Source organism: Pristis pectinata, chromosome 10 (assembly GCF_009764475.1).
Source record: "Pristis pectinata isolate sPriPec2 chromosome 10, sPriPec2.1.pri, whole genome shotgun sequence".
NCBI classification, from domain to species: Eukaryota; Metazoa; Chordata; class Chondrichthyes; order Rhinopristiformes; family Pristidae; genus Pristis; species Pristis pectinata.
The window spans coordinates 69,844,012-69,916,100 of record NC_067414.1 but is presented as its reverse complement, the minus strand read 5'-3'; the positions used below and the strand labels follow the sequence as shown (position 1 = coordinate 69,916,100).

Genomic DNA, 72,089 nt, shown 5'->3' with positions numbered 1-72,089 from the left:
TCAACTCTTTGAAAGGACTTCAATTGGTTCCACTTGTCTGCTTTTACTCCATAGGACTGCCTCTTTTTATTCAAGTTTTTAACCAGTTGCCTTCCAAAGGTTATTTCTGACTCTGACCCATCATTCTTTCAGACAGTGCATTCTGATAACAGTGAATCATTGAGTGTATAAAAATATTCTCCTCGTCTCCCCTCTGGTTTGTTTGATAATTACCTGAAGCAGTATCTCCTATGTTTAGACCCTCCTGAAAATGGAAATATTTCACTACTCCTTTAATTTTTAATACCTCTCTGAAATCTCCAGTTAACTTTCCTGTTGAGAGGAAAACAATTACCAGTTCTTTAATTTCTCCACATTTCTAAAAAACCCCATCTCAAGCCGAGTTCCAGTAAATATCTTCCACTCTCTCCCTCTGCATGGTTGTAAGATGCAGAACTAATTCACACAAACTTCACAAGCTGCAGGCAGACATGATTGTTTATTGTAATGGAACTAACAGGGTGTAATTAGGAGCTCAGTGCTGGGAATGTTGGACTGGTAGCGGACACTGACATTAATTTGCTTATCCCGCAGTGGGTTTGGAGGATTTTGTAGCATTGGTGGCATCTTTCCAGTGCCTTGAAGAGCCAGCTGTACATGGTCCATTTCTTAGAAGCATACGGGGAGCAGTTATCACTAGTGTCTGGTAGACCATGAACGTTGTGTTCTGTTTGAGGTTTTGATCTATAATCACCATTTCTTCCAACGGCTGAAGGCAGTGGTGGTGCACTGAAAGCAATGGTGAATTTCATCACCAATGACATGACAATTGGTGGGATTATGAGTTGTAAGGAGGTCACAGAGGTTTCAAGGTGATTTACACAAGTTGAGTGAATGGACATGTATATGGCAGATGCATTATTATGGACATCCTTGCAGTCTCTTACTTGGACAATTAAATAACCCAACAAGTGTGCATACTTGCACCAGTTGTTTAACATGCAAATATTGATCCATGTTATTTTGGCTTCCATTTTACACTAAATTAACTTTTTGCTCATGGTGTCACCTTGTGAATTGACCCTCGACCTTGGTGCTCTGTTTTTGAAACCTGTTTGGTTTTAAACTCAAAATATTCTGCCTTGAGTTCCTGAACCACTATGAGACACAGAAATTCTGATGTTGATAGCATCTTTGAAATATGTTTGAGACCATTGTGGCAAGGAGGGTTCTTGGCAAAGAAATGTATTGCAAATGTATTGCAATTCTTTTATATTATTACCTACATTGCTTTGCTTACTGCATGTTTTGTCAGGTTTAGCTACTGGTCCCATCATTTTATTCGTATTGAGCTCCAATGACCTTTCCAGTTGTTCCTCAGTTTCAAAGTCTGTGTAAACCAAATTTCGAACATAAACTCCAATTTGGAAATCGACAACTGGAAATTCTTTTTTAGTGATGCAGTCATTCAGTGCCTTATCTGGTTCCTCAGAGTTCAGATTTCTAAAAAAGAACATAATGCCATATTTTTCCCTGTGGCAAAATCACTAATTCAGGCTCCTTATCATCATCAACTTTCACCATCTTCCACATCATCATGGCTATCCTTTCTTTGACTTTTGGTGCAGTGTCCATTACTACTTTCGTTTCACAACAGTTTCTTAACTTCATACTTTACCTGCCTTTGGATAACTTCTCATTGCCTCTATGCTTCGTGACAGTTTTAAATTCACTCCTCTGTGGTGCAATCTCATAGTATTGCTTCTGATCCCTCCTTGTATCATTCTTTCAGTTGAGTGTCTGTACCTTTCCCCCCATAACCTTTGCAGTAACGAGTTCTCCCTGGTTCCCAGATCGATCCCATTTGCTATTAATTCCTCCCCTTTGCTTCTCTGCCAAGCAGCAGATTGCTTGACCCCTTGCTCTTCCTCTTCTCCATTTGTAGTCTGGGCTAGAGGAAGTAATTTGGAGGTACAAATAACTCATTTGTTAGCACTCTTTCTTCCTCCACACCAGGCAGAATATCCTTGACTGAAATGCTCTGAAAAGTCTATATCCAATACCGTTGTACTTTGGATACTATCTTTTATAATTGCAAGCAACTTGATTTTCTTCAAAAACAGGGCACTCCATCTCACTTGTGGGTTTCAGCACTTCTGAAAATGTGCACAACAGGACATTGTTCCTTGTCAGCAGACGGAACTAAACATTTGTTTGTAAGTGTTACCAAGAGATCCATTGTGCTACAATGTCCATTTCAGCACTCCAACCATTTACCCCGATAGTGATTTTAAACTCGCAATGACTGTTTCTCATATCACCATCTTGCCATAAATGCCATTCAATGTACATTCTTCCTGGTCTTCATTCATTCCAAAGTTGTTACTTCTTAGCTGTCGAGATATTTGTGGGGTATAACTTACAACGCCTGTGATACATAAGTCTATAAGATCAGGCAGATTAATATGTCTCACTTTATTAAAGTTAGAGCAATGGGCTGTTTTAAACACAGATTATAAGTGCAAGATTGCCTGACAGAGAAAGCAGGGTTTCCCATCTTTCACGTTCACATGACCTGTGGTTTTCCCATCAAGCCCACCTTTCACTATGACTGAGTCACGATGTTGAAAGCGATAATGCCATTACTACCTTTGTATCTTGCTCAATGTCCACACCTTTGAGCCCGACCTGACTAAAATTCCTTCAGATTTTTCAATGCCATCTCCATAGCACTCGTGATTCTGCATGTTTTCACCGGAATTAAATTGAGGTGCATGAAAGAGCTGTACCTGAATGTGTTCATCACATGACTGCGCATGAACTGATTATGCAGAGCAAGATCCAAGGACATACCTGGATTATTATGCAATAGATTCTTTACTTCAATGTAATCACCGATTACATCTCCAGGCTTCTGGTTGCACATGCTAAGTTTAACACCTTGGAACATTTCCAAAGGCACAAAACTAAAGTGGTTCTCCAACTTTTTAAGTGAAATTTTGTTTGGCTTAACCTTATCATGTTTCATAGGTATCTGAACCAACCAAATCAATAGCTTTCTTATCTGATTAATTACTATATTTTGTTCCTCAACATCCTCTCCCACTATTTCTGTGATATCCTTGGTGTAGAAGAACATCTCCATTCTTCCTAATTAAGTGCTAAGTGCTTCCTGCATCTCTTTGTAGCCATTTAGCTTTCCAATGCATCTAACTTGCTTTTGGCCTGCCATTTTACATGAGTTCTTCTGTGCATGTGCTGTCATTTCATTGGTTTTGACAAGGTCTGTCCTCTGGGTTTGCCAAGCTTCTTTGTAATCTTTTTAGATTCACCCTGTCTTCATCTCTAGAGTCCAGAATTTTCATGGTAATCCAACTTCATTGCCAGTGCAAGTGTTTAGTTTCTTTAACTAAACTGAGAATTGAACAAATTCCCTTAACTTTCAGGAGCTGAAGGCAGGTATGACTGTTCATTGCAATGACTTTCAGAGACTGGCTCTGCAAACTACGTAACAGTTCAGAGAACACCACGTGACAAAGTGGCAACAGAACCACTTCAACCAGTCCATCATACACCACACTCTACAGTTCCTTGACTTTCTTTCTAGAATTAAAACGCCAATAAATAATAAACTAAACTAAAATAATTAAAAAGAAAATTACTGCTACTGCAAAACAACAAACTTCATGACATACTTCAGTGGTAATAAACCTGATTCTGATTCTTACAGTCCCATTTACCTCCTAATGTACAGGCTTAGGAGCCTCATTGAAATAAATGGGGTCTTCTGTCCTCAGGCAGGTCTGACCTGGAATAGCATGGAGGGGCGATTCTCCAGTGTATTGCTGGGGAAGTCTGGGCCCATATGGAGTCCAGCTATGGAGTATGGTGAGGATTTTTAAATTGTTAGGTATAAATTGCCTGCTTTCTTCCTGTTGTGTGGTCTGTAAGAATACCTTAATGTGGCCAGCTGCATTCTCAGCTTGATTATATCACAGTTGCTGGTTGCTGTTTATTTCTTCTGAACTGGCACCTCACAGCAACCAACATAAAAAAATTGAGAGGTCCATGCTACAAAGTTCACTAGATCTTTGTAGACAGCTTTCTTCAAAGTCAGCAGGGAGCTGTGTTGTGTTGCTGTTGACTGCAGGATCCAGCCAATCTATGAAATGATTTTGAAATAATTATACTGGTGTTACTGCAATAATGGTCTGAAAGTTGCTGCTAAAAAGTAGTATGAATTAGAATTAGTACTTTGAAATAGGGATCTTATTAATTGGGCTGTGAATGTTTGTATGATTCACAATTGTTATCACAATAAATCCATGAATGTATCTGCATTGTAAAGGTGGGAGGAGAAAGGAAACTGCTGAAAGTTTCATTATTACCTCCCTTCTACCTAAGATAGAACACCACTCAACATGGTCAGCATTGAACAGATGCAGTTCACTCCTAATTGTGAATGTGGGTCTCAAACCTAGATCATTTGCTTGTGACCCAGTGCTTTATTTCCTGTGTGTTACTGGTTTATGCAAGTGATTTGTCCTGTTATTATTTTTTGTAAATCATCAAAACTACTAATTGAAGGCATAAAAATACACAAGCTTCAAAATTGTCTTCAACCCCATTATCTTAACTTTTATTGCAATTGTATTATCCCTGTGATATCCAAGGGCACTTAACTAATGATGACACTTCTAAGAAACAGAATCTCAGTGAATTGCAGAGACACAAGAATACAACCTCAAGGCTATCGTCATGTGCAAATGTACTCTATTTTTGAATTACTGACTTGCTGAATATTCTGGGTTTCCTACTGCCATTAACAATACAGATTAAATTACAGTGTATGTGCAGATAAAAAACTACCTGGAAATATGAGAAAAATATCCTGCTTTCTATGTCAGTTATGGTAATAAAAGCATTGGAGCTGCAAATCCTTGCAAGGAAAGGCAGTTTTTTTTTGTATTTTAGCATCTTAATATTATTTAGGACTGTACTCCAGTGTACTAAAGATAACTATGTAATATTTTGTGGGTCTATCATATTAAAAAGAAACTTTTTTTGCAGAATTTAACCTCAGGCTAGATAAATAGAAAGGGAGGTTGATTATTTGCAGATTTATTTTAAAATTGCCTTTCTAAGCTAAATACAGGAAGGATATGTTTCATTTAAAAGCAACTCAAACGCGATACAAGAAGAAAATTAAAAGAGCAAATTGAAAGAATACTTGTTTGCGAATACATTTTAGGATAGTTCTCTATCTGCTATTTGGCTTGACAGTCATGACACAGATACATGCTATGGAAATGACTAGATTTTGGATTTATCTCTTTTGAAGTAAGTGGAAATTAGTTCACAAAAATGACCAAATCGAAGTATCATTAGTTACTGAGGTGTTAACATATTAACATTTTTTTAATAAGCTGGAGAACAAATGCTAATACTACAACTGGTATTTATCCAGAATATTAATTTGTACATTTACAGAACAGTCTAAAGCCAGGTATGCTTGAAGTAAATGAAGGCTATTGTGTGTTACGGAGACTTGGGTCTGTACTCTGGGCATGCAGACGAGACCTGCTTCTTATTGTAATGCATCTATCCCCAGGACCTACGAAAACCATTACAAAGTACATCCTTCATGTTATATTACTTCTGACCATTATTTGTCCCACCAACAAAACATAAAATGGGAACAACAGGCTTCAGTCTAGTAGATATTTCCCTTACTAATGTTGCTATCTTCATTGTCTGGATTTCCTTCCATTATTGTCCAACAATGACAGTAGAAATACAGGAAAATGTGATGGACATGTTAATATTCTAAATGCATTACACATGTTTAAATGGCACACTTTCAGCTATTGGTGAAGAGTGCAAGGCTATTGGATGCTCAGTGATTTGGAGGGTCAAGCATTACACTGAACAAGAAAGGAAGATCAAAATTGCTGGAGAAATACGAATCCAGATTTTTATATTTCAAGAAATCCTTAATTTCTGCAACTACAATGGTCATGAAAACTTTTGCCTTTCATCTGTCTTTTTTGCCCACAACCTGTTATAAGGACATAGGTGGTGCATGTAATCAGATTCGGGTAATGGAGCAATATGGGATTCCTGGAGATATGGACTAGATTATGGGAGGGGCATCAGAACTGACAGAGAGATGGCAAAGGTTAATCAGAAACAGTGAGCAGTGAGATGCACAGGGAAATTTAAGGAAAAAAGGCATTTGAGTAGAACCTAGACAAGTGATGTACTAAAGGTTTGCAAATTCTCCCATAGTCAGAAGAGGCCCTGAAGAGTTCCTGTCTCTTTCCTTCAGCTTAAGGAAATAGTCTCAGTAATTCTGTCCTGGCAATTATTCTGCTTCTTTTCTTCTCTATTTTGCAACTGTTATATGTTATCCAGCATTAATCCATCAGGAAGGACGAGAGCATCAGAGGGGTGACGTTGCCAGGCAGTGAGGTCACCCAGGTGAAAACCTCCCTGTACATGGATGACGTCGCCATCTTCTGCTCGGACCCAAGGTCAGTTCGCAGATTGATCAGCATCTGCGACCAGTTTGAGTTGGCATCAGGGCCCAGAGTTAACCGCGCGAAGAGCGAGGCCATGCTCTTCGGCAACCGGCCCGACCGATCCAACGTCCCCTTCACCATCAGGCCTCACTATCTGAAGATGCTGGGGATCTGGTTCGGAGGAGCTGGGGCGTGCAACAAAAATTGGCGGGAGCAGATTGGGAAGGTGAAGCAGAAGCAGAAACCGGGACTGTGGGAATGGTGCTCCCTATCGATAACTGGGAAGAACTTGGTCATCAGGTGTGAGGTGCTCTCAGGGCTGCTGTACTTGGTGCAGGGGTAGCCTGTTCCTCGCTCCTCCAGCTTGGAAATCACCCTTGCCGTCTTCTGGTTCATCTGAGGATCCAAGATGGAGCGGGTCCGACGGGTCACCATGCACAAGTCCCTGGACAATGGGGGTAAAGGTGTCCCCAATGTTGCCCTCATACTGATGACCACCTTCATCTGTGGCTGCATCAGGCTGTGCGTGGAACCCAAGTACGTGGGCACCAAGTGTCACTATGTACTGAGGTTCTACCTGTCCCTGCTGTCGCGAAGGATGGGCCTGGCCCCGTGGCCACACAATGTCCCAGTCAGCTGGATGCTGCCGCACTACCTGTCCTTTGTGGAGAAGTTCTTCCAGACCAACACCTTTGACCACAAGTCCATCAGGCAGTGGTCAGCACGGAACATCCTGCAGACACTGCAGGAGAAGGACTCAATGGATACTGTGGGGTGGTTCCCTGAGCAGACTGTCCAGACCATCTGGCAGAATGCCTCATCGCCAGAACTCACCAACAAGCACCAAGACCTCACTTGGCTGGTGGTGAGAGGGGCCCTCCCAGTCAGATCCTTCCTCCATTGTCAGAACCTTACTCCCAGTGCGCGCTGCCCCGGGGAGGACTCCGCTGGGGATGAGACGGTCGCCCACCTCTTTGCGGGCTGTGGGTTTGCGAGGAGGGTGTGGCGAAAGATGCAAGGGTCCTTGTCACAGTTCATCCCCAGTAGCTGCATAACATAGGATTCTCTGATCTACGGGCTGTTCCCGGGGACACACATAGAGACGGACATCAACTGCTGCTGGAAGGTCATCAACTCGGTGAAAGACACCCTTTGGTCTGCCCGAAACTTGTTGGTCTTCCAGCACTGCGAGATGTCAGTAGGGGAATGCTGCGAACTGGCACATTCCAGGCTGCAGGAGCACGTGCTGAGGGATGCACTGAAGCTGATGCAGCCAACGCAAAGGCTCGGTGGGGAAGGACTACAGTTTAGGGTTCTTCTGCCACTGGAGGGGGGGGGGGGCGGGGTCAGGTGAGAAAGCCCCTTAAATATTGTAAATATGGGACTGGGTAGCCCCCAGGGAGCCACATGTGTGGCATCGGTGCTGTGTTTTATATAAAAAGGTAACACTAATGAATGATCTGTACAAGAATGTAAAGGCTTACACTGTTTTTATAATTGTATATAGTTTGTCTTTTATTATGAATATAGTTTATTTTGGAATAAAAAAAAGTATTTAAGGTATCTTTATTAGTCACCCGTACATCGAAACACACAGTGAAATACATCTTCTGCATAGAGTGTTCTGGGGGCAGCCCGCAAGTGTCGCCATGCTTCCGGCACCAACATAGCATGCCCACAACTTCCTAACCCGTATGTCTTTGGAATGTGGGAGGAAACCGGAGCACCCGGAGGAAACCCACGCAGACACGGGGAGAACATACAAACTCCTTACAGACAGCCGCAGGAATTGAACCTGGGTTGCTGGTGCTGTAATAGTGTTACGCTAACTGCTACACTACAATACAGGAGAACATTAGGTAATGATTTGATAAACATTACATCCATTTCTAGTATCTGACTGTTTATTTCAATGCTGTCAGCTATACTTCAGTGCTACATCCCTTGCCCTAGAGTCAAAAATTTCAGGAATGAGTCCCATTATAGAAAAACACATGGAGAGCAGGAGGCTAATGGGTGACCTTAAAGAGATTTTAAAAAATTGTGAGGGGTGTAGATAAGGTGGATGGTCACAGTCTTTTTCCCAGAATGGGGGAGTCTAAAACTAGAGGGCACAGGTTTAAGGCAAGAGGGGAAAGATTTAAAGGAGGCCTGAGAGGGAAGTTTTTCACACAGAGGGTGGTGGGTATATGCAAGTACAATTACAATGCTTAGGAGACATTTGGACAGCTACATGGATAGGAATGGTTTAAGAGAGATATGGGCCAAATACGGGTGCATGGGACTAGTTCAGGGAGATCTTGGTTAGCAGAGATGAGTTGGGCTGAAGGGCCTGTTTCCGTGCTGTATAACTCTATGATTCTAATGACAAACACAGAAATTTTGCCAAACACTACAGTGCAATAATGAAATTCATCAAGTGTTAAATCTTTGCCTTACCTAACTTCCTGGGATGTTATAAGAGTTTCTATGGCACAATATTGAAGAGGACTATGCCTGGTGCCCTGGATCATATTTCCTCATTCAACATCACTTACAAAAAGATTAGCTAATCATTTTGAATATTGCTATTTGTGGGAGCTAGTGTGCATGTTGGCTGTAGTGCTTCCTGTACTTTAATTGCAGTACAATACTTTGGGATACCCCAGAAAGGATGCAAAATGGAAATGATGCGTCAGAAACTCACTTGTCGAAATGAAAATGCAAGGTTTTATTTTGATAATCATTTTGTTTCCGGGAACTTAAAGATTTTCAGATGAGGTTCATTTAAAAATGCATTTGCCAGATTTTCAAGTACTATGATGTATTCATTTTTGAGTGCTTTCAGGAAGGGTGGGAGTGGAAAATATCATGGTAAACTCTTCTTTGGTTACCACAATTTTTATTCATTTATGGGATGTGGATGTCATTGGTCAGCCCAGCTGACCATAATTGCCCATAATTGCCCTTAAACCACTTGTGTCCCTCTGGTGAAGGCACTCCTACAGCATTGTTGGGTAGGTAAATCTTGACCAAATCTTGACTATTAAAATCAAAAGTTAAGAGTGAAGAGTGGAAATGATGAACTAACTAGGCTAGGCAAAAGGTGGCAAGTGAATCAGGTATGACAAGTAATACAACTGAATGCTTGCCAGAAGAATTTTAATTAGCCTGACCTTAAATATAAGTGGATTAACACAATTTACCTGCTCCTTCACCTTTGAGAATACAGAAAGACAGACAGGGAAAATAGGAGTGGAGAGACTTGGGGGAGGGGGTGAAAGGGGAATGGGGATCAGAAGTAGGCAGACTGAGGGTGAGAGGAGTTCAGGAAAAGAGTGTGTGTGAGATTATATGTGTCTGCGTTCACAGTGAGTGGGTGGTCAGATTACATCTGTGCATATGTAGTCTGTGCAGCAGAGTCTCGTCTCGTCTCCAATTGCTTTGGACTTCCTTGCCATTGGACCAATTCCTCTGTTAAGACCATGTGGTAGCTGGTGTTCAACAACTATCACACAGGGATCTTCCACTCCTCAGTGAAAGCAAGTGATCTTCAATTCCAAGGGACTGCCTAAGAAGGAAAAGCTAGAGCAAACATATAGAACAATAACTGAAAACTGACAGAATAACTTGCTCATTTGGGAATCCCTTATCACTAGCTAGGGGCTCTGAATTATTTCCTCTGCTCTGGTAATACTATTGCTGTCCCACTAAAAATTGCTTTGTCAGCCTCACCAGGATGAAGTGGAAACTGATGATTGATAATGTTAAGTATTTGTTGCATCTCTTATCTAGATGGCACACTCAGAAAATTGACCTTTGAGCTTTGAGACCAAGAAAAGCTTCTGACATGTAGGTGTTGAGTTAAAAGTTCAAGAAATTCCAATAAAAGACCACCCACACAAACTGCAAATAAATCTATCATAAGGCAGCACGTTTCAAAAGGACACCCCTGGATACAGTTCTAACAGCAAAAGCCTTTGGAGATAAAAATAAAATGCACTTTAAAAACAAAATGAACATTCTGTGTTTTGTGAGATACAGTGATCAAGTTAAAGAGACATTTTAAGGTCCTGTTGATAACAAAGTAAAAAATATCTTTGAAAATTTCAACTTTAACTTGCAACTTGATTCTCCACAAGCTTTTTTGTAAAATCTACACTGGGTAATGTTTATTAAAAGAGACAGGAGAGCAAGGGACAGTAATAGTAAAACACAATTTATTGTGTTGCTATAAAGTCTGTTTGTGGAAAGGAATTATTGCCTGTTTGATAACAAGAATGTGGGTATTATTACTCACAATCAATTTTCCAGCAACTATATGGAATAAACAATAGGAAGTTGCATCTTATACAAAAATAAATCAATGTATTGTAATCCAAAAATAATAAAGGACCAGATATCTAGGAATATAATAACACAGGCTTGCAAACACATGAAAGAGTCAGAGAAACAGAACTCAGTTCCTCTGAAGCACCAGCAGAGCTTCATAAGAGCTGAAAGTATTAAAATAAAAGGTTCATCTCAACAAAATATGTATTTTTTATTATGTATGTATGCGTATATATAATATATATTAGTTATTTGGAGTCAGAGAGCCCAAGAGAATGTATAAGTTGTGTGATAACAGAAAGGCCTGTGGTTGGAGAAAAAAAATGGGGAAATTTTCTGCTAATGTTAGTCATGTGAGTTATAATCAGGAAGAGAAAGCCTGCAAAGGAAAAAGGCAAAAACATGGATGAGTGACAATGAAAAGGGGAGAGGGGTTGTGGTGGGAAAAGAAGAAAGGGAGAGGTATAAATTGTTCTGTTCTGATTCTCAAAGCATTTCCCTCAGAGAGTTGAACAAAAGCAAGGCAGCAACTAGAAAAGAACCAAGAAGGAGAGGGGCCAATTGTACTGGTCCAGGGAGGAACCAATAGAATAAATGCAACTAAGGATGAACTGTAACTGAGAGATAAGGAGCTAGGGATCAAAGTAAAATGCAGAACCTAACAAACACAGGACTGTCAGCTGAGACAGGCACAAACTGGCACAAGTTTTAAGAGACAAGAGGGTTAAGTGCTTAACTCAAAGAGTGGTGTAGGAGAAAGGAAGAATATAGATGTGTCCTCAGAAACAACTAATCATAAACCTTATCCTTGTCTTTATTAATAAGAAAATTAATGCAAAGGTTTGAATGGATGGAAATAGGAAGGAGCTAACCACATGGAGGATAAATGTACTGTAAGTACAACTTTAGAAAACATATTGGTCTCGACATTCATTTGCATTACCCTATCTTTTTGCATACAATGTGATTACATTTTGATGGTTTCATATGTGAACTGCAAACACACTTATTCTGTGTGAAATATGCATACTGCAAATTCAGCAGTGTGCTTTGATATTTGCCCTGTGGGAGGCACACAGACCCATGCCACAGAATCATGCACTGCTAATGTGGGGTATTAGCAGCTGAAATTGAGTCACTTTTTCTTCTTTAGAAACAGGAGACACCCATAATGAATCAGATTTCCATAGTACTCCATTTACATTTGCTCTACAGAGTTAAATTGGCTACTTTACATTTATTTCTGCAGTCTGCTGCACTGTGCTTTGAAGACTGCTGAGGACACAGGTCAAGAGTCCAAAGCACTTCTTGTGATCTTGGGTGGGGTCACCTGTCAGTTCTCCAGTTATTACCTCTTTGCCATTGGGTGCTTCTGTAGTGGTCTCAGTAGGAGTACTGCACAAGCAGCTATAAGACAGGCACTGGACACAAGGCAAGTTGTCCAGGGATAATGCAGGAGGATTGGAAAAATGGCTCATGCTGGACTCAACCTCCAATAGTATACGGGCACCCAAAGAAATGCATCTGGAAGCTACATGTCTCTAAGTCATAAGTGATGGAGATCTGTGGATCTCAGCAGATAGACTTCCAGCCATGCACCCATACCTGGATGCTCAGCTCATAAAGGTCAAGGCCACTCCTACCTGAACTTCCCAGTCCCTGAATCACGTCAACTGCTGGCAAGTGATCTATGCTATATATCCCATTTTGTAGCCCACAGCAACACTTGATTGGGAAGGGGGTGGTAGTCTGATGAAGAAAACAAGGATTTGCCTACTTTTTTTTGAAAGTGGAATGAGAATAACAGTTTACTAGGATTACCAGGGCTCCCTTAGAGAACCTGGAACTGTGTGAATCATGATGGTTCTCACTCCCTTAACATCCAACTCATGTGCAACCATGAGCAGAAAGTTCTCATGGTAAATGGCATGTTATTAATGAGCTTGCATTTCACATTTATCACAGTCCGTGCTGCTCACCATATTTCAGCAGCTGTGCCAAGCAGAGTGCTGACACTTGGGAAGTGTGACTGGATGAGGTCTTCCCCTTCCTTCCTTGGTTCCTTGTTCATATTCTTGCTTATTGTTTATCTTGAAAAGATTCTCATAGTCTAATAACATTCTCCCCTTCATGAACATTCATTTTCAAATCACTAACACACTTGTTATGTATTAGTGCAGTTGAATGTTTTTATAACTAAAGTCAAGGGGGGTTCCAAGAGCCTCGTGGAGAATGTCATTGGGGTTATCAAGATGAGACTGTATCTGTTCCACTCTAGAGCCACCCTGCAGTATTCCACAGAGAAGGTTAGATATTTTATCATTGTCTGCTGCATGAGGAGGGGTCTGCCTCTGCCCAGGGCTTTATCACGGAGAAAGAGAAGCAGCAGCAAAGGTGACAGAAGACGACATTTGTAGGCAGTGATGGGAAGCCCTCTCTGGCCATGCTGACAGTGTATGGCAAAGGCCTTACAGTCCATGCCAAGGCAGGGAGGTAATAACTGGGCAACGACAGCATGTCCTGAGCCCACATACCTTTAATATTCGATGATGAGGTTCTATGGTGAGAGTAAACTGTGGACTGAACAATTCAATTGTAGGAGAACTTGCCTTCTGACACTTCTGCAAACTGTGTTTATAGTAAAAGCTGCAAGCAGGTTAAAGGAAGTTAACCATTATTGGCAAACATTCCAGTAAAGTACTAACCATTTCTCCGTTGGCTATGGAACAGTGAAAGTGCTTTCTTCCTTCAAAAGGATTATCTGCATTAAGCAGCCAGTCAGTCAGTCCCAATGGGTCTGAGTTTGTGAAAGGCAATAAAAATATGTTTTTAATCAGCATTGCCCGGTGTCATGAGGACTTCTTACAATTTTCAAGAGGAATCATTAAGTTTAATCAACCACTTCCATTGAGGATCATTAAAAAGAATGCTATGATTAAAGTTTCCACACCTGCAGCTGGACTGCAATCTACATACTTGGCTCTCAGTGCGAATCACAGCAAGAAAACATGAGCAGTGACTCAACTCAATCATAATGGACTGAGGAAGCAGCTCTCTGCTCCAGGGAGAGATCTGATTGAAGTGGAATGACACTCCATTGAGGCATGTAGATTTTGGCAGGTCTCCATGGGTGTCTTGATGTGAGCAGAACCTGGGCACATCAAAGTCAGGTGGTGTTCAGGTGCCCACTAGTTCCCGAATAGAAAGAATGTACTCTAGGCTCTCCATAAGGTCTGAGCAGCTGGAAAAAGACTGTCCCACAGTCATCAACATCTCTTGCATGGGTCCTGGCAGGTTGGACATTTTGCCAAGCAAACAACATGCATTCGCGACAGCCTTCCCACAAATGTTCCCCTATCATCGACCATGTCCAAATCTTCTGGAGCAGAACTGATGTGCAACTTGACTGTCTTTCTCAAGCACTTTGGTCTAACTGCTGCCTGCTACTGCCAGGTTTTTCTCCCTGTGTGAAACACAAACCTTTTAGCTCGTCTTTCAACCCTGACTTAGTGCTGATGCTGGTTGCAATGATGCAGAATCCTCCTTGAAGCTGACATCTCCTCATGCAGGGACTGGCAGTGGCGGTGTGTGACTGGGTGGCTGGTAACTCTCATGACCATGTACATTGTGTGTACTTGCATCTGTACATGTGCTTGTGCATGCATGCCTGTCTCAGGATTATAAGTTTGTGCTGCTGTAGGGTCTGTGTGTTGAGCAAGGCTGCATGGGTGAGCTGGAGCTAAAAGGGTCAGAATGTTCACCTTGACAAAATAAGTGAGATCACAGAATAAAGCCCTCCTGGCACTCTAGATGTCTCCTCCTCACCATCTCATCAATAAGGATATTGTAGGTCTTTGTCTGAATAAACAGTGGAGGTGGTGTGTGTGTGGGGTGGGGGGGGCGGGGGGAAGCACTCCTTTCCCGGCATTCATCTTAGCGGAGCACATCACAGACAATTCCAGCAGTCCTGTGGATTGGTGGGCAGGGAGCCTGCAAGGGTTGGCGCCCTGCTACAATTAGCATGTGAAAAGTTATGGTAATGCAAGATACAGTAAATGAGGGTTAGCTGGGTAATAACAAGAGAACAAAGCATAGTATGCTCAAAACATGCATTTGTACTACACAATTGCCATAGAAAACTAGCACTGCACAGTTGTAGTAAACAGTATAGCAAAGAGTCAGTGCTCCAACTTAGGTGAGAATGAAATAAATTTTCAAAATATACAACATACTCCAGGTCAACAGAAGTATTTGATCTTCAAAGAGCTATTATAAACAAAACAACACTTTCAATTGGAACTGTGTCATTCACATGCTGAACATCTCAAAAACACTTGTGATTAATAACTACATTGTCATTTGAAATTGGACCTGGGGCCTTCTCATCATCTACCTGTGTTTGGTATTGTGCAAACAAGGCCCATTTAATATAATCATTTCTGTGTATCACTTAATCACTTTCAGTGAAACATTATATTTCCTGCCCATATTTCTGACTGAACTGTTCCCACTTAAGCAAAATTTCCCATAAAAATGTTGCACATTTATAATATCCTGAGCCAGATGAAAGCTATTTATAAATATGGATTCATTCCACTGTTTTTTTGTTCACATGTCAAGACTTGCTTCTTAATAAAGACACAATCTCTGCAATTTTTTTTGCCATTTCCACATTCTATGTTATCCTGCTAGCAGTAGTCTCATGAATGGCATGAGTCCTCCTTATCCATGCAATGTAACAGTTACTCAGGCCATACTACTTGGCTGACTTTGCTTTCACCTGTGTTTGCATTTCCAGATTGTTTAGATGTACTTCATACTACATGTAGGTGTTAAAAAATGTTAACCCATTAAACATAAACAGGCTACTGCACATCTAACAATACATAAATGACTCTCATGCAAGTTTGTTAAGCTTTGGTAGGCATTTGCCAGTACATTTCCTAGCACCGGCTTTCAATGTAAATCAATTGTAAATCCTAACTGATTTTATCCAGTACTCATATCCTCCATTTGTCTTTATTGAAAAACTTTAATGAGTATAATTTCCCTTTACCTGAACATTACCTTAGGATGTGAATGCAACAACTTTCCAGGGAAAACAACTTTTGGAATGAAGCTCTATTAGTTTAGAATAAAACAGTGTAACAAAAACAGATTATTTACCTCTCTACAGTTCTGTACATCTAATCAGATGTATAAATACAGTACTGCAACACCATTAAAATGTTGCAATAGTCAGCCATGTCCAAGTACAAGCCTGCTTAGTTTCACCTTGATGGATTAGTTATTGGACAAAAGGACAACTGTAAAAATGGAAAACAATCCTACCTTAATTTTCAATGAACTGAAATGGGCCAGAAACTCTCAAACATTCTTTTGTTAGCTCTGGATTTGGACATGTTTCAACTCATTCTCAGCAAGTTTCCCTTCTTCTACTCTCCAAAAAGTTGTGCTCATTCAAGTTTTAGCTGTTCATGTCCTATACTATACTGGGCTACATTCACACATCATTGTTGTATTTTCTGAACTACATTAATACCCCAATAGATAGTGCCTTTATTTTAAAACTCTCATTCCAGTTTTCAAATCTTCCGCTGCCTGCTTCTCACAATTTCTAGAATCTCCTCATATTCTATGGTTCTTCAAGATATCTGCACTCCTCCAATGACGGCCTTTTGAGCATCCCTGAGTTTAATCACTCCAGTCAGGCAGCCATACCTTCAGGTGCCAAGGCCCTAGGCTATACAATTCAACCTCTCTTGCTTTCTATTCTCCTTTATGAAAATACTTAGAACCTTCCTCAATTACCAAATTTTGATCAACTGCACTAATATCTAACGACTGATGAAAGGTCACTGATTGGATGGAATATACTGTAGTTAGTTCCACCAGCATGATAAAAGGCAGCAGCATTGGAGCAGAAAGTTTTGATCAATTCTGTCAAAGGTCGCAAATAGGTCATGAACGCCAAAGAGGGCTTATTTTGTCACAATCATAGTCATTAGTAATGTTGATAAAAGCCATTACGTTACTGTGAAAGGAGTAAATGCTATGCTTTTGGGAGAGTTGTCTTTTGTACGAGATGCTAAATTGATAATTCTTCTGCTTTTTTACATGGACATTAAGATCCCTATTTCAAAAAATGGTCCGGGGTGTTCTCTCCAAGGGTCTGTCAAAAATTGTATCTTAGCCAAAATCACTAAATCAGATTATCTCGTCATCCTCATCACTTTGCCATTTGTGGTATTACACAATATTAATTGCATTTCAAAACTACTTCATTGCTTTTAAAGTGGATAGGAACTGCTCAGACTATTAAAGGTGTTACACAAATGGTAAAGGCGTTACATAAATGGAAGTGATTCTTTCATTTCTGGAACTTATCCTCTTAAACCAGTGGCTTCTGTGGCCAAAGACAACTTAAATAACCCACTCCTTGACTTGCATTGTTACATTTCTCACCCAAATTTGCCTTATTTGCTGTGGTGTTAATAATCCACCCACCTCATCATTTAATTTAATCTAAACCACAGTTTTTATTATGAAGAAAATTGTTCCTCCCCAGTTGCCCTGTCAGTTAGTATATGACCCAATATGGAACTGAAACAATTGATACAAGAAAATCCGTGGTTCAATGTTCTGCCTGTCCCAAGTAAGCTAATGTTAAGAATATTAATAGTAATTGATGTCAGTATTCATAGCCAAGTCAGGAGAAAACTCTCTATTCCCTGTTCTGATTCTTTCTCAATGACATGCTGCAAGGTGCATGCTCACTGGTAACAATGCAGGCCAAAAAATAGTAGTGCAAGGGTATTCACTAATGCCAGACTTCATCCCTGAAGGTGTTACAAAGATAATTTCCACTTGGAGTGAGAATTGTTATATTTGCAACCAGCTAGAAGGAGGACTGTCCAAGTAAAACTCTGTCTGTGGCCAGGAACAGACAGGTAAGTAAGTTCCTGAACTTGAGGACCAGTTATATTTTTCAGTTCAGATGAAATGGTTGGCAGAGACCAGAAATCAGGTTCCCAGTGGGGATCATCTGACATCCTTACTACGTGGGCCCAGTGCTGGAAGTATTTCAATGGGCTGTTTCATAAAGATCAGCACTAAATGCAATAATATGTGTCACCCCTAGCCAATGCACATCCCCTGGCTCCCACCACCTCTGCCTGAATCACCAAGGCATCAATGGAAGCATAAAACTGGTACTCACCAAGTTGCTGCAGGTTATAACCACTGGTTGGATGCTCTAGAAGATTGTGAGAAGTCATCATGTTTATGGGCAATAATTATTAACCTATTTACAAAAGATACATATTCTTAAAATATTCTGAAATCCCACCCCAAAAACTTCTTTCCTAAAAAATTAAGCCACATATCCAAGAAAATTAGTTAAATAAATAAAATGATCTTATTAATAAGGCATTAGAGTTAATACACCTCAATGATCCAGTCTTCATGCTTTTGTTGAACATCTATTGCATTCAATGCAAGGCTGTGCTGCTATTATGAAAATTACCATTGTCACCTCATTTTAGGTTCTCAGCTCTGTTGAAAGGTGACTGATCCATGCCTTTGAATTTGTTAATCTTTTATGCATTTACAATACATTCAATGGAATACTCTTCTCATTAGAACATACAAGATGCTTCATTTCTGAAGGCTCTATTATGAGGAGACCAGACTTTGCTTTGATCTTAATTATCATAATCTTAAGATTGCATTTCAAAAATACTTGTCATTCTTATTTCTTTATTTCATTCATTCTAACTTTGTAGTGAATTAGCTCTGACCCCTTGATGAACTTGAAAATAACATTTTATATATGCTATCTTCACCTTTACCATTCGGATCTTAGTTCTGTTTATCCACTCAAAAATAATACCTATTGCTATCGAATGCATTATCATGTCAAATAAAAATCATTTTCCTTCACATCAGTGCTATTAAACACATTGCAGCCTTGAGCTTTGCTATTTTTTGACATTATGTACTGCAGTAATATGCTCTGCATTAATAAAATGCTCTATTATATTTTGACTAACATTAAACTCATGACCCAAATTCATAACCTCACAGATTTTATCAAATGGAAAAGGAATAGGCAGGAAGGCAGGTAAGAAATCCTGCTGGTTTCTTTGGAACTATGATAGCCGACTTTCTCTAAACTTCATGCATGAATTACAAGCCCGCATTTTCACTACCCCTTGCAATGTTTGACAAATTGGTCAGCACAGTAGCATGTGTGCTTCTTGTGTTCATCACAAGAAAGATCACAATGATATGGGTATTGGCATTGGTTTATTATTGTCACTTGTACCGAGGTACAGTGAAAAACTTGTCTTGCATACTGATCGTACAGGTCAATTCATTACACAGTGCAGTTACATTGAGTTAGTACAGAGTGCATTGATATAGTACAGCTAAAAACGATAACAGTACAGTGTAAAATGTCACAGCTACAGAGAAAGTGCAGTGCAATAAGGTGCAAGGTCACAACAAGGTAAATTGTGAGGTCAGAGTCCATCTCATCGTATAAAGGAACCGTTCAATAGTCTTATCACAGTGGGATAGAAGCTGTCCTTAAGCCTGGTGGTACGTGCCCTCAGGCTCCTGTATCTTCTACCTGATGGAAGAGGAGAGAAGAGAGAATGACCTGGGTGGGTCTTTAATTATGCTAGCTGCTTCGTCAAAGCAGCGAGAGGTAAAGACAGAGTCCAAGGAGGGGAGACTGGTTTCCGTGACGCGCTGGGCTGTGTCCACAACTCTCTACAGTCTCTTGCAGTCCTGGGCAAAGCAGTTGCCATACCAAGCCGTGATGCATCCAGATAGGATGCTTTCTATGGTGCATCGATAGAAGTTGGTGAGGGTCAAAGGGGACGTACCGAATTTCTTTAGCCTCCTGAGGAAGCTGAGGTGCGGGTGAGCTTTCTTGGCCATGGCATCTATGTGATTTGACCAGGACAGGCTACTGGTGATGTTCACTCAAAGGAACTTGAAGCTCTCAACCCTCTCAACCTCAGCACCGTTTATGTAGACAGGTGCATGTACACCACGCCCTTTCCTGAAGTCAATGACCAGCTCTTTTGTTTTGTTGACATTGAGGGAAAGGTTGTTGTCATGACACCATTCCACTAAGCTCCCTATCTCCTTCCTGTACTCTGACTCATCATTGTTTGAGATACAGCCTACAACGGTGTTATCATCTGCAAACTTGTAGATGGAGTTAGAGCAGAATCTGGCCACACAGTCATGAGTGTATAGCGAGTAGAGTAGAGGGCTGAGGACACAGCCTTGTGGGGCACCAGTGTTGAGAATAATCGTGCTGGAGGTATTACTGCCTATCCTCACTGATTGCGGTCTGTTGGTCAGAAGGTCAAGGATCCAGTTACAGAGGGAGGTGTTGAGTCATGGAAATTTAGTGACGAGTCTGCTTGGGATTATAGTATTGAAGGCAGAGCTGTAGTCAATAAACAATAGTCTAACGTAGGTGTCTTTACTGTCCAGATGCTCCAGAGCTGAGTGTAGGGCCAGGGAGGTGGCGTCCACTGTAGATCTGTTTCAGCGATAGGCGAATTGCAGTGGGTCGTGATTGTCTGGGAGGCTGGAGTTGATGTGTGCCATGACCATCCTCTCAAAGCACTTCATGATGGTGGATGTCAGAGCCACTGGTTGGTAGTCATTGAGGCATGTTACCTTGCTTTTCTTGGGTACTGGGATGATAGTGGTCTTCTTAAAACAGGTGGGAACCTGAGATTGAAGCAGGGAGAGGTTAAATATGTCTGCAAACACTTCCACCAGCTGATCAACACAAGATCTGAGCACACGGTCAGGGATACCATCTGGGCTAGATGCTTTCCTCGTGTTCACTCACTGGAAGACTGATCTTACGTCCTCAACGGTGACCATGGGTTCAGTTGCATTTGAGACTGTCAGGGTGGGTGATGACAATCCACTTCCCTTCTGTTCAAAACACGCATAGAATGTATTAAGCTCATCAGGAAGGGATGCACTGTTGTTAACTATGCAGTCCGTCTTCCTCTTGTAGCCTGTTACAGCATGTAAGCCCTGCCATAACTGATGGCTGGTCTGAGACTCTATTTTGAGTTGGTTTTGCCTCTTGGCATTCCTGATAGCTTTCCGAAGGTCATATCTCGATTTCTTGTACAGGTCAGGATCACCAGATTTGTGTGCAGTAGTCCTCGACTTCAGTAGGGAGTGGATCTCCTGGTTCATCCATGGTTTCCTGTTTGGGAACACCCGTATTATCCTCTTTGGTACACAGTCCTCAACACATTTGCTGATAAAGTCTATGATGGTGGTGGCATACTCATCTAGGCTGGCAGCTGAGTCTTTGAACATGGACCAGTTCACTGTCTCAAAACAGTCGTGTAGGAGCTCATCTGTTTCCTCAGACCAGCACTGCATGACTCTCTGTACCGGATCCTCCCGTTTCAGTTTCTGTTTGTATGCAGGGAGAAGGAGCACAGCCTGGTGGTCTGATTTCCCAAAGTGAGGACGAGGGGTGGCTCGGAAGGCACCTTTGATGGTTGTACAGCAAAGGTCAAGGGTATTGGGGCCTCTGGTAGAGCAGGAGATGTGCTGGTAGTATTTACTAACACACTCTTGAGGTTGGCCTGGTTGAAGTCACCTGTGATAATGAAGAGAGCCTCAGGGTATCCTGTCTCAAGGTTGTTGACCACGGAGTATAGCTCATTGAGTGCAGGCTTCATGTCCATCTGTGGTGGGAGGTAGACTGCCATCAGGATAGCTGAAGTGAACTCCCTTGGCAGATAGAATGGACGACACTTCACCGTTAGATACTCTAGGCTGGATCAGCTGGGTGATCCTGCTGCAATGTTGATTTGCTGCTTGACCTGCCAAGCTGGATCAGGAAGATCCAGTTAACAGCATGTGTTAATGGTTTGGACTACATATGTTGTGTATGACCCTAACCAGATAAAATTGTACATGTCTATCATGCATCTTGATCTCAATACAATTTCCAATATTATCAAATTTCACTTCCTGATTAATAAATGGTGATGCAAGTCAAAACTAAATTGTTGTGCAAGAAACAAAAGGTGGATTGAGAAGATATAAATGGGAACATCAAAAATATCCTCGTTGTTGAACTTTATATTGAGACCATAAGTTGTAGTCCAGTTCTATTTGAAAAGTGAGTGCTGTTCTTGAGCTTACAATGAGCTTTACTAGACAAGTATAGGTAGCCAAGGACAGAGGTCAGAGTGGGAGCTGGTCAAGGTATTGTGTAAATTGGTTGGATATTCATGGTCCTGCTTGCAAAATAGTTTGTCAAAATAGTCTTCTGTATTTCATCTCATCACTGCGAAGAGTACTACATCATGAGGAATTTAGTATTGAAAGCAAATCTGATAGGATTCACTTGGAAAGAATGTTTGAAGTTCTGGATAGTGGGAAGGGAGGAGGTTAAAAAAAGAAGTAGCCATTGCATCTCCTTTGTTGTGTTGGAAAGTGCTGTTAAAAGGAAAGGAGGTATTGGGAGTGATCAAAGAATGTACTGATGAAAAATGAAGATGTATTACAGTACTCTTATGAAAGAGATGATAAGCATTCTACAGACGTTGAGGAACTGGGAGAATGGAAGAGCCCTTACAGGAAGGAGGTAGCAGGAAATGCATTCAAGGTAGCACATGGAGTCACTGAAATGGACATTATAACTTTAAGGAAGAAAGGAAATTGGAAACAGGGTATGTGAAAATTTCCAATATACATTGAGAGCAGCAAACAGCACTTATGCAGTTGCCAAAGTACTAGATGTGAAGCTGATGATAGGGATCTGAATAGCAATGGAAAAAAGGTTGAACCACATTTCAAATGAAAAATCTGGCATAACTAGGACCCGTATAAAAACTTTTGAAGAAACTGAATGGATTCAAATTTTCTTCGACTGATAATCCCCCATTCAGGTGAGAAATGTGTTGCCCTTTAAGCTTCAGTAGCCTCTCAGACTTTACTGGAATTGACTACTTACCTGTTCCCATGACAAATAATTATAATTTCACCTGAGAACGGCCACTAAGGTGGCCATAGTAAAGAGTAACAGAACCACTTCAGAATCAAGACTCATTAAGATAAACTACAGGCACAAAAGTGAGCTTCATCAGTTTCAGATTGTAAATCATGTGACTTCCAGTAGAGTGACAGCAAACCCTGAAGGTGGGGTGGTGGTGGTTATCAAACCAAAGGGGTTAGAAAACTCAGCAACAGTGAACCAGAGATTTTTGATCCTTAAGATAATCTCTAAAAAGTTTATTTGTTTTCTGCAGAGTTGATTGGCTGTCTCTGGCATGATTTCATCTATAAACAGCAGAGAGATAGACTATAAAAGCTTCAGTAGATACACACAAAAAGGAAGAGACAAACAGTACTTGATTTGGCCCCCTTTTAGACCAAGGCGAGAGAAATTATATTGGGGAAATAAGGAAAAGAGAGAAAATTTAAAAAATAATTGTCTGTCTTCAAGTAAGGCATGGGAAATCTCCTGGAAATAACATTACTAACAAAAAAAGTACTGGAGAAATTAATGGGACCCAAGTGCAATAAATCCCTAAGGCATGATATCCTACATCAAAAGGTTTTGAAAGAGACAGCAAAGGAGATGGTGGATGGACTGATTGTCATCTTCCAAAACTTCATATATCCTAGAACAGTTCCCACAAATTTGAAGGGAGCTAATGTAAGCCAACTATCTAAGAAAGAAAGAAAATGGGGAGCTACAGACCAGTTAGCCTGATATTAGCAGAAGGGAAAATATATTTAAATGTTAAATTTTGTGTGGTATCTTTATTTTGTAATGCCTTTTATTTTCACATTGTGGCCAAGCAGACATTGCAGCGAAAGAAGGAAGAGACGGTTATGGGACTCTTGGTGAATGAGGAATTTGGTTTGCGTTTGCTATTTTTTATATCCCCCCGCCTCTCCCCCCCACCAACCTAATCAAATGAGCCATTGCAAAAGGGGGCTGTCTAGGTGGACTCTCTCGTCCTCTTTCTCTCCTTGTATTTTTGTTCCTCAGCTACTCATTACATAGCTGGCAGCATGGCTGTCACCTAATGGATGCAAGGTTGAGTTGCATGCCAAAGTCCACCATACATCTTGACACCCATTCTGCCAAATGCCGTTCACTGATCAGGAAAGTGGAACAATTGTTTCATTATGCCCATGGTTTACTCTGCCACATTTTATCTACCATGATTTTCAAATGCATGGGTTGCACACTAGAAGGATTCAGCCATGTCATCAGCAGAGAGCACATGCTATATCTAGCTTTTACTTTGGCATGGTACCTTCAATGCACAGTGAACTGCCACAAAATTAAGGGACCATGAACACCAACATTTCAGGTCCTGAAACGTCAACTATCCCTTTGCCTCCTCAGATGTTGCCTGACCTGTTGAATTTCTCCAGCAGCTTGGGTTTTTTTTGCATGAAATCGAGGGATGTGGGGTGGAATGCAGGAAAACAATGCTGAGGCCAAGATTGGATCAGCCGTGATCTTACTGAATGCTGCAGCAGGCTTGAGGGGCTGATTGGCCTACTCCTGTTTCTCAAGTTATTCTAAGTACATTGGAACATGTGATGACTGAAAGTAAAATAATGTTGAATGTTCTACCAGATATAAATCAGATTACAACAGAACAACAATGATTCTCATTTAAATAGCAATTTCAAAGTACTAAAACATCCCAAGACAATGGTATTATTCACAGCCAGGCAAGGAAGGAAATATTAAAATAGGTGAGAGTTAAGCACTGCCTTACAAAGCAGCAGAGAGAGATAGTCAGGCAGAAAGGTTTATGGAGGTATTTTTGGAGGGAAAGCCACTGCACATACTGTTGCCAAAGGCAGAGGGAAGAAAACAGAGAATGTGCAAGGAACCAGAATTTGGGAGAACGGGGATCTCAAGTGCTTTTAGAGCTAGAGGGGGAAACAGGAAGGGATGACGCATGGGGATAGTTTGACAATAATGAGAATTAATTGGAGTATTCAAGTCAAAAGATGAAGGCACACATGGATAAAATTACAGTATCAGATGAATGACAATCAAGACAGAACCATTTTTTCTAGAAATGCATGTAGGCAGTCTTGGGGTTGGTACAGAGTTTGAAGGTCATTTAGGTTGCAGACAGTTTGGTTTCTCCAGTAATAAATATGCAAAATTTCATTAAGTTTTTGTTTCCTTTCCATTCTCATCTGTCATTTACATAATCTAATATTCAGAAATCAACATTCACAGAGGTAACTTAATGTTTATGCCACTTGCTGGGTCTATTTTCTAACTCCAGTTTTTCCCCAGAAGACAGACTGAGGTACAGACTGAGGTATACCAGAGTACAGTTCAATCAAGTTTAAATTTCTCCAGTGCCAAGTGATCAATTTGCACACTTGAGTCTACTGACCATGCTGTCCTCTATCTTTTCCTTTTCTAGTCTCTCTCTACCCCCCCCCACCACGCCACCCCCCCCCCATTTATTAATCTGCGTCTTCTTTAAACTTCTGGTCGTAGCTTAGTGGCAACACAGGTGTTGTTGACTATGTATGTGTTATTTCCAATAGGAATGATTAGGCAGTAAATGAGATAAAAGAATACTGCCTGGATTTCTGCCAGTTCCAGTTGAGATCAGATAACGGTGGCTGTCCTGATAACTCTGGCACAGTTCAATATTGACCAGTACAGTTACAGAATCATGGAAGAGCTCCAGTTCTAATACTTCACTCAAAGACATAGAAGCATTTTCCAGATTATACCACATGAAATGAAATTCTCAGAAATTAAATTAAGGTGATAAAGTATATGTGCACTGATAAGGTGGAAAAAAAAGAACCCAGAGGAAACCCACACAGACACGGGGAGAACGTACAAACTCCTTACAGACAGCGGCGGGAATTGAACCCGGGTCACTGGTGCTGTAATAGTGTTACACTAACTGCTACACTACCATGCCGCCCTACTACCATACCATTGAAACACACACATTATGAATAATGAGTTACCCTTGAAATGCCTCAGACTAATTTTCCATCATATCTTTATATAAACAAGTATACAATGACTTCTTCATGTGCATAGCAGTGAAGATACAAAATATAGCACTTCACCCTAAGTTAACAGGTATGGCTCTGTGAACAAGCCAGTGGTGTTAGAAGTATAAATCCTTGCTTGAGTAATTCTCATTTAGTTCCATTTAAAGCAATGATTTCACACCTTGTAAATCACACCCCTGGTCAGGTACTTAACAAAAAGACCTCAGAGTAAGTACAAAAATTCATTGGATTCATTAATCTTGCTGTGCATAAATGCAGGAAATAAAAGCAAACTATGATTCCAATTTTTCCAAGTCCGACTTTTACACTCAAATGCTACTTGAACATAGATTATAATATTTATAGCCACTATCAAATAAGATTTTCAAAATGTGCACTGTTCAAATTAAAATGAAACAAGCACACATGGAAACATAACATTAAATTCTGTGGCATCATGGGCCTAAAATCACTTCAGTGGAAAAGGCAATGGGAGAAGATTGATTACCAGGTTTACCAAAAGTAAAAACATACAATTGATGACTCATACTTTATCTATATTGCAATTGACAGATGTGAAGTATGCTTCTAGAGTTCAGTTCAGGCTGGTAGACGTTAGAACACAGTCAACACAAAATCAAGGCTCCAGAGCAGTTTTTGTCTGGTTTCGCCTGATTTGAAGCAATTTGTTCATTTTAAGGACAATTTAAACAGATTTATTTCAAGGCCAAGTCTCAGGTGCCCACTGATGATAGATCTCTCATTTACATCAGATGCAGGTCGAGCAGATCATTATCACAGACTGATTATGTATGTTTTTAATGGACCTAACCAAAACTTTACTAAAAATAGCTTTTTTGGACTTGTCAGTGCGTGTATACTTTATCAATATTCATTTAATTTCTGAAAGTTTCATTTCATATGGTATAATCTGGAAAATTTTTCATTAAACTGGTAGCAAACTTCAGGAACCAACAAACATTCATTTTTGCAACATACATGAAACAGAGTCATGCAGCACAAAAACAGGCTAACTTTACCTAGTCAAAGGAATGTAGATTTGAAGGTGGGATGTGTTTGTGGGATAGGGAGTGTTACAGAGATGGGGAGGTCCATGAAGGGATTTAAACACAAATAAATTAATATTGAGGGACTAAGAAAAAGATGCATAGGCAAGTGGATGCAGCAGAATTACAGAAGCAAAAAAATTGTGAGTCTTAAGGGTGGAGAATGCCAGAAAGAGCAGCGCAATAGTCAAATCTGGGAGATATTAAAAATAATGGGTAAACGCTTCAGCAGCAGAAAGACCATGGCAGCAGCAGAGACAGCAATGGCACAGATCTTGAGATTATGTAGGAAGTGAGACTATTCACCTTGTCTTTCAGTCAGTGGAGAGGATGAAATTAGCGGGGGAGATATGGTGTTTAGGCAGGGCTTGAAGATTTCAGTTGTCCTGCTGTTAATTTGTCCCTAAAGAAACATTGTTTATTTTCTCCCAAAGGAAGATGATCACTGGAGGTTTCCTTTCCTAGGCCAAGGATGGTGAGACTAATTTTAGCATCCCTCTTATTGTCATACAGAAAACACCAATTCAACATAACACTTCCTTGGTGTGGATGGCTTGTGCTTACAACCTATGCAACTGAAGGAAGGCCTTTTGTCTCAGTAATAGCAAGGCTTCAAATCTCGTAACCTATCTCTTAACTTTTCCAAAATGAAAGTGGAAGATTTTACGGGGGCTTGAAAAAAATTGCCATGTTTATCATAAAATAACAAATCTATTTCACATTTCAAACATAAATAAAGTTTTAACTATGGATTCCTTACCATATAATATGGCAGAAATAAGAACTTTATACATCAATAAATAGCATTTTTGTAGCAGTAGTTGATTTTGTCTACTAAATTATGATCACTTCTAGGACCAACTGTACTCATGATTAATTTCAGGAGAAGATTATAAAAGTCCCTGTAGGAGGTTCACTACTGATCATTCTGATTTTCCAGAAAAAAAATGTTTTTCTTATTAAGTGAGCAGTTGGAAAAGCAATATTCAGTAACATACTTTGATATGAATTGCTTGTACCTGGACTGAGATTTGAAAATCCATGGCTGCTTCTTCCAGGGAGCAGATGAAAACTTTTCCTGAGCAATTTAGTCTACCTCAAGAAAAAGAAAAACTTGTATTTTTATTTAATATTTCCAAACTAATTAACAGGCTTGGTCAACAACTTGGATAGAATGCAAGTACTACAAGGATAACTAAATGAACACAAGTGACACACATGGATTGATTTGGGTTTTATTTTTACCCCAGCTTTCCATGTGAAAGTAACATTTGGAAAAGTGGTCATTACTGACCACATTTAAAAAGTCCTTAATTCTTCACCCATTATTTCACTGCTTGCATTTAAAAATAACGAATTGCATCTGGTTTGAGTTAACCATTTTCACTCCCACATAAATGCCACATTTCTTTGCTTATGATTACAGTATTTCAATTAATAAAGCAAAGTGTTCTGTTTAGAGGTCAGAAGGGAAATCAAGGGACATGGTACTAAGTAACTTAACCAAAAAAAGCGAACATGAATGTAGGATGCATAGAGTCCAGTCTCAGGGTTAAGTAACCTGTGCAGTCAGGGCGAGGGGAGAGATTACCACTCCTGATGGTTATCCAGTTGCATCTCGAAGACCTGAAAATGTGAAAATATCAACTGGCCATAGAATTAGGCATGGACATTTACACTTCATTAAAAAGCCCACTTATATTAATTGTCTAGATTCGTACATGTTAAGGATACCCTTGTGCAGCTATATCTGTGGAACTGTACTTCATTATAAACATTGTCAAGAGGTGACATTACTAAAAAGGGGTAGTATAGAGTCAGAAGTATTAGAAAAGTACCTCTAATCAAAAGGGGTTATAGTCTATAAAATAAGTTTAACTTCTAGTCGGGTATTATAAAGATGAGTTTACTGACAGCACAAAGGTTAAAAAAAGATAAAACTTTGATCTAATGGTGCAATCAACATAAACACTGCACATAAACATAATTACAATTACGGAAAAAAATCTACCACTGAATTTCTGCAGGATAGCAAGCATAGAATGCATGAAAATTTGTCCAATTTGATTTCCTTAGTGGGGAATTTTTTTTTGCTCTCAGGGATGCCGGGAACATGGAAAGACATTATATATTTGTTGCAAGTCACCAATTGAATATAGTGCAACTTCCTTTATTAAAAACTGCTTCTCTCTCTTTAGTCAAGTGAAACTATCCACAGCAAAGAGTAACAAGTGAAATGCAGAAAATTATATCATGCTGAAAGTCATATTACCACTTCCCCCATCAAAATAATTTATATTTCATTTAAACTACAAGGTAAACAAAGATTTACAAAACATACAAAGTGCATTTCCTGAACAAGACAGAATTACCTCCATTAGCCAGAAAAGAAACAATATTGTCTGCATTTAATTAGCTGGTTGATGGCGTTTTCAATCAGATTGTCAGAATCAGTACTTCTGACTCACACTACATATTAAATTCCATTTGTCTTCATTGTTAACTCCATCTAATGTTGATGGCCTAGAAATTCAATCATACCTGAAAACAAGCTTATAGGGATGAGTGTGCTGCACATGCCTGTTCATGAAGTCCCAGAACCCACATGAAATTGTGCTTACAGCTCATTATAATGAATCAGGCATAGAGCCATCATAGCATCAAGAAAGTGTCCTTGGCTCTCTGTTGCAAACACTTGCTATCCTCTCTCAGGATGATAACATGGCTGCTCTCCAGCCATTCATTTAGTCAAAATCTTTGGTGGTGCCACACAGCAAGCTTGGTCAAGCAGTGCCAGCAAACAATGAGATCCTGTAGTCTACAGACGGATGCTCGAGAGATCAGAATAGCTAGAACAGCTAAAGTTTTCCAAATGGAAACTTAACAACCTTTGTTCTTCCATGCTGTATCCACAGGAGAATGTTTCATCAAAGCACTCGAGTGGGGAAACAAGCACACAAAATGGTTGTACAAACGTGGTTTTTGACTAGTTCTCTTAACCTTACTTGGAGGTAAATTAAGTTGTTGGATATATTTTAGTTCTGGATTTGATATTGGTGTTTAGCGATGCAAACATGAGATCCATGATGCAGAACTGAAGGAAGATAGTTCGACTGAAACGTCAGCAAACTGATAGATTAACTATTTCTTTTTCCACAAATGTTGCCAGACTTGCAGAAAACATCCAGTAATTTGTGTTTTACTTCAGATTTCTAGCACTTGCACACTTTATTTTCATGGTTTGTAAATGTGCTGGTGATTACAGTTCTTGGATTATTGATCCAAGTGAAGTGTTCTTGAATAAACTGGTGGGTAGCTCAGTGCTGCAGCAATTAGTACTGCTGCTTTACAGCTCCAGGATCCAGGTTTGATGCTGACCTCAGGTGCTGTCTGTTTGGAGCTTACACATTTTTCCTTTGACTGTGTGGATTTCAGCCAAGTATTCCAGTTTTCTCCCACATCCCAGGGATGTACTGGTAGCTTAATTAGCTGCTGTAAAGTACTTTTTGTGTAGTGGCAAGGAATTAAAAAGGGTAGCTGAAGGGCATGTAAAAGTGCATGAACTTCAGGGCTTGAAGGAGGTGAGGAAGGAAATGGAACCATAGATAGCCAAGAAGGATGCAATGAGCAGAATGGCCTCCTTCTGTGTCATAATAAGCAAATTATCCACTATAGCTACGGAAGCCAAATGTAGCTCTCATACATGGTAATCAATACAACTCCTGCTCTTTTGGATTTTGTCATCATCCTTCTTCCATTTTTGCATCTTCCCTTGACTTAGTGTTGGCTACTTGTTAATGAATTTTATTCACCACAATTAGGAATGCACTTTATCAAATTCTGCATAGTACTGTGTTTTGCTAATGCCCCATTTATACAAACTTTGGTTTTCACATGGCTGTACTATTGTATATCAATTATAAATTCTCTTTCCAACTGATTGTGCTCAGATGCTGACTTAATTCTTCAATCTTAATTCACTTGTGACTGAATTGGAATTATCTGACACTGACATTGAAGATCAGTCTTAGACCATGGCAAAAAAAAACTTGAAAGGGGAGGAGGCAAGTAAAAGTGGAGCACAAATTTTACAGTACAAGCAGCAAGGACATCCAACCCAAACAAGTAGGGCCTTTATCTACAGGTTGAGTTCAGAAAACATTACTAGGGCCCCAAAGTACCTTTTTAACCAGGGGTCTGGAGGAGAAGTCAAAGCTTCCCTTGCAGAAAAGCTACATAATGAGATTTCAGTTTTAAAAGAACAAAAGAAAGCAGGTCCCCCTGTGGGTTAAGAGCAGGTGTGCTCTTTTGAATCCTACAAGGTAATCTCTGGCATTTGTTGCCTTGGATTCACCCCCACTTTGAAAGGACACCCTCTGAGGAATTACCATATGCCAGACATCATTGACTGCACATTAATTTTGTTGGGAGGTTGACAAATTGTAACGATGGTAAGACTTGTGCATCAAAATTAGACTATTTTCACTGGAAATGCTTGCAGATGAGCTGGTTCCATTCTTTGCCCCATTCAGGCTCAAGAATTAAAACTGAGCCCTTTAAATACTAGAAGAAAGTTTCTTTCAAACTTTTAACAACCAGGGTGTACCAAATAATATGGGTCTAGCAACTGCAATGGCAAAATTTTATTGAAAAACTACAGGTTATATAGAGAAAATGGCTTTAGGCACATCCTGTATTGTGATGCAGAAGCTGGGAAGATGCTGAAAATATTCTGTAATAAATAGAAATGCTGTACATTTGTTTTTGGCAAACTGATAGCATTCAGATTACCGCATACTTAACAGTAACATTCCCATGACCTCACAATGAACAGTCATGAGAAAGAACGCAGTAAAGTGTGCAGCATTTATAACAGGATTCTGTGGAAAACTCTTAAAAAAGTAAGGAAATGTATAATCAATTAGTAGAGAACTTACATAGTGATTCTTGGAACCATAAACAACCTTGTGCACAAGAGTAAACAGAATAATGCACTACTAAGAAAATGTACATATGTTTCATGCTAATAGTGTGTGTGTGTGTGTGTCTCTGTTTGTCTGTCTGTGGGGGGTGGGGGTGGTTGACATGGGGAAGAGGCCACCCTGCCATTGAAAAAATTAATACAAGCGTTTATGACAAAAATACATGTTAAATATATAGAGTCTTTTTGCAAGCCCTAGACATGAATGAAGACAATCTCTGTATAAAAACTGCAACATCCTCCTGTCAAAAATATGTCGCTATTTTTAGCAGCTGATAAACAACTTGGCTTCTAACTCCAAAACATAAAAGACACTTACAAGCAAACCTGTGACATAGAACAAAAGGTCAATCTAAATGACTTGTATTGAGAGGAGCAAGGCAGAGAGGGTAGGAAAGCAACTAAATACTTGACCATGCTGGTGCCCCATAAAGCACACTGCCATATCGACCCATGCAAAACATAAAAGTGCAATCAATACAAATTTTACTATACCAAGTAGATTATCCTAGAAGTGATTCATCCCCTTTGTTGTCATATCTTGTTTCCTATATAAGCAAGGTTGAAATCTATTGAAATTGTCATGATAGTTGACCACAAACTATGATTATTTTTCTTCATTGTATCGGGAAAGGTTAGCAAATCTTTCATGTAGCATGATTTAATATAATAGTTTCTCTGTGTCAGAGCTATTTTTCATCAAAATTACAGCACCAGCCATGCCGAGGAAAGAGAACTTGCATTCTTATGAAACACCATACTGGAACAATTTACTTCAAGACCATAGAAAAGTGGTAGCCACATGTATGGAATGCAATCAATTGCGATTACAGATTTTTTTTAATGTAGTGGACAATTAATTTAACTTGTCTACTTACCTGCATTGTTTATGTTTTACTTTTGTTTAGTTTTCATTATAGGAGTTGGTTTGTGTGGGTGGGATCTCATTAGTACTTTTAGATAAATGTCAACTTTCAAGCAAATGTAGTATTGTTCTGCATCAAAAGGCCATAATGAGAAATTAAATTGGTATTAATTGTTTGAAGGAGGAAAGGACAGATTTTGCAAAAGCAGTCTTGATTAATAAATAGCTCATTGAATTGTATAGTACCAAGGTGCTAAATAAATGCAAAAATGTACAACAAAATACATTGCTTCTTTCAGTACTGTGACCTAGGTTTTGATTTATCTCAAATGGATAAAATAATAGTTTCCTCTCCCTGTGTAACTTCAACCCGTATCGCTGCAAGACATAGTAAAATAAGAGTCGTTACTTTCTTTTTGATTTACAAAGTCAGTGTATTTTGAGCAAGGGAGTACTTCATTTAAAAAAAATTTCTGGATTGCACTTCATAACAGAGCAACTTTCTTTAAACAAAAGGATTTGATTATTCTTTCTCATGCTGTTCTGTAGTGCCTACTGCATGATACTTTACAACAATGTTAGTTGTGTTAATATTGTGGCAGCTCTTTAAAAATAATTACCTGACTGTTGTTGCAGTGAACCAACGGGAATAATCTGCACAGCAATTCCTGCCACATAAATAGCAACAAAGTCCACTCTGTGGCTTTAATGGCTTTAAAATGATAATGTTGGTAAACTGATTATTTCCATTTGATGTACGCATTAAGTTCATGAGGCCAACATCCAAGATAAGGACTAGATACAAAAGAGGTCAGAAGAAACTTTTTCACACGTGAGATATCAGAATGTAGATTCTTCTTCCACAATGCTAAATAAGTTACAGCTTTCAAAAAAGGTACTGAATAATTAGTAAAGGTGGTTATAAAATTGAATGTGGAGAAAGCTGAAAAATGGGATCAAAACCAATCTGAATATGGATTAAAATGAGCACAAGGAAGAATAGCTAAGGGAAGTTATCAAATTGACAGGAAAATACACTTTTACTTATCTTTCCAAAATATCACTTTATTCTTTAACCAAATTTCATGTGCTACAAAATGCACATCAAAAGTAAAATCCTGCACAGACTGGAAATTTGAAATAGGGAAAGAATATTTGAAATAGGGAAAGGATATGCTGAGGAGTAGCAGTATGCATGGGAATTAAATTTGGAACAGAGCTTGTGTGTAACTTTGCCGTCTGCCAAATTGGTACCTGTGCTATTCTTGGTCCCTGACCTGGCTGCAGGCTGCTTGAACACAGGTTTTCACGACATGCACTTCAATACCATCTGCAGTAATCAGTGTCTGACCTGGTTACAGACAGTGCGGAACTGAGTGACACGGACTCTCCATCTATCTTCTCGTTGTTCCTCTGCTAAATGGCCAATTTTTTTTTTCTTTGGTGTTTGGAAGGAGAATGACATAAGGGTAAAGTTGTGGTGAGAAGAGTACAGAAAGTAAGGTGCTTACTTACAGTATCTGCATCCTCAAAGTCAAAACGATTGTCTTTTAAATATGAAGTGGGAAACAAAAGGAAGAATTAAACATGAGAATATGGTTCCCTTCAATTGATGCAGCCATGGCTCAAAAACTGCCATTGCAACAGTGGTAAGTATCATTCAGGGCAGTCCCCCTTCCACCAGCTCCTGCTGTTTCCAAGTGTGAATCCTTTTGACCTGCAAAAGAAAGTGTGGCAGCAAAGGTCAAAATTATTTGGCGAGGTTGATGTCAAGTTGAACAACTGACAGAATATGCTGGCATGTCTTGCAGCAATGTTAATTGTATGAGGGTACAATGGAACTTATAACTGTTAGCTCCAAGTTCCAATTGATAGATTATTATAAGTGAGTGAATGCAGTATGGTGCCGTGAGCAGTGGTTAAGGTTGATGGAACAGTTAGTACAATAAGGCTTTTGAAGATGCATTCATTGACCTTGGCTCCCCTGCTTCAATAATGTCAATGAATAGCAATGATTAGTGCATACTGAATACAGAAATCAATCAAATAAGCTGGAAGCACAAAGTTGGCACATTGAATGCAACGGGAATGGGCACAGGCACAACCATAACTATTTTTGGAGTCTATTCAAGAATCACCTCACTGGGTTAATGCCCTTTCATCAGAACAGTTTGGATTTACTTTGGAAAGAATTTTTTTTACTCTTGCATCCATCCATTGTCAGCATCAAGCATTCCCTCCAACTTGTACCTCAGGCATAAATTTGGAGATACTTGAGATGCAGAGAGATGCTTTCCCTTACAAAGAAAAATCTAGAATTACAAAGTATGGTTTCAGGGGTTGCCCACTTAGGGCAGAAGAGCAAGAATTTCTTTCAGAGGGTAATGACTCATGAACTTTCTATACTAGACAGCAGTGGAGGCAGATTCTCTAAAACACTCAACACTGAAATAGACTTCTGGATTAGGGGAAAACAGAGAGGAAAATGGAATTAACATCAAAATCAGATTAGCTATGATCAAAGGGCAAGCTCAAGGAACCCTATGGCCTCCTCCTATTTCTTTAGTAAAAAGACAATGCAACTTCTCCTTCATCAACCATCCAGTTCCATTGCTGAAGGAGGCATTACAATAGCTGCAGTTTGATGTGTGCCCATGCTGAGAAAGCCAAAATTAATTTTGTACAAAATGATATTCAATGGTAAATCTAGACCAGATTAAAATCCAATCCTGGAAGTAGAAAAGTTAATACAAAAAAAGCATGTACTTTTGAAAAACAAACAACATGGGGAATATTTACTTCAGGTGGTTCATAATCATTGTTTTCTTCAACCCAGTATAAATTAACAAATTTGGGCCTTAGAAAAGTAAAGCTAGTAGAGCTGCTGCTCACAGGTCCAGTGACCAAGGTTCAATCTTGACCTTGGGTACTATCTGTGTGGAATTTGCACATGCTCCCTGTGACCATGCGGGTTTCCTCCGGGTGCTCCAATTTTCTCCCACATCCCAAAGATGCCTAGGTTGGTAGGTTAATTGGCCAGAATAAATTGGTGCAGGTGAGTGGTAGAATCCGCAGGCAGTTGAGGGGAATGAAGAGAGAATAAAATGGAATAAAATGTAGCATTTGTGTAAATGGGGATGTAATGGCTGGAATGGACTCAGTGGGCAGAAGTGCCCATTTCCATGCTGTAAGACATGGAAATCTGACATTAAGCCTGCTGAATCAATTGGCCCAAATTATCAAGATTACAGTCTATTTCAAATACTGCCATGTCTGTGATTTACTATTAAAAAGACGATTATAGATGTTGTCTACATTTCTCTTCACCCTCACCAAGCATGACGTAATCAAAGCAGACAGCAATAAATATTTTCATACATTATTTTTATCATTATGTAGCGGCTGCTAGCGCGATGTGAGAATAAAGACACGAGTCTGCCAGCTGTAGAACAAGACTGATTTATTTACCCGCCTTGCGCGGGCCTTTTAAGCAGCGCAGTTCCCGCCCTCCGAAAACGGAAATGACATACCCGCTACGTCATCAAAACTTTCTGCGCGCACGGGTTCTCCCCCGTCGCTCGGGGAAGACGAAGGCCCAGTGCCACCTTGGGCCTCGCCGCTCCGACGACGCGTGCCCCGACCGCTGAGCCGGTTCGCTTGCGCGGACGGTGAGTCGCCACACAAACCCCCCCCCCCCCAGAACCAGCGATATGGTCCCCAAAGTTCACGGGCTGTGCTAGCCGTCGCTTGGGTGGTTGGCCTCTGCGTCACGGTGTTGGGACCTTGACCGGTTGTTGTAGGTCTAAATGGGCCGGTTTGAGGCTGTCTGTCGTGAAGACTTCTTCCTTGCCCCCAGTGTCCAAAATAAAGGTGGACCCATTATTTTTGACAACCCGTAACTGCCCCTCATATGGTCGTTGCAACGGTGCCCGTGGTGTGCCCCTGCGAACGAAAACGAACTTACAGTCTCGTAGTTCCTTGAGCACACAGGATGGGGACTGACCATGTCGCGAAGTGGGAATCGGTGCCAAGCTGCCAAGCCTCTCGCGCAGTCTTCCTAGGGCTGCCGCGGGTTGTTCCTCTTGCCCCTTAAGGGCGGGTATGAACTCCCCTGGGACGACCAGGGGTGCACCGTACACGAGTTCAGTTGATGAAGCATGGAGATCCTCCTTGGGGGCAGTGCGTATACTGAGCAGGACCCAAGGAAGTTCATCGACCCAGTTAGGACCTTTCAGGCGGGCCATCAGGTCTGATTTCAGATGGCGGTGGAAACATTCTACCAACCCGTTTGACTGAGGATGGTAGGCCGTGGTGGTGTGCAGCTGCGTTCCTAGCATGTTCGCTAGTGCAGACCATAGGCTGGAGGTAAACTGGGCACCTCTGTCTGAAGTGATGTGGGCCGGAACACCAAAGCGCGAGACCCAAGTTGTGAGTAGCGCCCGGGCGCAGGAATCGGTCATGCTGTCTGAAAGAGGGGTTGCCTCTGGCCACCTCGTGAACCGGTCCACGATGGTAAGGAGATACCACGCTCCTCTTGAAACAGGCAGGGGACCAACGAGGTCGACGTGAATGTGGTCAAACCTTCTATGGGTAGGCTCGAACTGCTGTGGCGGGACCTTGGTGTGTCGTTGGATTTTTGATGTCTGGCAGTGCGGACAAGTCCTGGCCCACTCACTGACCTGTTTGCGCAGGTCGTGCCAGACGAACTTGCTGGCGACTAGTTGGACAGTCGATCTGATGGACGGGTGCGCCAACCCGTGTACCGAGTCGACGCCTTTCCGCCAGGCTGCAGGAACTATAGGGCGGGGCTGACCTGTTGCGACGTTGCATGGGAAGGTCCATTGACTTGGGCCAACTACGAAATCTTGGAGCTGCAGGCCTGAGACTGCGGCTTTGTAGCTGGGCAGCTCGTCGTCGGCTTGCTGTGCGTCAGCCAGGGGTGCGTACTCTACACCCAAGGACAGGCTGTGGATGGTCGGTCTGGAGAGCGCGTCAGCAATGACATTGTCCTTTCCGGAGACATGTTGGATATCCATTGTGAACTCAGAAATGTAGGACAAATGTTGCTGCTGGCATGCTGACCAGGGATTGGAGACCTTAGAGAAGGTGAAAGACAATGGCTTGTGGTCAGTGAAAGCGGTGAAAGGCCTGCCTTCTAAAAAGTACCGGAAATGCTGGATTGCCAGGTACAGCGCTAGTACTTCTTGATCAAAGGTGCTGTATTTAAGTTCGGGTGGCCTAAGGTGCCTGCTGAAAAATGCCAAGGGTTGCCAACGGCCTTTGATTAGTTGTTCCAGTACCCCACCGACCGCGGTGTTAGACGTGTCCACCGTGAGGGCGGTTGGGACATCTGTCCTGGGGTGTACCAGCATCGCGGCGTCTGCTAGGGCTTCTTTGGCCTTAACAAAGGCAGCCGCGGCCTTGTCGTTCCAGGCGATGTCCTTGCCCTTGCCAGACATCAGCGAGAACAAAGGACGCATGATACGGGCTGCTGCAGGGATGAAACGATGGTAAAAGTTGACCATCCCAATGAACTCCTGCAGGCCTTTGACCATGTTGGGATGGGCAAAATGGTGGATAGCATCTACCTTGGCGGGTAGGGGTGTTGCTCCCTCACTGGTGATTCTACGGCTGAGAAAATCGATAGAGTTGAGGCCGAATTGGCACTTGGCTGGGTTGATAGTCAGGCCGAAATCACTGAGGCGGGAGTACAGTTGGCGGAGGTGGGAAAGGTGTTCTTGGTGGTTACGGCTGGCGATGAGAATGTCATCTAAATAAATGAACATGAAGTCCAGGTCGCGGCCTACTGCGTCCATTAGCCACTGGAAGGTCTGCGCGGTGTTCTTAAGGCCAAACGGCATTCGAAGAAATTTGAAGAGGCCGAACAGAGTGATGAGCGCAGTTTTGGGGACGTCGTCAGGGTGGACTGGGATTTGGTGGTATCCCCCGACGAGGTTCACCTTGGAAAAAATGTGGGCCCCGTGTTTGGGCATGGAATTCGTGAACTGAGGTGCCAGAACTGATGGGAACTTGGCTAGGAGCTTGGTGAACTCGTTGCCAGACAGGGAAACAGAGCCCAGGTGCGGGGCTGGTAGGCTGGCTTCTCCCAGAGAGTAAGTTTGGAAGGTTCTGGAGTGCACTAACTGTTTCCCTCGTAGGTTGACTAACAGGTTGTGGGCTCAGAGGAAGTCGGCTCCCAAGAGTGGCTGGGCGACGGCAGCAAGGGTAAAGTTCCAGGTAAAACGGCTGTCATCGAATTGTAATTGCATTGTATGGGTACCGAAAGTTCGTATCGTTGTGCCGTTTGCGGCTTTGAGGGCGGGTCCCTGTTGCCTGCTGTGAGTGTCGTGGCCGTTCGGAGGTAAAACACTGACCTCTGCTCCAGTATCGACAAGGAAATGACATCCGAACTGCTTGTCCCAAACGAATAGGAGGCTGTGTTGGTGGCCAGCCGCCGTAGCCATCAGTGGCGACTGACCCTGGCATTTCTCTAAAACTTGCAGGGTGGGCGGCATCGACGGGCCTCTGCACCCCACCTTTGATGGTAGAAACACAGCTGGTCGTCAGTGTCGTCGTCTGTGTTTCTGGGGTGTGGTCGCTCGGCTGTTGGGACTGGCTTAGGTAGGCGTTGGGCACGCGGTCTGGCGATTTGGCCGACGGACGAACCGCTCCCGCGTTTGGCCCTCCACAGGACATCTGCCCGGGCGGCTACCTCATGTGGGTTGCTGAAGTCAGCGTAGGCCAACAGCAGGTGAAAGTCGTCGGGCAGCTGTTCAAGGAAGGCCTGCTCGAACATCAGGCAGGGCTTGTATCCCTCAGCCAAGGCCAGCATCTTGTTCATCAGGGCCGATGGAGATCTGTCCCTCAGGCTGTCGAGACGAAGCAGGCGGGCAGCGCGCTCACGACGGGAGAGGCCGAAGGTCCGAATGAGAAGGGCCTTGAAAGCTGGGTACTTATCTTCCTCCAGAGGAGACTGGATGAAGTCTCCAACCTGGGTGGCTGTCTCCTGGTCCAGGAAGCTGACCATGTGGTAGTACCGTGTGGAGTCGGAGGTGATCTGCCGCAGTTGGAACTGGGCTTCGGCCTGATTGAACCACACGTGGGGTCGAAGCGTCCAAAAGGTGGGCAGCTTGAGTGCCACTGCATTGGCTGCTGCATTGTCATTCATTGTGTGGGTCCAAAATCCGTTTGGACCATTGGGGTCACCAATGTAGCGGCTGCTACCGTGATGCGAGAATAAAGACACGAGCCTGCCAGCTGTAGAACAAGACTGATTTATTTACCCGCCTTGCGCGGGCCTTTTAAGCGGCGCGGTTCCCGCCCTCCGAAAACGGAAATGACATACGCACTACATGATCAAAACTTTTAGCGTGCGCGGGTTCTCCCCTGTCGCTCGGAGAAGACGAAGGCCCAGCGCCATCTTGGGCCTCGCCGCTCCGACGACGCGCGCCCCGACCGCCGAGCCGGTTCACTTGCGCGGACGGTGAGTCACCACAATTACCACTAAATTAACATCGGAGGCATGTAATGGTGTCTGATGTTGCTATGGGATGGTAGAAGCCTTTTAAAAGATTAACTCCTTTCTCAAGCAGTTAAATTCATTAAAATCAAATTAATTTTTCCCCTTTCCCATGAATTCTGGCATCAAAAATACAGTTTTACATCAGATACACAGAAACAGGCCCTTCCAACCAATCAGTCCACTAGGATCTCTTCCCATCTCTCCTCATCCAAGTCTGTCAGCACAACCCTCTATTCCCTTCTCTCGTGCATTTGTCTAGCCTCCCTTAAAATGCATTTATACAGTTGATTTCAACCAGTCCCTGTGGTAGCAATTGCCACATTCTCACCATTCTTTTCGGGTAAAGAAGATTCTTCTGAATTCCCCGATGCATTTTGTGAACCAGAAAAAGTCCAACAGCATCCCACCGTTCAATCTTAGCTTCATAACAAACAGGAAAAATAGCTGAAAGTCTCCAACTGGTCTTTACTTACTAGTTTAATAATCATAAATTAACATTGAAAAAGATAAAGTCCCTGCATATAAAGTGCACAGAAATTATGCTGACTCCCAGAGCAACCAGTTACTGTACCAATTGGTAAGTTACATCAAGTGCTGTCAGGTGGGGACAGTCAGCAATTTTGGGCAAATGAGGCCTGCAGAGACTTAGATGGTTCATTGGGAACATGAAAAATAGCAACAGGGCAAGAGAACACCGTGTTTAGGGCTCCCCCAATGTTCAGAGCAAGTTAGTGCAGCTGAAGCCACTATCCACATAGGCAGTTTTGTAACAGATATATACTTGTGGAAAAACTTAATTGAAAATGAGGCAATGCAATCTGGTTCTCTGTTATTGACCGCTTCAACTAACCTGAGTCTAATTGTGAAAAACAGTTGGAGAAATGCCAAGGAAAAGATGGACACACCTTTCAGATAAAAATTACTGGCATACAAGAAATAAAAATAGTGCAATATCAACCCATCCACATCAGTTTTACTATCCCGCAAAAAAAAGTGGTATAGTGCAACAGCCCACTGATGCAATATCATCATTGTGCAATTTTGTTTGGAAAAATTCAAAGAAGCACATAGAGAGTATCCAATGCAAATGCAGTAAGTTAGTTCTTGCAGTGCAAGAGGATCAGGTCCCCAACATCAAGATGTAACGTAGGAAGCCAATGAGTAGTGGAACTCTCTGCCAAGGGCGACTAATAGCATGATAGCACGAGGTGAAGATAAACAAAATAGAAGAAAGGCCATAACCTGGTAAAATAAAACCCAGATCAATGCAAAAAAAAACACGAATCAATGTGAACTAAGATTAACCACAAAGCCACAGTAATTGGAAGGATCAGGACCTGGGGAAGCCATACGATGACCTTCTAAAGGCAGTGATGGTGCCGTATTCAGGAAAGGCCTCTTGACTTTTTAATCTGAGAAACCTTTTTATCCAAACTTATTTTTACAGATTTGGCATTCGTGAGACGTGAATAAATTCGGGATATGCTTCTCTCTATAAATGGTGCGAGAAAAGGATTTATAAAACATGTACCTGTTGTTCCTATATATAATGAGAAGTTATCATTACATCTTCATTTACTTTGGGAGAGGGTGAACAAGCCAACAGAAAGAATGCCGTTGCCTGTGGCTTTCTTCCTGCTGACTACATTCCTGCCTGTATTGCACAACACTCACTCAGCATTCACCTCCTCTATGAATAACTATGAATAAAGAGACGCAGCTGCTCGGGATCAGGTTGCGAGCCCACTCACCACCTCGCAGCCCCCTCCGCACCCGCTGCCACTTCATTGAATACCAAAGTAACAAGGAAAGAGTGCGACGCACAAATTTTCACTTTTCCCTCCGTTGCAAAAATTAAAAACACGGAAACCCAACTCTTTTCACACCGATACGTCCGAAGAGATTTATTATGAGTCACATAACGAATTACATGCAAGCATAACAATAGACCAGGAAGGTTAGAACCGCGCACTCTATGCGGAGGGATATCACCTACTTAACGAAGTGAGGTAAAGATCAGCCTAATATGATCACCAGAAGTGACGCACAGCTTGATTGACACCCGCTATATCCAATGAATTATATAGTTTTGTATTATTGACAGATCCGTGGAAACGGGAGGCGGGCCAATCACTTATCAGGTTAGTGTGAGGCGCAGTGGACCGCAGTCAGCGATTGCATTTAATGTAAGTAAGTGTGAGTGCTGCTGACATTATTCAGATTGCAGCCACGTAAGTAATACACAGCGATCGAAAATGTGTTATATCGGCTGTTGCTGAAAGGGATTGGCCTGGTCCTGTCGGCCATCCCTTAATTTAGAGCAAACAAGCTGCAGATTTTTTTGGGGGGTTATTTTTTTTTGGATTTTGTTTTGCAAAAAAATTGTTCATCCAAGATCGTCATCTGAACAATTGTGCAGTAGCAAAAGCATCGGGAGTTATTTTTTAAAGTCATCGCTGTGTTTGATTCCTAAGCTTGGAAGAAATAGACTGTGCACGGTGGAACACGATACGATTGATCTCTTTTGTCCTTGACTGTTACCTTTTTTTATTTTCTATAATTATATACACACATATATTGCTTCTCGCCAATATCGGAAGGAAATCGTCAGCCAAAGACTTGCTCATGAGAGAGCGCGTGTGGGCAAAAGAAATTCCCTTAAAGTTTTACTTGGTGGACGTTGCAAAGCAGATGACAAGAGAGTGAATGCCGTACTCTTGTTTTATGATAGTTTGAGGCTATTTGTTTCCAGCTGCAAGGAGAAAGACGGCGAGAGAGGAGATCGGACGCCACCTAGAGTCGGAGGGCGAGGAGTTGAGTCGCCACCTGGCTGGCTTGTCTGCGAGCGCCTCGGCTACTCTTTCTTGTGTTCACTGTGGCGAATGCCCTCTCGTAGCCACAAGAACAAAAGCATTGTGAGCTGGCGTTCCACGTTCCGCTTCGAGAACTCCAGGGCTTTGATTCCAGTTGGTTGTTTGCTTTAAATCTGACACATCCTAACGTTCTATGCAACAGACAAAAACTGTAGCAATAAAAACATAGTCTACATTGTTACTCCAAATGGTGCTTATCTTAAAATAAAGAAACCTCCTTTACTCCTGCTGGGTTTTTTAATTTGAAAAGAAACCCACAACTGGATCTACAAGCCTAGACCAAAGTACGAAAAACGAGGGGGCAACGCTCTCACAGTAGGTTTTTGAGTAAAATACTTCCTAAATTCCTGTTTGAACGCTTGTCAGTGAACCTATTTTTGAGAGGACTTCTATTTACAGCCCCATGAGCATACAGAGATCCAGTCCAATCAGCATCGTAAGATATGGAAGATCGAGGCATAAGACTCATCACGAATATGAAGAATTATCTTGTGTGAGGACTAGTGACTGCAGCCAGAGTTTCAGCCCGAACCTAGGCTCTCCCAGCCCACCTGAAACCCCTAACTCGTCTCATTGCATTTCTCAAATCGGACAGTATCTATTGTTGGAGCCGTTAGAGGGTGACCACGTTCTTGGGGCTGTGCATTTGCATAGCGGCGAGGAGCTCATTTGTAAGGTAAAAAAACAATTACCAATACCTTGATAAATGAAACGCAATTTGGTTCAACACCAGTTATGTACGCGTACAATATAACACAATACACTAGATTGCAAACGCGTAGAAGTGCAGCCTCTTTGTTAACGTGAAATTAGTGCCAAAAAAACGTGAGCTGTTGGATTCTTTAAAACTAAGTATATTTCTGAAATTAAAACGTCAGGAGTGGCGTTTTATTTTATTTTCTAATTGTTTAGTTTTGGTGAAATTTATCATTTCTTTAAGCTACAAAATAAGGAAACTTAATATAAAGGCCACTGTATTCCATACAGGTATTTAACCATAAGTTTGTTTTTTTATAATATTGTAGAACAATCAATAGGTTGAATTACTTCAGCCTAATTCTGCATTGCTTCTTATTGGAGTGGTGGGGAAAGATGCCCAACTTAATTTGTTTTGTTTCCACAGGTATTCGATATTGGTCGATATCAAGAAACATTAGCAGCCTATTTTTGTTTGTCTGCACATGAAAGCATCAATCAGATAACTGAAATTCTTCTAGGGGAGCAAAGATCATACGTTTTCTTTGAAAAGAGCCATGGGGATATGCACTCATTTGTTCGCACTTGCAAAAGGCTCAAAGAGGATGAAGCAGCAAGATTATTCTACCAGATAACGTCTGCTGTAGCGCACTGCCACGATAATGGCGTGGTACTGCGAGATCTCAAATTGAGGAAATTTGTATTTAAAGACGAAGAACGGTGAGATTTGAAAGCCAATTAGCGTCTTCATCTACTAGGCATAAACGCAAAGATTTTTGTACATTATAATTGCTAGACCGCAGAGGTGCAGGACGCGCTGTACTTTGTTTAAACTGTTACACTCCTCCAATGATAGCCCTTGTCAATGACGTTTACATCAATTGGTAAATATTTAAAGTAACTAGGAATTACGTTGCTGACTTTGTTTAGACGAAGGTTTTGGCGATTGATTTAAGTCTCTAACACTATCAAATACACTATAGACATTACTTTATAAAAATCCGGTTAACCCTACCATGGGATCATTGTCCCAGAAACTGACAGCACGTTTCAAGTTTCGAGAGACCATGTGCTACTTATCATTTAAAGGGTAATCCTAAATGCGATTCGCCTTTGCTATAATTTATAACTCTTCTCTCCCCCCCCCCCCCCCTCCGCCTCATTTTAAAAAAAACAAGGTTGAAATCTTCTGTGCTTTTACTTGGCGCTCTGCACTCTGACGCGCTTCTTTGCAGGACTTTTAAGTAAAGCTGCAGTTTAAGCTGGAGCTCACTATGTGCGCTGTGTTTAGCTGGAAGAGCAAACCGGGGGTATCACAACCACAGACATAGATGGGCTGCCTCGGTGTTGCAAGATACTGTATGTTCTTCCCACGCAGTGATACCTAGGTCATAAACTCTAGTAGCCTGGTGGCGGAAGGAGATGGCTTTGTAACTAATGCATAGTGGAAAACTTTATATAAAAAAACTGTGTATGCTCTTTTTTGTGTATTCGCAGTGACCCACGTGCTATTGCATTGTGTATTCGATTTTGCATATAACATGCAGGTAGACAATAGTTTGCCCGAGGGTACAAGATTAATACTCACACGCTTTGTATATCTTGATTTATTACCTGCTCGCTCTCTTTTCCAATAATCCTTTAGATATAACGCAACCGAATTTGAAACGAGCGGCAGCATTACCGTTTAGTTTGGAAGAAGAGGTGGGGATTGTGGGGGTACAAGGCGAATACGAGGAGCTCGCTTTAGTGCGCTGGGTCCCACACAAATATGCACAAACCATGTACCCCCCCCAGCACCTGTGTCCGCTGGGGGGGGGAGCGTCCCCAGTGGGTGATCGCCCGCTCCCGTGAAAGACACGAAGGCGGCACAATTTAACCTCTAATTTTTTGCACAGCAACCAACTTGCATCCTGCTTGTTTAAATGCAGCATACAAAATGCAAACGATAGTTCGGAAGGCGATTTTTGCAGTTAACAAATTCTCAATGTTATTTTGAAAACTCGACAGCGGCAGAACAGTGCCAAATTTTGGACCCGTGCGTTGCATCATGCGCTTTTGTTTAATCACATGCGTTTGGGGCTTGCTGTTTGCAGGAGCTGCCGCCCGTGCGCTTTTCCTGTGCCCGGGACGTTCGCGCAGTGCGGCCACCTGGCGAAGCCCGCAGCGGGCAGCCACCCTCCTGGGACCAGAGACAATTGCACCGAGCTCCGGGAGGCGGTGTGGTGGCGAACTAGGCTGCCCTGGTGGCAAGTTCCTCAAGTCTCTATGGCGACGAAAACGCATTTCCGGTGTATTGCTCTGTGGTCTCATTCACACAGCAATGGGAAGGTATTGGCGCTGGTAGTTTCCTTTTTGCTCGCCAAACAGCTGCTTTTTTTTCTCTCTTTTATTTTAAATCCCCAGTACCTTTTCCATATGTCCTGGTTTAAAATCTGCCTGGATAGCAACAATGGGAATCGTGTTCGGTGTGTATCGGCTTTTTCCTTAATTTAAGTGGTAAAGAGCCACCGATTTGCCTTGGTGCCACCAAAGAAAAGTGGCTTTTTAACTGTGGGATATTAAACCATGAAACCTGCACTGTCTGCTGATTGCCCGAGCAGGTTGCCCGAGTAAATCAGACTAAGAATATCAAAGGGGAAGTTGCCTCTTGTAAATATAAACATAGCTGATGTAATTAGGGATTGAAAAACTTCATCTGAAAGTACATCAGATAAGCACCAAAGTAATTAAACTCAGGTTACAAAAATAGCTCGTCCTTTTTTTAAAAAAAAGTCTTGTCATGGCTTGCCAGCCATTTTTAAACACGCTTGTGCCTTAGTGATAGTGTACCTTTATGTATTGGTTGACCCGGTCTTTTAAAACATCTATTTTAAAAAAAAAGCATCACTTGACTGTTTAGTATGCAATAGAATGCCCAGAGTTTTAAAATATTCCCTAGACTCCATTTATACTGCAGAGCAATTGAGAATATTGCTCACTGTAAGTAGGACTAAATGCCTCAAAAAGGGATGGGGAAGATGGATTGGTGGGGAAGAAGGATTGGTAGCAAAGGCTTTTTGTTTCTGTCCTTGTTGGTTGTAAAGGGTGTGTCTGCATTCAATAATCACCTTGAGCTGTGAACCTGTTTGATTGCATGTGTTGGTTGCTGAGATGTGACTTGCTCGATAGCAAATTTTTATTTCGGGCAGTTTTGCATCACTTCAGACTTTGCACAAGTAGCTTTGGCATGTTGTGTTAGATGTGGCATGTGAACAGATTTTCTTTTGATGGAGTGGATAATGCTGTTCGTCTCCAAAATTTGCCAGAAATGGTTTCAATTTGCATAATAATTTTGGGTACCAGAAGAACTTCCAGTTCTCCAGTGGTGTAATTGGGTATCTGACTCTCATAGTTAACTGACATCTTTTAATAATGTTTCTTCCTCTGGTTCCAGAGTATTTAGGCTGTTCAAATGGGTATGAATATTGAGCTGAGAATTGATCTATTACATCTGCTTCTGTTACTTTTTTAAATTAGTGTGTTGAGAGTAAACTTTCCATAAGTTGCTTTTCCATAAGTTTTTATTGGAAGGGTATCCATTCAGATAAGGATGGGGAATAATGTTTCAGAAATACTTAACTGAAGATTGTTATATTACTCACCAAACTTGAAATGACTGTAAACTTGCAAGCTATGATCCAACAATTTATTTAAGGATTGGGGAAACTAATTTTAAAAGTTTGTCTTCAGTAATGTATGCAATTAACTACAATGACAGTACCATTTCATTTTGAACTTTTTAATTCTGTGTAATATTGATTTTTTAAAAAATTGTCTTAAGTTGTCATTGACCTCTGGGTATGTAATGCTTGAATATGAAGATATGTGTCCTTTATTATTTTCTTGCAGCTGGTGTTACTTTTATTTGTATTGTCCTGCAGTGACTCTCTTGGAGGAACACAAATGCCTCTGCATGTGGTACCTTGGGGCAGGTGGTTCTCCAAGATGCATTTTGAACATAGTGTCGTTTAATGATATACTGATGATGGCTACCTTCTGTTTTGATGAAAAGTGGATAGAAATACTGGCACAGTCTGACATTATAGAATTATAGACATTATCCATTATAGAAGAGTGCAAAAACTTGTGTTCTGGATATATTAAGGACGAATGCTATAGGGGTTTAACTATTTAGCAGACTTCTATCTGACCATTGTGATGCTCTGCTTGAATGCAGTAATGGGTTCTGGTACCTTTGTCAACTCATAGCCCTCAAATATGTATATCAATGTTGCTTACATGCCTCCAGTTCATGAGATTTTTATTCTCAATTAAGTTAAACTGCTAATGCAGAAGGAAATTTTCATAGCTGCCTTCAGTGCCACGGTTAACTTGTTACTTTGGGTGAAATGGGGTTCTCCCATGATTTTTGGCCAAACACGTTGAAGTAACAATACTGGACATTAAGCTTTCTAATGTTGGGTCACATATTGAAAGTTCAATTACTTTGAATGGATCTTCCGCCTTCTTGTCACTGCCAGAACATGATTGTCCCAATGGTCTTGACTTTGCCTTTTGAATCTAATGACTCATGTTTGATTAACGTTTCTGCCTGGCTTGGAACCTTGCCCATGCAACTATTCTTTATGCATGAATCCAGATGCTGTAATGTCTGTGGGGTGTTCACTCCTGAAATTTGTAGTCAGCACCAGATCTGACCAGGCAGATGCATATTTCCTGATGATGACCTCTGGATACTCAGCAGCTAAATTTTCTTTAATTTTTTTTGATATATAGAAAGTAATCCAGCTGAGGCACCAAGAGCTTCCCAAGTCATTTGATATAATGTGCAGATTCTAAATTGAACTTGCAGCTCTGTATGGACATGCAGCAGTATTCCACACAATTGACAAGGTGTTCAAGACTGGAGCTATATAATTTTATAAGTTTTATAATATGTATAATTTTGTAAACTGGGGAAAATCTAATGGTTGAAAATTGTTGACCTGAGGCAGAATTTAACCCTGACTCCCACTATTCCACTGCTGTGCAGATGCTGAATGTGCAGTTAACTAGGGAGTTGAACAAGCAGAGCTCTAATGATTTCCAAATTAAGTGTTGCAACAAGGAGGAAACTGTTCAGTTAACAAAATAAATTGGCACACTCCTGCCCAAATTATGCAATTGGAATTTTATATTTAGTTGCACAGTGATGTTTTGAGTTACTTGATTTGAAGAATGCTTTGTTTGTGTGTGCTCTTTGTAAATGCAGAGAGCTGTCATTGATGTGGGAGTCTGCAATATTCGGTATAGTCTGCTCCAAAACTGCATCTGTTTTTTGCTCTGATTCAACAAGTTATTGCTTTGTTAGAAAAGTTGTTGCCTGTTGTATGAATGCTTTATGTTTAGTTTTGAACCATTGCCAGTTAATCCAATAATTTCTATTTTAATATTATTTCAAATGTAATCTTTTTGCATTGGTTTTGTAATTTTTAATGTGATGGACAGAGTTTGTACATTGGATGGAATAATCCTACCAGTTGACGTAAAGGATGAATTCTATGACAGCTGTAGCTTTGAATTTTTCTGAAAAATCTGATGCATGCATGGTATCACGTGGGAAGCTCCATGGAAACAAAGTAGGATGGATTTTTAACTGCAAGAAAGATTCTTTGAATATTAAAAGCAGTTTTGTTAATGGCCTTCAAGTTTCGTTTAGGGTAGCCATAACTAAGAAAGTTGTTTGTTTTATTTTAGAAAGAAGTGATTTAAAACCTACTCTGTAATCTTGTACAACTAAATGATGGGTTGCAAGAGATACTGAATTGATAAAAGTGATGCTCTAGTTTCCAGACTTAGAATGTGTGTTAATTATGGGTTTGTTAAGGATGTTTTACCTGTATGGAAAATTATCATGTGCTCTGTTTATATTTTTTTGTAAATTTTACAGTGAGACGTGCATTTTCATGATTTTCCACATGGTCAACTCCCCAGAGCTGAATTTTTGTCTATTATATTAGTTTGTTGCCTTTTGACATTTTTAAAATATGCAAAACTTTGTATTTCCCTCTGAAATTATGGCATTGCCAGGGGTACTAACACATCTGCCTTCAGAAGGGTCATGCCAAAGGATCTGGTGATTAAGCTGCTGCTGTTTTGCAGAATAATACATGATGGATTGCTGGTTGTGATCTACATTTTAACTTATTGTTCAGTTTCCACAAAACCGCTAGTTTTGTAGAAAAGAGGAAGGCAGCGATCTATCTTGAAATTAGGAAAGAACCATGAGACAAATCGACATCAGTTGAATTTGCATTTCATCCCATTTAACCCTGTTCATGGAGACTTGTAGCATCGTGGTATGAGTGCTTTGAAAGTGAAAAGAAAGCACTATCGCTCTAATATAAAAAGCAAACCATTGTAGACACTGGAAATACTCAGCAGGTGTAACAACGTCTGTGAAAAGAGAAACAGAGTTAACACTTCAGTTTGATATTTTACCAGAATAGTCGTGGACCTGAAATATTAACTGTTTCTTTCTCCACAGATGCTGCCTGGCTTGTTCAGTATTTCCAGTATTTACTAGCTTTATTCTGGCTCTAATGATTTTGGTCGTAACACCAGCAAACATGTTTTGCTCATGGCATAGACACATTAGTTTTTGTAGACTTTTTCCACTTAAAAATTCTTCTTTTAACATTTTATCTAATTTTTAAAGCTAAACATAACAAAGGAATTTGGAATGGATTGTCATATCTGTGTGCTACTGATGTGAAATACAGTAAAAAAAATCAAACAGCATGTCTATTTTAGCATTCGTTTATTATCTGAGCTCAAAGAAATCCTAGTCTCCTGATTTGAAAATCATCTGTCTCTAGTCTGGTGTGTATATTTTAGACAATTTGATGATTGGTACTTTTTTCTTTCTTTTGCAGGACACAAGTAAAACTGGAAAGCTTGGAGGATGCTTATATCTTAAACGGTGAAGATGATGCTCTTTCAGACAAGCACGGATGTCCAGCATATGTGAGTCCTGAAATCCTTAATACCAATGGCAGCTACTCTGGTAAGGCAGCCGATGTGTGGAGTCTAGGTGTGATGCTGTACACGATGCTTGTTGGACGGTATCCCTTCCATGATGTGGAGCCAGGTTCTCTCTTTAGCAAAATTCGTCGTGGCCAGTTTAACATTCCAGAAACACTTTCCCCACGGGCGAAATGCCTTATCCGTAGCATCTTGCGTCGTGAGCCTTTGGAAAGGCTAACGTCCCGGGAAATCTTGGACCACCCTTGGTTTGCCTCTGATTTTGCAGCTTCTAGTTCCGGATATGGTGCTAATGAAAAAGAAGCAGTTGATCAACTGGTACCTGATGTGAATATGGATGTTGAGTTGGATCCATTTTTCAATTGAGTTAATCGATAGGTTGGGTGTCATTGAGAAGATACAACAGCTGGTACTCATCACCTGAAGGAATCCTTCCTGAATTGCATAGTGGTACCTTGAATCAACCTACCTAGGTAGCAGAAAAATGGTGCCGATGTACTGAGACTTTAAAATGACTATCAAAGTGGGACTTCTAAGGATTTACATGTAGCACAACTAATTAGGGGGTTCTGCTGTTAGATTGATTTTTGGAGGAAATGGCAGTGTAAAATGTTGCAGCTTCTCATCTCATGGAGCCACGGAGAGCGCTGAATACTGCACTGTAGGTAGTGGTGCAGTTCCTCACGCCATTTTATAATGGTTACAAATCACAATAAATAGAAACTTAATTAGCCTCGACACAATGTAATACATTGGCATCGCACTGTTAGATTATTTTCCTTCTCTCATTATTCAGGGAATGTACAATTCTCCTATAAGAGTCTCCTTAATCGTTTCTGATGTTTAACATTTTACTCGATGTGATTCGTAACAAGAAAAATTAGGTGCACATGAACTGACATGCAATGCGGGTGCTAAAAGAAAGTTCTGCTTGTGTTTATATGTAGCTATTTTCATTATCTTATGTATTTTTTTTTCCTGACTAAATATTCTTGTCAGAAAATAAGCATTTTAATGCTTTGTTCCCTTGGAGGGAATAAGTTATCTGTTGTGTACAATACTTTGATGCAGCTTGGCAGGAACTATTAAAATGAAATGTCATACATGTGACTTTACTGGTAGTGAAGTCCATATTGGCAAAAATTCAGGGTTTGAAGTACACCGACTGGAACTGTTGTACTAGTGCAAAGAAAATAGTTTCCTATCTTTATTTTTTTTCAGGTTTGATAGTGTATTTATTTTAAATGTCAATGTAATTTTTTCCATCCTCTTTGCCCCCTCCCACAACAGTATTAAATATTTAGTTTTTCACTTATCTCCTTACCGGTTTCTGTTCGTTCTTCCATTAATTCTGGGTAATAACTCCTTGAGCTGTGCAGAGGTATAGTCATGAAGTTAAAGCTGTCCTAGACCTTTTGTTTTTATCTAGCCCTTTTTATGATCAATCAAACTTCATGAGGTTACTATTTTGTTTTAAAGTGAGTGCATACTGAATAAAACTGTCACAAAATGGTATGCAATTATCTGCATTGTTGCATCTTGTTTTGGGAGCTTAAGAGTAAACTTTTAATACTTTGCATATTTCTTTCACTTGGTGAGCAAGGTAACTGCAATAGGAGTAAGCATTATTTAATCCACAGAAATGGTTTGCTGGGCTTGCCCCGCAGCAAGCATTGGACATCTGACTTGAAACAAAGATTGAGAACATCTGTGTGCAAGTGTTAAGCACACATAATTGAGTAATATCACAATACAGATGTTTAATTTATTGCACACGTGAATGAGTCAATGTGGTCAGTAGTTGAGTGTTTTATACCATGGCTTGGTTCTGTATGGTTTAATGAGTCCTGAAAATCTTGGATTGGAAAGCCAGTCTTTTCTGGCAATTTCAGGTCTGTTTTTAAATGAATTAACTGAGTTAGATCTTAAATATTAATTTATGAAATTTTTTCTGCAGCATTCTGTTTTAATTCAGTGAGGTTGGGCTTCCATGATTTTTGATATAAAAATATTTTCAGTATCTGGGACTGACCACAAATATCTTCCATTGTTGAGTCCACTTGTAAAGTAATCCTCTTACATTAAGCCCAGCGTAATACTGTATGCAAAAGCACCGGATATTCATTAGTTTTTTTAATACTATCATGAAGGCATCGTATGCCTAGATTCAATTTTGTAAAACTGTACAGTTCAGCTAATGAGTTGGAATATGGTACTCTGACAATTTGGTAACTTGTAGTCTTACTATCCATGGTCAAAATATTGTGAAAATAGGATGTGACCATTTACAAAGCATTATATTCAATACAAGCACACTTGTGGGCCTATAAAAGATAAAACTAATGGACACAGATTAATCTGTGCCTACTTAATGTATTTCAAACCCTGAATAGATTGTAGATTTGTTTTTTAATTTTAATTTGCCAGATTAATTTCCTTCTGCTTTCGAATTTGCTAAGTATTAGGAATCTTTTGCCTTGCATACTTCCCCCACCCCCCCCCCCCCCCGGCCCCACCCTCCAACCCCCCCCCCTCCCCCCGTGTTGTCTCCAGTACCTCGATTGTTTGATTACTGCCTGTACCAGTTCTGTGAAATGGTCATGTTCTTGCGTAGGTATGCGTGGACTCTGTAGTACGTATCTGTTAACTTGAATTTGTGCTTTTATAGTATGTTGCATGTACGTACAGCTACTTGACCTATTTGGCTTATGGATGCTTTTGCCTGCATTACAGGAGAGCTTGTATATGCCAATTAAAACCACAGAAGAGAATGATTAAATAAAGTTCTCCTGGAAAGGGTGGGGGGAGGGGGGAAGCTGCAGCTGATCTGCCGAGTGTTAATTTAAAAAAAATCACAAGACAATGGGAGCGAATTCATATTCGCTCTGTGGATGGTGCTATGTTGAGAAGGACTACTTTGTTTTAAATTTAAGTGGAAGGGGAACAGAGGAGACTGCATGGTGGGTTTTACTGCCTCTGGTGTTTTGATTGTATTGTATTTGGTTTGATGTTTTGTCCTAATCTTCTCCTTCAGTAAATAAATTGTGAATTGCACAACTAACTGAGTGCTGCTTTTTCTTCTAGATGTGTGTGTATATAAATATTTTTACCTTCTTTGTGACTAAAGAGTTCTTGAAGCAAAAACCTTCAGATGCTAGAAGTCTGAAACACAAACAGAGAATGATGGAAGCACCCAGCAGGTTGAGCAGCATCCAACCTGTGGAGAGAAACTGAATGGACATTCCTGATCAAGGGTCTTTCGTGAGAACTGGGAAAAGTAAGAAAAACGTTTTATGTTGCAGAGAGGAGGAAAGGTGGAGAAGAGACAACATTTATGGTGGGATGCCGACCAAAGTTGTCAACAGAACAATTACTTTAAAACTAGTACTTGGAACAAAATGATAGAGGCAAGTTCATACAACACTACAGCCACATTTGTCAACAAAAAAGTGTTCACATGAAATTATTGCATACATTCAGTCCCAAGAGTTGTAATGTGCCTTCTCTGAAGATGAGGTGCTCTTCCTCAAACTTGGGCTGCCTGATGTGTAACAAATTTGCATCACATCTTTCTGTTGGCTCTGAGCTTCCAAATGCCTGTCACTTCCATTCTCCATCCCACTGCCACTCTGACTTTCACTCTTCTGTCTCCTATATTACTCCAATGAGAGCTTGAACAGCACCTCATCTGGCTATACCTATTCTGGCTGCATCTTTGTTTAATTTGTGTTTCAATTTCACTATCATTATGTTTTTCCTTCCAAGGCAGGCACAGTAGTGTAGCGGTTAGCGTAACGTGATTACAGCGCCAGCAACCCAGGTTCAATTCCAGCCACTATCTATAAGGAGTTTGTACGTTCTCCCCATGTCTGCGTGGATTTCCTCCGGGTGCTCTGGTTTCCTCCCACATTCCAAAAACGTATGGGTTAGGAAGTTGTGGGCATGCTATGTTGGTGCCGGAAGTGTGGCGACACTTGCAGGCTGCCCCCAGAACCCTCTATGCAAAAGATGCATTTCACTGTGTTTTGCTGTACGTGTGACGAATAAAATATCTTTGTTTTACCTGATTTTTTTAAATTAAGTAATTGTTACTTCTTGACAGCTTTTGTCTCTAACCTATCACATGCATCCCATATTCTCACCAAGCCTCTTTCCCCCTCTGCAACTTAAACCATGCTTGTCTTCACACTTTTCTGTTTTGAGGAAGGGTTCTTGGTTGACTTTCCCCAGTGGACAGTTCTCTAATGGCTGTGATTTTTGACGGTTGGGAAGGTGGGTGACAAAGATACAACAGGGCATCTGCGGCGATAGAGTGATTAGGATATTCGTGCCTACTTGATCTTAAACAATTCATCTTAGCTGAGATAATGCTCATAATTATGGTTATAATATTTGTATGGCATTATTTGTGGTGACTTTCTTTTTATTGAACATTGAAGAGTCAGAAACCAGAATTGTAAAATGCCTTTATATTAACTTGCCATTGTTTTATTTTCCCTTTTCTTCCAAGGCAACCACCCCCCAATAAAATAAGCAGATCTCATGCAATTGTATTTTCTTCCTACTGAAGGTAATTTCATCATTGTAAATTTCAAATTCCTGCTCTTTTTAAGACTTGATACTTGAATCTTCGATCAGGCTAACATGCTGGCAGGAGATGTGTTACTTTAGCTGACTCACGCTATTGTAACTTGTTGTGAACTACGAGCCTGACTCAATTGAAATTTCTAGACCGGTTACTTAGATAAAATAGTTATGTTGGTATCAGTGCTCACACATCTCAAGTGTCTACTGCAGAGGTTTGCATTCCATATTTGGGCAAATTGTATCAGACCAGATTAAGGGAGCACTTGACCTGGAACGTCAACTTCATTGATTCTAGCCAAGAAAGCTCCCTGGAACCCCATAAATTCTATTCCAATCAACATCAGAATCTTCCTGATGGGCAGGTCATTTGGTGCAGTGGGTAAGGGAGTAATAGAAATCCTGGTTGATGGCAGCTCATCAGCCTTGGTTCATCCTTTTTATAGCTGGGCTTCCAGGAGAATAGATGGGCTTTTTGTCCTGTGTGAAATCTCCAACTGCTAGCTCTTTGAAGCAGAGGCTGTTATTACCGGAACTCTTAATGTTTTGTGCCACCATAGATTTGTTGAATTTCTGGGGTCTGCCACATGGGCATAATGAGATTTGGTTGACCTCTTCATCCACTTACAAAAACTCCAGTCCATCTCAGACCCAGGGGCTTGACTACACAACGCCTTGCCTCTCTTGCCCTGATTGGACCATATTGACAATCTTTCATTGTGACTACTTTGATCATCTCTGCCAAATCACATGTAACAAATCTATAACTTTGTATGCAATTGTTACCTTATTTAAAGCTGAATTTTAAAATGCATCTATCAGTATGTTATCTCCTCTGGCTTGTTTTGTACACATGACATACAGTGATGAGTTTTTGCCCTTTAAGGTTTTATGGCAACTATTTTTGTTTCTGTGTCTTGCCTGCATGAGAAGCTCATGCACCCTGTATTCTGAGATGTATCTACTTTTGGCTCGTACTGAATATTGCTATCGCCCACAAAACAAACCCATGGTCTCAGTAACAGCCATTGAGATGATTTGTATTGCCATGCAGATTTGCTTCCTTGTGGAAGAAGGTCAGGAATTAGACTTTTACACATGACTTGCCATCTGAGCAATGGCTGCTTTACCGATTATAGAATAACTGAATGAAGAGCATACTCCGAGGATGAGCATTTCCGTGCATTCTTTGATTATGGGATTCAAAGTCCAATGTGTTTCTAACTTTCTCTAGCAATCCTGAAATGGTTGGGATTGTAAGCACATCAGCTTTTCTTTTGCTGCTATTTACAGTACACTGAGCCACCTCTTCCACTTGGCTATCTAATATACAATCAACGTAATTACTCTGATATGAGAACCTTTTAATTGTGGGTTGAAGTGGAATCCTCAACCCATTATTAGTAAGTTCCCAGCTGATATCACTGAGTAAAGGGCTGTCAATTTCTTATGAGCGCCCCAAGACTAAGATCTAGACAAAGTGTTAGCCACTTCTTTATGTGGAGGTTTGGAATGTTCTACCCCACCAAAGCTATGGATGTTCGTCGGCATTGAGTGTATTTTTTGATCAGTAAGAACGTGGGGAGAGGTTGAGAAAATGGATGATGAAGCAATGTTGTTTGCCAGACAAGCAGTAGGATTATTGGGAAAACTGTGAGCTGTGGAGTTAACCTATATGATGAATCCAGTACTATCAAAAAAAACTTCTACCTGGTTATCAGAATAAATGTCTATCTGTCACGCAGGTCCAATATCAAAGTGTTCTTTGCTGAATGACTTTCTATCACAGTTTTACAATGATGGTCTGTGCACCTCCTTGATAAGTATGATTAACTGCTTGATAACCACTATTCTGTCTCTAGCAATTTTAGTAGATTTTCCCAGTCAAATTATAGTTAACGCCTGCAGAACAGTTTTTTATATATAGGGTCAAAAATATGACTGGAGAAACTAAAAATTGCATCAATAATGGGTAGGATACTCTCAATCTAGTTTAGAATCTGAGGTATACAGTGATCGAGTTCCTGTTGCTATAGGAACAAGTTGTGGAAAGTTAAGCATTTAAAAATTAAGAAATACACTTCTTATAACATTAAACTTGAGATTTCCACAACTCCCTGGCAAGCTGCTGCCCTTATCAAGCACTGGGTTAAGAAATTCTTTTCTCATTCTTTTCCTTTTACACAATACAACTTTCATTTAGGTATTCTGTTCCAAGTTTTATTTGGTGACTTTGAAGTAATCTGAAAATATAGTTTATTTAAACCATTTTTTTTAACATTTTCCCATTTGCAGTTCTTCTGCTTTGCAAAGTATGCACTTCTGGTTATCATAAATTAGCAACAGTTTATTTGAGATGACACATGTTACATGCAAGATTCGTTTTAGCTTTATAGCATGGTGCTCAAAAATAAGAGCAGTCGAAAACCTTGGGATAATTAATGTAAAATTGCTATCCCATTATTCCTGAGTTTCTAAGTCCCTACTTTGGTTCTTTTTCCTGATGTGTTTTTGTTTTATATGCATATGTTTTGCTCTTTTTTAAAAAATTAAAAACCTCCTTTGTGGAAATTAGATTTTTAGACTTATTGTGTAGGATCTTTCTCCTGTACAGCCATATTGAGTATTAAGTTATTGCTGCTTCATACTTCAACATTGGGTTCCATTATTTTATCTGCTATTAATGTCTGCCTAATGGATACTTAAATTGCCTGGGTCATATTTGTCATCCCTTTAAAATAGGTGCTGTGTTCCTATTTCTGGCCTTGTAGAACTTCAGCAGTGTTCAGTGATTGCTATGTGATGATCATGTCCCCTATTTTTCATAATCCTTATTAGTACCCTGTAATAAATGTCACCAAGTCAAAGTTTTTTGGTTCCCTTAAATAAGCAGGTTAAATTTGTCATCTCACCTAAGAGGTTACAGCATGGAAGGAGGCCATTCATCCTGTCGAGTCTCTGCAAACTCTAGAGCAAACCAGCTGGTTCTTCCCCCACCTGCCACTACCAATTATTTATTTTCATTTTCAAGTACTTATCCACTTCCCTTTTGTACATCACTATTGAATCTGTATCTGGTATTCTTCAGCAACAAATTTGAGTCTCTTAACCACTGACTACATGAACTCAGTTGTTGTTGCTGGTTCTTTTGCCAATCACCTTTTGTTCTGTTTTGTGGTCCTTGACCCCCTCTTCCCCTAATGGGAATAAAATGTTATTGAGCTTTAAAGTTTTTAAGAGTAAACTTTTTTTCTAAAAAAGTGACAAGTTGGATTGTAATATTACCCTCTGTTTATATTAGAAAATAAAAAAACTTGATCCATCATTGATTTCATTGAAGTTTTTTTTTGTTGAGTTGTCAGAACAAAAAAACTCAATATTAGCTGTTTTTCATCTCTCCAGATTGTCTACTGAAGAACAGACGGACAGGCAGCACCACCATGAACCTGTTCCACTGTTCAATTCAATCATGACTGCTCTATGTCTTAATTCCATTTAGCTGCCTTGGCAATATAATTTCAATACAACTACCAAGAATTCATCATTGCAGAAAGCTGGGGAGGAGGAGTAAGAATCAAAGGGGTGGGTTGAAATTTGCAAAGAAAACTAGAAAAGCAAAAGAAAAGATGCCTTGGCAGGTAATATCACTGTTAATACTCTGAGAGAAAGAGGATTGGCAGTGAAATAGTGGGTTTTACTGGAGAACAAAACTAGCCTGAATTTGTTGGGGGCGGGGGTGGAGAAAGAGTCATTTTAAATTATCTATATCTGTATTTGCAAATATTTGATGTGGTACTACAATCCTGCTAAATGAGATAAACCCATGAGATGTAGCAGCTCAAAACTGGGCCTCTGAGGTGGCACTGTACTGTAACGTCATGGTCTAGGATATCTCTTAGTCTACCATTTCAATTAAGCCGTAGAGTCAACTCTGGCTCAATGAAGAGTGCCAAAGGCCTTGCCAGAAGCAGCAACAGGCATACCTAAAAATGAGGTCCCAACTGGGTGAGGCTGTTACAAAAGACTGCACCTGTGCTAAACAGCATGCAATAGACGGAGATAAACTATCTCACAACCAATGGATCAGATGAAGCTCTAGTCCTACCACATCTAGTCATGAATAGTGATGGACAAGTAAAAAGCCAGTGAGCAAGTCAAAGCAAGTGGAGGAGGAGGCACCAAGAACATCCCCATTCACAATGATGGGGCCCAGCATGTGTGTGCTAAAGACAAGGTGGAAGATTCCCAACATCACGTGTCTCTCTAATCAATTTGAGTCACTCCACTTGACATCAAGAAATGACTGAAAGCATTTGATAGAGCAAGATAATGGAACTAGGCAACATCCTGGCAGTGCTGAATATCGACTCTCCAGAATTAGCTGTGCCTTAGGCAAACTGATGCAGAACTGTTGCATCACCTGACAATGCGAAAAATGTTCATGTCATTTTCACAAAAAGCAGGACAAATCTAAATTATTGCCCTATCAGTCTACACTCAAGCATCAGCGCAATGATGGAAGATGTTGTCAACAGTGCTATCAAATGGAGTTTGCCAATAATCTGATGTCCAGTTTGGATTTTATCAGGACCACTCAGCTTCAGAACTCATCAATGCCTTAGTCCAAATGTGGACTAAAGTGCTGACGAAAGAATGATTTGTCAAATACTGCCTTAACCGGTGCTGGATGAACTCCGGATCATTTGTGAGGCAGAAATAAACAGGAGTTTCAGGGAGGTAGTCACCCCCAAAAAGTCAGGAGGCAGGTAGCTGGGTGACTGTCAGGAAAGGGAAGGGGTATAGACAGAAAGAGCAAAGCAACCCTGTGGCAGTTCCCATCAACAATAAGTAAACCATTTTGGATACTGCTGGTGGGGATGACCTACCAGGGACAAGTTGCAGTGGTTGGGTCTCTGGCACCGAGATGGGACCCTCAGCTTAGGAAGGAGGGAAAAGAAGGGAGCAGTAGTGATAGGGGATTCAATAGTTAAGGGGACAGATAGGAGGTTCCATGGGAGAGATTGAGAATCCTGAATGGTCTGTTGCCTCCCTGGTGCCAGGGTCCGCGATATCTATGATTGAGTTCTCGAAATTCTCAGGAGGGAAGGTGAGCAGCCAGATGTCGTGGTCCACGTAAGGACCAATGACATGGATAGGAAGGAGGAGGAGGTCCTGCAAAGAGAGATTAGAGAATTAGGTGCAAAGTTGAAGGACAGGACCTCCAAGGTCGCAATCTCAGGATTGCTACCCATGCCACGAGCTAGTGAGGCTAGAAATAGGAGGATCATGCAGCTAAATACGTGGCTAAGGAAATGGTGCAGGAGGGAGGGCTTCATGTTTCTAGACAATTGGGCTTCCTTCCAGGGAAGGTGGGACCTGTTCTGACGGGACGGTTGGTACCTTAACTGGAGGGGGACTAACATACTTGTGGGTAGGTTTGCTAGTGCTGCTCTGTGGAGTTTAAACTAGATTTTCAGGGGGAGGGGAACCAGAGTGTTAGAGCAGATAGTGAGGTGGAGGAGGAAAAAGGTCATGCGAGGACTGCAGGTATAGATAGAAATCATAGGTTTGCACGTGATAGAAATGTTCTCAGGTGCATCTATTTCAATACAAGAAGTATTGTAGGTAAAGCAGATGAGTTTAGGGTGTGGATTAGCACGTGGGATTACGACATTATTGCTATTAGTGAGACTTGGATGCAGGAGGGGCAGGACTGGCAGCTTAATGTTCCGGGGTTCCGTTGTTTCAGATGTGATAGAGGGGGAGGAGTGGCATCACTACTCAGTGAAAATATCACAGCTGTGCGTAGACAGGACAGTCCGGAGGTCTCATCTACAGAGGCCATGTGGATGGAGCTGAGGAACGGGAAAGGTGTGGCCACACTAATAGGGTTGTATTATAGACCGCCCAACAGTCAGAGAGAATTGGAGGAACAAATCTATAGTGAGATAGCAGACTGATGTAAGAAACAGAAAGTTGTAATAGTAGGGGATTTTAACTTTCCACATATTGACTGGGACTCCCACACTGAAAGAGCTGGATGGCTTGGAATTTGTCAAATGTGTTCAGGAAAGTTTTCTAAATCAATATATAGAGGTACCAACGAGAGAGAATGCAATACTTGATCTCCTATTAGGGAACCAGATAGGTCAGGTGACAGAAGTATGTGTAGGTGAGCATTTTGGGTCCAATGACCATAATGTCATTAGTTTCAAGTTAATTGTGGATAGGGACAGGTCTGGTTCTAAATTGGAGAAAGGCCAATTTTGTGGAAATGAGAAAGGATCTAGGAAGAGTGGATTGGGATAAGTTGTTTTCTGGCAAGGATGTGTTCAGTAAGTGGAAGGCCTTCAAAGGTGAAATTTTGAGAGTGCAGTTTGCATGTTCCTGTCAGGATTAAAGGCAAAGTTAACAAGCATAGGGAACCTTGGTTTTCAAGGGATATTGGCGGTCTGGTTAAGAAAAAGAGAGAGGTATATGGCAGGTATAGGCAACTAGGAACAAATGAGGGACTTGAAGAGTAGAGAAAAAGTAAGAAAATACTAAAAAAGGAAATCAGGAAGGCAAAAAGAAGACATGAGGTTTCTTTGGCAGATAATGTGAAGGTAAACCCGAAGGGTTTCTACAAGTATATTAAGAGTAAAAGGATAGTAAGGGACAAAATTGGTCCCCTAGAAGATCACAGTGGTCATCTAGGTGTGGAGATGGAGGTGATCTTAAACAGTTTTTTTGCATCAGTATTTACTCAGCAAATTGGCATAGTGGATATGGAAGGAAGGGAAACAAGCAATAGTGTCATGGAACATATAGAGATTAAAGAGGAGGAGGTGTTTGCTGCCTTACAGCGAATAAAGGTAGATAAATCCCCCAGACCTGATAAGATATTTCCTCGGACATTGAGAGAGACTAGTGTAGGAATTGCAGGGGCCCTGGCAGATATGTTTAAAATGTCCTTAGACACGGGTGCAGTGCCGGAGGACTGGAGGGTAGCTCATGTTGTTCTGTTGTTTAAAAAAGGATCTAAAAGTAAACCAGGTAATTACAGGCCAGTGAGCCTGACATCAGTGGTAGGTAAATTATTGGAAGGTGCTCTGAGAGATTGGATATACAAGTACTTGGACAGCCAAGGGCTGATTAAGGATAGTCAGCATGGCTTTGTGCGTGGTAGATCGTGTTTAACGAATCTTGTAGAATTTTTCAAGAAGGTTACCAAGAAAGTAGATGAAGGAAAGGTTGTGGATGTTGTCTACATGGACTTTAGTAAGGCCTTTGACAAGGTCCCACATGGGAGGTTAGTTCAGAAGGTTCAGACACTAGGTATCCATGGAAAGGTTGTAAACTGGATTCGAAATTGGCTGTGTGGCAGAAGACAGAGTGGTAGTGGATGATTGTTTCTCAGACTGGAGGCCTGTGACTAGTGGTGTGCCTTAGGGATCTGTGCTGGGGCCATTGTTGTTTGTTGTCTATATCAATGATCTAGATGATAATGTGGTAAATTGGATCAGCAAGTTTGCTGATGACACTAAGATTGGAGGCGTAGTGGACAGCGAGGAAGGCTTTCAAAGCTTGCAGAGGGATCTGAACCAACTGGAAGAGTGGGCCAGAAAATGGCAGATGGAATTTAATGCAGACAAGTGAGAGGTGTTGCATTTTGGAAGGACAAATCAAGGTAGGACATACACAGTAAATGGTAGGGCACTGAGGAGTGCAGAGGAACAAAGGGATCTGGGAGTTCAGATACATAATTCTCTGAAAGTGGCGTCGCAGGTAGACAGGGTTGTAAAAAAAGGCTTTTGGCATCCTGGCATTCATAAATCAAAGTATTGAGTATAGGAGTTGGGATGTTATGGTGAGGTTGTATAAGACATTGGTGAGGCCAAATTTGGAGTATTGTGTGAAGTTCTGGTCACCTAACTATAGGAAGGATATCAGTAAGATTGGAAGAGTACAGAGGAGATTTACTAGGATGTTGCCAGGTCTTCAGGAGTTGAGTTACAGGGAAAGATTGAACAGGTTAGGACTTTATTCCTTGGAGTGCAGAAGAATGAGGGGAGATTTGGTAGAGGTTTACAAAATTATGAGGGGTATAGACAGAGTTAATGTGAGTAGGCTCTTTCCACCTAGATTAGGAGAGATAAGGACGAGAGGACATGGCTTTAGGATGAAAGGGGAAAGGTTTAGGGGGAACTTCTTCACTCAAAGAGTATGGAACAGGCTGCCAGCTGATGTAGTAAATGTGGGCTCACTCTTAAGTTTTAAGAATAAATTGGATAGATACATGGACAGGTGAGGTCTGGATGGTTATGGACTGGGTGCAGGTAAATGGGACTAGCAGAATAACATTTCAGCACAGACTAGAAGGGCCGAATGGTCTGTTTTCTGTGCTGTTGTGTTCTATGATGTCAAGGCAGATGTGGCATCAAGGAGCCCAATAAAATTGAAGGCAATGGGCATCAAAGGGAAAAAACTCCCAATGGTTGGAATTGTACCATGCACAAATGAAGATTGATCATTTCAGCCTCAGTGCAGGAATTCTGCAAGGCAGAGTTCTAGGCCCAACCATCTTAAGCTGCTGCTTCAATGACTTTCCTTCCATTATAAAGTCAGAACTGGGGATGTTTTCTGAGTAATATTCAATTCCATTTGCAACTTCTTGACAAATGAAGCTATCCACACTTGCATGTAGCAAGACCAAGTCATCAAGGTATGACCTGTGGAACAGCAAGCAGCATCTGCACCACAAATGTCAGGTGATGATTCTATCTAACAAAAGAGAGTCTAACCATCCAACCTTAGCATTCAATTACCACTGCAGACTTCCCTCACCATCAATATCTCAGGAATTGACATTGATAGGAAACTCAGCCAGGCCAGCCATATAAGCACTGGCTCCTGGAGGCAGCCAGAAGCTGTGTGTACTGTGGGGAGTGACTTACCTCTTTGAGACCCTAAAGCCTTTCCACTATCTACAAGGTACAAGTCAGGAATATGATGGAATATTCTCCACTTGCTGTTCAAAAAGCACTCAAGAAATTCAACCTCATCCAACAAAAGGCAGCCTACTTGATTGACACCCATCCATTGCCTTAAACATTCATTTCCTCCACCACTGGCACAGAGGTCATGGAAGCTAAGGAAGTAAAGGAAATAAGTAGCGATGTCTTGGAACATATTTGCATTATTTTTTTTAGAAATGGTGCTGGCTGTCTTAAAGTATATTAAGGTGGATAAATTCCCAGGGCTTGACCAAGTGTATCCTAGGACACTGTGGGAAGCTATAGAAGAAATTGCAAGGACCCTGGCAGAGAGATCTGCATGATCTTTAGCCACTGGTGAGGTACTAGAAGAAAGAGGTTGGTAAATGCTTTGTCTTTATTTAAGAAGGGCTGCAAGAAGAAGCCAAGGAACTACAGTCCAGTGAACCTAACGTAAGTGGTGGGAAAGTTACTGGAGGGAATTCTGAGGGACAAGATCTACTAGCATTTGGAAAGGCATAGACTGATTAGGGATAGTCAACATTTGCTTTGTGCGTTGGGAAATTGTCTCTCTCAAATTTGAGGTTTTTTTTTGAAGAGTTGATGAAGAGGATTGACGAGGGCAAGGCAATGGACACCGCCTGCATTGGCTTTTGACAAGTTCACGCATGATGGGCTGGTGCAGAAGGATAACTCACCCTGGATCCAATCTGATCTAACAAATTGAATACAAAATTGGCTTGGTGGAAGGAGTCAGACTGTGGTAGTAGAGGGTTGTTCTTCAGACCTGTGATCAGCAGTGTGCTGCAGGGATCAGTGCTGTGACCACCATTGTTTGTCACCTATATTAATGATGTGGATGAGAATGTAGTTGGCATTGTTAGTAAGTTTGCAGGTAATACCCAAATTGGTGGTATAGTGGGCAGTGAAGAGGGTTATCTAAGATTACAATGGGATCTAGATCAGTTGGGGAGACAGGCCAAAGAATGACAGATAGAATTTAACTCGGACTAGTGCGAGTGTCTTGCATGGTAAATGGTAGGGCCCTAGAGAGTGTTAAAGAACAGAGACCTAGGGGTACAGATATATACTGTAGTTCCCTGAAAGTGGAGACATTGGTAGACAGGGTGGTGAAGAAGACACTTGGTACTCTTGCCTTCATAGGTCAGGGCATTGAGTACAGGAGTTGGAACGTCACGTTACAACTTACAAGTCGTTGGAGAGACCACATTTTGAGTACTGTGTGCATATCTGGTTGCCCCGTTATAGGAAGGATGTCATTAAGCTGGAAAGAGTGCAGGGAAGATTCATGAGGATGTTACCATGGTCGGAGTACTTGAGTAATAAGGAGGGACTGGATGAGACAGGACTTTTTTCTCTGGAGTTGTAGGAGGCTGAGAGGTGACCTTAAAGGGGTGTATAAAATCATGAGGGGGCATAGATGAGGTGAATGGTAGGAGAGTCTAAAACTAGAGGGCATGGGTTTTGGTGAGAGGGGAAAGATTTAAAAGGGACCTGAGGGGCAAATTTTTCCACACAGGATGGTGGGTATATCGAAAGAGCTGTAGCCATGGGAACAATTACAACATTTAAAATTTGATCAAGTACGTGGACAGGAAAAGTTCACAGAAATATGGGCCAAATGCAGGCAAATGGGACTAGCTCAGGTAGACAACTTGATTGGCATGGAGGAGTTAGGCCAAAGTGACTGTTTCTGTGCTGTATCACTCAACTACTCTAGTGGTTGTAATGGGTACCATCTACAAAATGCTCGGTGGTTACTCACCTAAGGTACCTTGGCAAACACGTGACCTCCATGACCAAGTTGAACAAGGGCCTCGGTTGCATGGGAATGCCACTGCCTGCGGGTTCCCTCCATGTTGCAACCCATCAGTATATTGCTATTTATTTTCATTAAGCCCGAATGCCAGAACTCCCTCCCAACAGTGCTGTCAGAGTACCTTCACTAGAAAGGTGACGGCAGTTCCACAAAGTAGATGAACACTACCTTGAGAACAATTAAGAGTTGGAATTAAGTGCCAGCCTTGCCAGTGTTACTCAACTCCCAAAACACATTTACTTTTTTAACAAAAAAAGGTAGGAAGAAGTTGAAGTATTTGAAGGAGGAGGATAAATTAAGGGGTAAGGCACCTTTAATAGTGAATTTAAAAAAAACTAAATCCTGGAAATACTCAGCAGGTCAGGTAGCATCTGAAAGACCTAGATTACGTTGGTACTGATTGACAGAGGGTACTGAACACAAGAAAACAGGAGTAGGCCACCTGGCCTCTCAAGCCTGCCCTGCCATTCAATATGATCATGTCTGACCGACACCAGTCCTCGACTCTGCCTCTGCGCTAGATCCCCACAACCCTCAATTCCCCAATCTTTCAAAAATTTATCTACTTTAAACGCCTCTAGTAAACTAGCCTCCACAACTCTACTTTCCATGAGAAAAAGTTTCTATGCAATTCGGTTTTAAATGATTGACATCTTATCTTGTAATTCATGCCCCTTTGCTTATGATTTCCTGACTCGTGAAAAAATCTCTATCTACGCTGTCATGGCTCCTTAGGATCTTCTTTGTTTCAATAAGACACCTCTCATTCTTCCAGAGTCTTAAAGAATACAGACCCAACTTGTTTAGCCTTTGTTGATTGGACCATCCTCTGATCTCAGGAGTTAGCCTGGCTAATCTGCTTTGGACTGCTTCCAATGCTGCTATATCCTTGGGTAAGGTGACCAAAACTCTCTGCAGTACTCCAGTTGTGGCCTCACCAACATCCTGTACAATTGTAACAAATTGTCCCCATTTCTAAATTCCAACCACTTTGCAATAAAGGCCAAAGTGTTGTTTGCCACCTTAACTACTTGTTATACCTGCTTACCAACTTTTTGTGATTCATGTGCAAGAACATGATACCTCTGATCTTCACTCATTTGCAGTCTCTTTCCATTTGTATATTAATCTCTCTTTTGATTTCTTATTTAAAATGCATGATCTCACACTTTTATTCATTAAACTACATTTGCCAACTTTCCATCACTCTCTTGATCTATATATCCGAAGATATCTACATCTTAAGACTTGAAGTTGATCTGGATAAACTGCAAGGCTTGGATAAAATGTATCCCAGGTTCTTAAAAGGAGAAAATAGTGTAGGCTCTGACTGTGATTTTCCAATGCTCTATGGCTCCAGGGGGTTAGAAAGCTGTGATAGCATTGTTGAAAAAAAACCTGAGCAACTACATTGCCCACTACAAATGTCAGTTGGATTAATCAAGTACAGTCAGTGTGGATTTGATAAGGAAAGTTATGTATAATTAACTTGAAGTTTTTGAGAGAGTAATAAGGTGTGTCAATGAGGGTAGAGTATTTGATGTAATATATATGACATTTGTTAATTCCACGTGGCAGATTGAGTAAGTAAAAGCCCATGGGATCCAAGGGAATTTAGTAAATTGGATTAAAGGTTAGCTCTGGTAGGAAATGAAGGATGATGATAACAAGAGTTTTAGCTACTGGAAGGCTATATACAGAAAGGTTCTGTAATGATCTTGATTTAAGTGTAGCAGCTTTAGTTAGTCTGAAACCAAAAATTGACCTTGTGATTAATAATGAAGAAGAAAGTTCCAAGTGATGGAAGTTATCAACGGACTTGTTAAAATGGGCAACAAAGAGCAAAATGGTGATTCATTTGGAGAAAATTGAAGTTATGTATTTGATGAGGACACAAGGCAAGAGAGTACGCAATAAATATGTTGAGGAACAGAGCAGTCTTGGAATGAATGCCCACAACTCCCTGAAGGTAGCAAGCTCAGTAGATGAGGTGCTTAAGAAAAAATAAGGGATGCTTGCCTTTAATGGCTGAATAATGGACTCCAAAAGTAGAGAGTTAAGCTGCAACTAGATAATGTTGTACAGTTCTGGTCACCACACTCAGATAAGAATATGATAACACCAGTACAGATGCAAAGGAGACCTTACGAGGCAGATGATGGGTCTAGAGAAGTCTAGAATCCATCTAGAAGATGGGTCTAGAGATCCAGTCTGGAGCTGTTCTGTTTGGAACAATACAAAGTGTATTGAGGTGTATAAAATTAGCAATATAAACTGAAAGACCCATTTAGCAGAGAGGTCTGTAATCAGGGGCCATTGATTTAAATTAATTTGGCAGAAGGATTGTGAGAGAGGACTTGAGAAAAAATATTAAAGGTGGGTGTCTAGAACTCACTGCCTGAAAGGATGCCGAAGACAGACTCTCTCATTATATTTAAGATGTACCTGGAAGAGTACTTGAAGAGCATCATCTTTTAGGCCATGGGCTAAGAGCTGGGAAACGAATTAATCTAAAGTTCATTTTTGGCAGGTATGGACAATTTTTACCATGATGGGCCAAATGGCTGTGCTGTAGATTTTTGATTCTATACACGTGCCTAACAAAATTTACCAATCTCAGTTGCTAGATTTTCATTGGTACGACTGGGTGGGGAAGGGGGAGTGGAAAGAACTCTAGATTCTCATTACTTTTTGAGTGAAGGTGTGCCCTCGAGAGTTCCTGAATAGCCTGATTCCAAGCAGATGTGCTTCCTCTTATTTTGGGCTTTAAGATAAATTTGCACCTGGCTGCTTGCCCTAAACAAGCAATTATATATATATATATTGAACACCTTTTCTAAAATTTGGTAGCAGTTGAAGTCAATAGAACTGAATTTTGGTTCAGGATGCATATGCATGTTTAACACATGCTGTTGGGGACACTTTTTGGCTCTGTTATAGTGAAAGGGATCCATTTGCTAATTAGCATTGTCAGTTAAGGCTAGCTTCAGCCATCCATATAGATTCATCAGTACCCTGGTTCACAGGACATTGCAGAAATTGTCAACCATTTTGAAATCAATTCAACAACTTGTAGGAATGAATTTTTCCAGCACATGAATCAAAACAAGTCGCTTGGCTCCTTTGGAATGTAATACTGCACCACTAACATGTTGAAACTGATGGGTATCACTGCCAACTTGTGAAAACAAGCTTTCCGTTAATCATTGAGAGAGAATTTAAAAAATTTTTTTTAATTGCATGTTAGTCTAGTTGCAATATTTCTAAATGTTAGATTTTGTATTTCTTTTACTCCTCTAGTTGATTGAAGTTTTAGTTTTACACTTATGCTAACAACTAGAATCATGGTTTTCTTCTGATGAACAGCATTACAATAAGCTTATTATCAATCGCCAGGAAAAAGTAGTGTGGTCTTTTTAGGACACTTGCTGTGTTTTCTTGTTTTTTGTTTTTGGTTCCATTAATTATTAGGTTTTGGACTTTCAGGTTCTTATACAGCTTTTGGTTATCATCAAAACTAACCGTGTTGTAAATTACAAAGTAGAAGTTCAAAAAGGGTAAAGTAAAGCATGATTTTGTATTTTATGACCTTTTAAAATATTTGCATTTTTAGATGAAATATAAAAACTTGACTCTAAAATAGGCTTTGGTGTTGAATGCAGGAAAATTTGCATTTAGTTTGTTTAACAAAATAAACTGTGGCAAGTGGTGCTATTGAGCTGGTGTTACAGCCTTGCATTCAGATAATGTGGCTGATTTCTACTGGCAGTTTTTTTTGTTGGACCCTTCCATCAGCTCAAATATAGTTCCATTCTATAGCTCTCTGAATATTGTAAAGAAATAATGCTCCTGGCATCCTCTCTACTTTATCCAAGCTCTTCCTGTATACCATATTTTCCTCTATTTCTATGTTTATATTTGGACAAAGTAAAGAATACAGTGTAAGGGATGCAAGAGTTACGGAATTGTGAATATAGCAGACATCAATTCAAATGAGAACCAATCTTCAGTTCTTAATGTAAACTGCAAGCAGTCATCAGTTTAAAGTTTAAAGGACAGCTTTGCAAACAAACAGCACTGTCCACAGAGCACAGGCTGTTGGCCCACGCAGAGGGCTGGTTGCTCCAGAGATCTGGTTTGCAAAGTGAAGTAACCATGAGATGCCTGCGTCTACATCAGCCAAACATAAAACAACAAGGGTATGTTAATTGGCCTACATCAAACCAGGTAACATGGGCTAAGTTATTTTGCACCATTGTGACCAAGTTCAAGGAAGCTTACAGACTAGACTGATATTGTCACCTGGCACATCAAACATGGTCACAGGCATATTTGGTCTATCAATAGTTGGGATATTTGTGTACTCAGAGAGTCAGCTCTCACAACACTAATTTTGGGTGTCTGGGATGTCTGTCCTCGGAAGCTTTCAGATCATCTGTGTGAATTACTTTGTCCCAGCAAAGGTGTTTGAACATTCAGAAATGTCTCCCATTGTAGATATGTAACCCAATGGAAGCATTGTCAGACTGACAATATTGTAGTAAACTGCCATTTTAACTATTGAAATTGTATTGAATCTCCTGCTGTTACCTTAAGGGCATAAAAATGTGATGTACTTTGAGTTTGGAAGACTCTACCGAGAGGGTCTCCAGGAGAATACCTGCTTGTCATGATGAATAAAGACTTCTATATCACCAGCTTCAGAGTCTCTCAGGTGTCTCAGATCACGATCACAACAGTTGCCCAGATGTAGAGAGATTGGTGGGGGTAGGGGAAGGGGTGGTGGAGTTCTGGCCCATTTATTATCACTGTGGGGATTGCAGTGGGTGGTGGCAGGGCCGGGGTCCCTTTTGGTTCCACAGTCCTTCCTGCTACTTAGCGTCACATTGTTAAAATTGTTCTTAAAATAATACCAGAAGGCATTCACACATGCTTAAAAACAACTGTTTAAAGTGGTTGCGATGGTGGTCTCAGGGATTGTCTATACGGTCAAGGGTCAATGACAGTTGTGCATCTGGCCTGGGACTTCTGCTGCGGGGTGGTAACTTCTCTATAACTGAAGTCAAAGGGGTGGGGTGGGGGGCAGCTCCTCATGGCTGAAGTACAGTAACAATCCACTCCAGCTAATTAATATGTACACCTCACCCATGCTCAGCAGGTGGCTAGCTGTCCTCCAGCAGTTCTCACTGCTGCTGGCAACGTCCCTACTAGTCGTTCTGGCTGGAGACTTCAACTCATCATTGATGCAGCTGGACAATCCGGCAGTGCCGACAGGAAACAAAACTGCAGCTCTCGACTCCTGGTGAAAACGGTTAAAGATGCAAAGTTGAGCGAAGCCTTCAGCTCCCCTGCACGGGAAGCACAGCCGCAATACACTTGGACTGGAATGGGCAACTCAGTACGGTCCCGGATAGACTTCCTCTTCACATCGAAGGCAGTCATGGTCAGATCCCCTGACCACTTCTCTGACCACTGTCTCCTTCGAGCCTTCTGTCACCTACAGGAGGACCTGAAGGCAGGCAGGGGGACGTGGAAGTTGAATGTCAAGCCGCTGACCCCAGAGAACATTGAGGAACTAAAGAGGGATTACACAGGTTGGAGAACTGTGAAGCCCCTCTTTGACACTCCAGTTCACTGGTGAGAAGCAACCAAGGAGAACATCAAGAGATTCTTGATCCTCAAAGGGGTTCAGAAAGTGAGACAGAGTCAGAGGGAACCATGCCAACTCCAGACAGACTTGCAGCAACTTCTCCTTCTGCAGTTGAGTGGGGTGG

At 41.1% G+C, this 72,089-nt stretch overlaps 1 protein-coding gene across 1 annotated transcript; it reads left to right on the top strand.

Annotated features, from left to right (window-relative positions):
* The first annotated feature begins 42,476 nt into the window (after positions 1-42,476).
* Positions 42,477-53,974, top strand: trib2 (tribbles pseudokinase 2). The gene is made up of 3 exons (XM_052025267.1): positions 42,477-43,870; positions 44,318-44,610; positions 50,808-53,974. The coding sequence occupies exons 1-3, from the start codon at positions 43,598-43,600 to the stop codon at positions 51,280-51,282; spliced, it is 1,041 nt and encodes a 346-aa protein (XP_051881227.1). The 5' UTR covers positions 42,477-43,597; the 3' UTR covers positions 51,283-53,974.
* Positions 53,975-72,089: the final 18,115 nt, after the last annotated feature.

Coding starts and splice junctions, on each gene's coding strand:
- trib2 (XM_052025267.1), top strand. CDS start 43,598: ATGAGCATACAGAGATCCAGTCCAATCAGCATCGTAAGATATGGAAGA. Junction 43,871..44,317: donor GCGAGGAGCTCATTTGTAAG/GTAAAAAAACAA, acceptor TTGTTTCCACAG/GTATTCGATATTGGTCGATA. Junction 44,611..50,807: donor GTATTTAAAGACGAAGAACG/GTGAGATTTGAA, acceptor TTTCTTTTGCAG/GACACAAGTAAAACTGGAAA.